The following is a 65,039-nucleotide window of genomic DNA, read 5'->3' on the forward strand; positions in this document are numbered from 1 at the left end:
TTGTCAATACCCATTGCCACCCATTGTCAAAATACGGCTAACATATTTTTTTGTCGGGTGCAATGATTGAAGCTCACATGGCATCGACGCTATGCCTTCGCTGTAACCATCAGCCATTTGCTTGATTGCGGAGGCTTAATGAGCCGAAGCCATCCCTGGGCTATGAGGTGCGCAGCAGTTGAGGGCTCCGAATTAATTTTTACCACCTGGGGATCTTTAACGTGCGCAGAAATCTCGACACAAGGGCGTTTTCGCTTTTCGCCTCCATCAAAAAAATTAGCAGTGGCTTAGCTCGGCTATGCCAGGATATACGTAGCGTAAGCTAATGTTCAGCTGGTTATTCTTAGCTTTCATGGTTGTGTAGGATTAGCTGATTATCATGCTTACTGCTGCTAAAACAATTTCCAATCCAATCCAATCCAACCCAATCCTGTCCAGTCACTGCTCCTCGCGCATGCACAGCACGGCTCTCCAGGAGCCACGTGAAACGGTTACAAAGCGGCTCCGGCGCACCGTCAGACTTGGCTACTGCGCAAAGGATGCGCTCAGCTGGGCACGCGCCGGCGCCAGTGCGTCTGCCGCGGGTATGACGTCACTCCTCTGGAATGTGCAGACGGGTGAATGTGCAGACCCAATTCTCTGCACACCCGTACTCTAATTGGATTGAATTTACAATCCAATCCAATGCAATTCATTTTATTCCAATCCAATCCAATGCTCCTCGCGCTTGGGCAGTGCGACCCTTCAAGGTCCACGCGAAACTGCTCAACCTCGGCCAGTGTAGCTTACGCTACAAAAGTGGCCACTGCGCCCGGGACCGAACCCGCGCCCTTGGGTTCAGCAGCACAACGTCATAGCCACTGAGCCACTACGGCGGGTTCATCATCCATTTGGGAGTTCCCCTGAGCAAAAGCAAAAAATATATAGGTTGTGCGGAGCGTGCTCCTGAAGTTCGCAGGTTTCGCCAAGACAGCGGCAAGCACAGTGTTTCTGATGTATGTGTCGCATCCCTCCTGCACCACCCGATAGTCCTGCCGTCACATCCTGAGAAACATTTTTCGGTCGATTTTTTCTGTTGTTTTTTGCGTTTACCTTCGTTTCTCACGTTGTTCTGTACTCCTCCAGGTGTGTGTGTGTGTGTGTGTGTTAGTGTGTTGATAATCAGGAAGAGAGCAAGCTCCACCAGCAGACCTAAATTATCTCGTCCAAGAGCGGACACCGGAACGCCTGCTGGTGTGGGGAAGTGGGATGGGAAGGAAAGAGCACATGGGGATTGTGGGATAGGAGAAAAGGTTAGAGTGGTACAAATATAAAACACACAAGGGAAGGGAAAAAAGGGAGTTAAACATTTGTGCTAAGCAGGGATGCATATAAACAAACAATAAACATATAGCTTGCATTCACTGGTAAGGCACGCATACAGGCAACCATGCGAGTGCGCCGTCACTGGTTACCTCGGGCACCGCGGGATGGCGGTACTTGTCCGTGCTAAGCACATGCTGTCTGCTGGACGTTCTAAACTCTACCCCACCAGTCCAATGTGAGTGCGATTAATAACATCTCTGTTGACACCACCGTTGAGAATCGGGTTGAAACGGAGCAGACGACGCACGCCATGTCCGTGGCGCTTCGCGGCCATGTCCGTGGCTGTTTCCAGTGTTGCCAAGCGAAGAAATTGACAGCTAAACTTTTTAATGAATACCACTTATACACTAAACGTGAACGTGCAGAACACAATGGTGTAGCAGTCATGTAACAGAGAACTTACAAAAGAAAAATGCACATACACGCAAGCCGCATCAAACAGAAGCACTCCACTATATGCTGGGCGGTTAGCTGGCGTTGTAGTGGAGTGCACTGCGCAGCGCCGAGGCGCCCAGGTATGCTCCCAGGGCCTCGAGCATATGGTCCCGTTCCCTGGAACTGCCCAGGGGTCAAATCAGTTCGTCGAGTGGCCGCACCCTTCGAAGCACGGCTAGCAGCTCCGCCCGCCCTGCCGCAAACTCGGGGCGCTCTTTGTTTTCCATTTTAGTTTTGTTGTTGTTGTTGTTGTTGGGGAGGAGGACTGCGGCCTTCTCTGAAATATCAATTCTTAGTACGCCACTAGTTTGCGTGACTGGCAGAAGTTTGCAAAAGCTACATCCAATTAACGTGACTGTGCAAATGTACAGCCGGTAAAAGGCTTGTCTATAACACAGCGTTCGTACTCTCAGCCCTATCCTGCCCCACCGGAGCGGGATTTGAATAAAACTACTGCGGAATTCTGAAGTCTTAGCACTTCGCTTTTGCCTCCGACATGTTTGGAACGAGTATGTTTCGGCAGTTTTCGGATGTAGCTGGTTGAAGTTGAAATCGCTGTTATAGACAAGCGTTTTACCGGCTGTACGTAGTGGTACCCCTGATTCCGTTTCACGGCTCAATCTTAATGCCAGCATGGAGCTAACACCCTGATTGTTCCATTTTGAAACCCGCACAACGACTTCACAGCTGACGTTGTGCAGTGCTAGATTTTAAAGCTTCTCAAAAGTTATCTTTTTTTTGTGTGAAAACAGTGTCTTTTGGGACCGAAATGGAGTAAAACGAATTGTAGAAAGGCTGGTTGCTTCAAATAAAACAAGGATGTACGTTGTCTGCATGGTTTCTTTGAAACAAAAAAAAAAATAGACACATGTATTAAACTGAAACAGGATTCCGGCCTCAGCATCACATTGAGGTTGTAAGTCGTTAAAGACGTTTGTAGAGGTTCACTGTGTGAATGGTGACAGGAACGGGGCGATAGCACCTTATGCAGCCTCCAAGTAACCTTTGGTTTTGATTTTCACCACGTCCTCTCGTTTTAGGGGGCGCAAACTAGGCTTTCGTGATCGCGTTCTTTTAAAATCATACTGATTAGGCAGTCTGTGCGTGTAGGTGGCGTGTATGTCTCTGTGTGCGGGTATGTTCCGTTTGTATTTCTCACTCACTCACTCACTCACTCACTCACTCACTCACTCACTCACTAACTAACTCACTCACTCACTCGATTGATTGATTGATTGATTGATTGATTGATTGATTGATTGATTGATTGATTGATTGATTGTAGGGAACAACGCGCCGACGCAACGCAGGTGATGAGGCGCGCCGTAGTGGAGGGTTCCGGATTAATTTCGACCACCTAACGTACGCCGAAATCTCCTACACACGGGCGTTTTTTATTTTCGACTCACTCACTCACTCACTCACTCACTCACTCACTCACTCACTCACTCACTCACTCACTCACTCACTCACTCACTCACTCACTCACTCACTCACTCACTCACTCACTCACTCACTCACTCACTCACTCACTCACTCACTCACTCACTCACTCACTCACTCACTCACTCACTCACTCACTCACTCACTCACTCACTCACTCACTCACTCACTCACTCACTCACTCACTCACTCACTCACTCACTCACTCACTCACTCACTCACTCACTCACTCACTCACTCACTCACTCACTCACTCACTCACTCACTCACTCACTCACTCACTCACTCACTCACTCACTCACTCACTCACTCACTCACTCACTCACTCACTCACTCACTCACTCACTCACTCACTCACTCACTCACTCACTCACTCACTCACTCACTCACTCACTCACTCACTCACTCACTCACTCACTCACTCACTCACTCACTCACTCACTCACTCACTCACTCACTCACTCACTCACTCACTCACTCACTCACTCACTCACTCACTCACTCACTCACTCACTCACTCACTCACTCACTCACTCACTCACTCACTCACTCACTCACTCACTCACTCACTCACTCACTCACTCACTCACTCACTCACTCACTCACTCACTCACTCACTCACTCACTCACTCACTCACTCACTCACTCACTCACTCACTCACTCACTCACTCACTCACTCACTCACTCACTCACTCACTCACTCACTCACTCACTCACTCACTCACTCACTCACTCACTCACTCACTCACTCACTCACTCACTCACTCACTCACTCACTCACTCACTCACTCACTCACTCACTCACTCACTCACTCACTCACTCACTCACTCACTCACTCACTCACTCACTCACTCACTCACTCACTCACTCACTCACTCACTCATTGCGTGTACGCTTCACGTGAGCTAGCTGTCTTGTACGCGAGGGGCGTCAACGTCTGCCAACTTAACTAATGACAGTTCCAGTTTTCTTCCAGACGTGGGCCCTTCTTCGAACCGTCTGCTCCGAGACAGATATAAAATAAAAGTGGGTCAATTGGCGGAGGTCAGGCCCGTATACAGCGCACGCCCACGCGGCTGCTTCACCTGGTCGCGAAATCTGGAGCTGAAGTGCAGTCCGAGCGGGAGCGAAGAGGCATCGATTTCTTTCGCATCCGTAGAGGAAGCGTGACGACCGCTCTCATTTGCCGCCGTGCACACGGACCAGAGTCAATACGCGGCCTTATCTGTGCCCCAAGTAACACGTTCCCTTCTCTCTATGTATACCTGATCTGGCTCCCAGATCAAGCCCCACAGGCGTACGTGTCGGCAACGACCGGGTTTCAAGGTAGCCGCCGCTAACGAATGATGCGTACGAAATTAGACGCGCGTTCTGCACTGTTTTCGAAGAGGGGAAGACGTGGTATGAAAGAAGGCGAGGAAAGGGTTGAGAAAATGGTCAATTCGAGGTTTGCGACAGTGAAGCTACACGCAGAAGTATTGTGGTGTTGCTCATTATTGCCTATTGTTCAAAATGAAGTCAAGGCTTTCGCGGACATCCGCCTGGTCAGGAATGGTCATTCAAGAATAAAATAAACGAATACGCCGACCTCAAGAGAAAAAAACAACAACATAATGGCGTTTCACCCCGAAACGGGAACCTTGTTTATAATAATTGTGTACTGTAAACAAGGCTCTCATAGTAAATTGTGTAAAAAGGCTCCCGTTCGGGGGGCCGAAACGTTATATTGTCTTTGCTTCTTGCGGCTGGCGTATTCGTTTTTTGTGCAAGCTTCATTGCTCAGTGCCTTGCGTGTAAATCGTTGCAACTGCTGTGTTTTGTGTACCTCGACTTTCGCGTGCTTCATACCTTCTTACGTTTTTTTTTCATGACTGATTTTACAGTAGTCGTGCCACGACAGCGACGTTGTCCATGCTATCAGCTGGTTGTCTCTCTAGTCTAGTAGGCGTGTTATCTTTCACGTTTATGCGCACATCTTCTAAATTTTGGGCCAGTTTGTGCAGATACTAGTGTGCTCCTACATAGTTACCGCCGACTCCCGCGGAACGGTTCAAAGGCAAGGTTAGGAGTACACCCTTCGATCCATTCAATCCCTGTTGTATAGATCGTGCATTCTTCAAACCGTCTCTGTTATCTCGATGAGAAATCTCCCGGGGCTAGTCAATCGCGCATGCGTCAGTTCTTGTAAACCTGCCCTACCGTTTTCAGTGTGTGTAAACTGAAAGCCTCCCCTCCCGCCTCCGCCTGATTCTCACAGATGTTAAGCCTTTGCCCATAATAAAGAGGGAAAAAAAAGTGATAAACCCCAGCAGTTTCAAGGTAAACTGCACGCTACACGGCTTATCGTGGGGACCGTCAGTGGGGCGAAGCGTGCGCTCTCTCCTGACGGCCCCCTCGCCGCAAGGCTTCATCGATCGTGAGTCCTTACAAGACTGCGCGGGCCACATTAAAATAAAATTTCAAGATCCATTACACGCTCCACGGGGCCGTATCTTTCACTTCTAGCTATTTTATGGAAGCAAATATAGCCACGAGGCAGCGCATGCGGTGGGTATTGGCTCGAAGAGAAAGCCTTGAACGCTGCTTCAGTTTATGTGTGACAGTCTTAGCGGGCATCTATGCAGCGTCATAAATAGCTATTGTTCAGTGAGCGCGCTGCTCAAATGTCAGATTAAAAAAAGCACAAAGTTGCAGCAATCTGCATTTCAATCACGGCGGCTACCTGCACCGAGGGACGGGGCTGAAAACTGGTCACGTGGGCGGAGTCTGTGCGTCCTAAAACATGTTTGTTGTGCCCGACAATGCTGTCATCGTTGCGGGAAAAGGGGCCTTATGAGCTTGCATTTGTGCTATCAACGTTCACCAGCACACGACACGTTTTGCGGTTCCAGCCTTTGCCGCAGTCCGACGAAGGTCTTTTCTTTTTTTCTTTCCGTTCACAACTTGTTGAGTCTGTTACGCGGGACACCCACCCGCCATTATACGAACCCACCGTGGAAATAACGTGGCGCACTTGTTCCGCGCAAATTTAGGAGGACGGGGATACAAAGCAAACTTGTGTGGAGGGGGATTGCTCTGGAGGCCTAAGATTTTTTCAACTGAGCAAGTTACCAATGGTTACTATCATAGGCGGAGTCTACGCTGGCGATGCTGATCCATGCCCCCCCACCTCCTGCTGCCCAAAGTACCATTACCACGGTCATTACCAGTTGAGGTTTTTTAGGTGCGGAGTACCTCAGGACCGCACAATGTCCGTCCACGTCCGTGCGCATAGCATTTACAATCACAAAAAAATCACACAGGCACCGGCAGGATTCGAGCCTGTGTCTATAGTAGACCAGACAGAGTCAGTGTCAGTCGTCTTTCCCATTGGGCTACGACCGTGAGTTAGTACCCGAGAGTCAAACGGCTTACTCCCTCGCCTGTAATGGTGCGGAGTACCTTAGGACCTCCCAATGTCCGTCCGCGTCCATCCGTACGCACACCACCATCAAGCAAAAATCAAGCGAAATTTTATTTGAGCCGTGAGTTGCAGTTTCATTTAGGGAATAATCAAGGTGCAACTCACGGCTGAAATCGAATGGCGGTCGGGGCGCAAATCGGATATCACTTGGGGCACAACTTGGATGTCATTTCGAGTCCCCGTACTCCGCACCCTCGCCATCATCCACGGAGTGGAGATGCTGCCATTTTTTAACACGAAAGTGTTTAATTCCGGCATACACAAAGATTTCACTTACGTCATATCCGTCCCGGAAATGACGCCAGTACAACGAAGCAAGCGGCCTGTAAAGGGTGCACCCCTGCACACAGGGTCTTCTTGCGGGGAAGCAACCTTTAGTACTAAAGAGTACGTTATACAGTATAAAGTACTCTTTTGTGCTAAAGGTTGATTGATTGTAGGGTTTAACGCACCGACGCAACGCAGGCGATGAGGCGCGCCGTAGTGGAGGGCTCCGGATTAATGTTGACCACCTGGGGATCTTTAACGTGCGCCGAAATCTCGTACACACGGGCGTTTTTGCTTTTCGCCTCCATCAGAAAAGCAGCCGCCGCGGCCGGGAATCAAACCCGCGACCTCGTGCTCAGCAGCGCAACGCCTTAGCCACTGAGCCACCGCGGCGGGTCATTGTACTAAAGGTTGCTTCCCGGCAAGAACACCTGTGTGCAGGGGTGCACCCTTTAACGTACTCTTTAGTACTAAAGGTTGCTTCCCGGCAAGAAGACCCCGTGTGCAGGGGTGCACCCTTTACAGGCCGCTTGCTTCGTTGTACTGGCGTCATTCCCGTGGCAGATATGATGTCAGTGAAATCTTTGTGTATCCCGGAATAAAACACTTTCGAGTTAAAATACTCAGTGGGGATGGGACACATGCGCATCCACAGTTTCAACAAGCATCAAGAAACTTTTGACACTCGGGGTTCAGATGTAACTTGTGTGGAACAAGGCTTCCAGTGTTGTGAAGCCGCACTGTACAGAGTGACGCAAAAGGGCTAGTGATGATTTTCCCCGCTTGTCTGCTTCCTTTGTAGAATAAAACTGCGAAGCAATCAAAAGGCCTGGACTGTGACACGACCAAACAGGATATTATGAGCATGACTAGCATTGCAACAACAGCGCCACCGCACGAGCAAATGGCGGGTGGTGTCACGGACGCATTGCTAGGAGCTGCCCGGAAAGCCTGGAAAGGTACCGAAAGCCAGAAGTCAGTGCGTGACTCCACCGCAGCAACGACGGACTCCGACGAGAGCGGACTCACGCGACTCTCTACCACTACCACCATGACATCATCGCTGACAGGCATGTCCCCTACGCTTCTACCAATTATGGCTCGTGTAGTGTATCCCTCCGCCGAAGAGGTGGACCCGGATGTCAACGCCCGCGCGCGTTTTGATACGAGATTGCGCTAGATGTGTAACATTGACGTCTTTTTCACACCCAGTTTTTTTTTTTTTTTGTGGTCACTGCAGGAATTTATAAGCAGATTAAGTGCGTGAAATCACGGAAACGACTCTTGTCACGTGCAGTATACTCGCAGCAAGGCCCTTTTCGCGCCGCCCCGAATATAGTCTGCACGGACAGCATTGCGTTGGGTTCAGTCAAGCTCAGGGTTGGAGGGTGCCGGTGCCGTCGAAAGTATCTTTAGAACACGTGCTTGTGCATTTTCGAGAATTTTACCGCCCTGTGCAATCCCGCCATCTTGATTTTTCGTCTAAATCAGCAATTGGGTATTGAAGAACCACCTCCAGGCTTGTAATGGATGTCGGAAAGCAGCTTTAGTGAAAAAAAAATCATGCTATATTAACGAACGTTGCTTAAAGGCATTTGTGCTTACCATGGGAGGAGTTATGCTTTCCGGACCGGCCAGACATTTCTACAGGCTCAAGTCCCTACAGGATGGGTGGAGGTTGGGGAGCGGCTGGAATTACTTCCGTAAAGGTTACAAGCTTTCCAAGAAAGCTAGGTTCAGTCCATGTTTATTTCCTTTAATTGGGGATTCTTAATGCCTCTCATTCGTTAGATAACAACACACGTTAGCATATTTGAAGTGTAAAAATAGCTATAGCAGACTGCACTCAATCTCTAATGTGATAGAGTTTCTGCCTGCGATACTAGCCCAGCTTTCTTTTTTAAAAATGCCATTTAAAGGGCCATGCAGAAAAAAACATAAGTTTGGTTCATTCGAAATATTGCCTCGTTAGAATCATACTGACACCACTTTTAACGTAAACTTTGCTTAAATAAGCTACATAATTAGAAAAAAAAGGACATGACCCTATAACTTATTTCGCGCACTAGAACATGTGACGCTAATGCACAGCCGTGAGATTGGATGAGACGGGGAAAAGCAAACGCAAGTTAGGCAGAACGAGCTATTTTCGCTTAAATGTTATACAGATTCATTTTACAACAGTAAGGGTGAAGCAATGGAAGTTGCGAAAGTACACGTATAGAAGTACCAGTGCGTACTGCTGTTGGTACTGCGCGCAGTATGCTTGTTATAGCTGCCCAACAGTGCGGCGCTTTGTGGTTGTCTCAGACAACACTGGCCGATTGGCGTGAGCGACATTGTCTTACGTGAGCATTTGTCGAACATACCCCATGTTTCACGAAACCATTACTACCTACCGTAACAAAAACAAGCCCGGTGCAAATACTATCAAAAACAATGCAAAGGTGAATAGCGGTGAAAAACAGTAAGGTGGCGCCATCTAGGAGGAATTACGGTAAACAAGGCCCCGCAGCCCGCTACAGGCCAAACACCTCACTATAAGTTCGTTTGAAGACCCCTACATGTGACGTCATGGCAGACTTCATAAAACACACGATTTGGCGGGAGACCCGAAATTTCAACTTCAATTGAATAATTTCTCAGTGACTAAAGCATTGGCTGCTGCCGGACAAGCGCTGGCGGCACTATAAAACACCAAATCTTTCGACTAAAACAAACTGGTATTTTGTCTGCATGGCCCATTTAACAACGGTTTGGCGCATCTTCTGGGTCCTATCTGATGATCAGGTTCGCGTACGAACCCTAAAACTTCATCCTCTGCTTAGAGAGTGCAGACTGGGTAATGAATCTAAGAAGGAGAAGCTGCATTCCTCTTCCTCGCGCAGGGAATATTCCGCTTTCTCCGCTATGGTTTGACGTTAACGCGAAAATACGTCTTGGAAAGTGCTTGGCGCGACGTAAGATCTGCGGACGATGGAGAAGTTTATCTAAGGCTGTGGCTAGCGCAAACGTGCGCGACGCATGGACCCACATCTTGGATCCGGTGCGGAGCGTTGGCAAAGCAGGCTTTCACTGCAGGGGCGTCGGGTCCTGGGCCGAGTCATGGCCTGCAGCCGAGCGCCTTGCCCGGCCGAGCACAGCGGATGGCCTCTAGGAATTCCATGTCGCGGGACTTCAAGATCGACGACCTCCGCAATGAAATCAAGGACCTCGAAAGAAGGCTCAAGGTGAAGGGGGGGGAGGGTGCTGGAAGGGTGATGTATAGAGCTCGTAGATCGTAGCTCGGTACCTCAACGTCAGTTTCGCACGTTCTATCTTCTCAGAGTGGATTAAATTCCGCTGAGCAACGAGAACCGCGGTAGGTTTCCATGTATCATAAGCGCACTGAAAGCGTGCTACACAGGCTGCGACTTAATGTTGCATACACCCGAAGCTTCTTGTTTGAGCTGGGCAGGGTAGAGTCGCCATTGCGTACAGTGTGCTCTGCTACCGACAACATTAGGCACATTCTAAGCCACTGCCCGCGATATGCTAGTCAGCGGGCAACAGCATCGAGGGTACTTCTGCGACTCCGACGTGGAGGTCCTCTAGAACTCTTACACTTCCTTGGACCCTGGCGAAATCGTGATGGGGCAGTGCTGGGAACAAAAACGCTGCTTACATTTTTTTTTTCGGAAACAGGGCTAGAAGAGGTTCTGTGAACTCTATGAACATATGCACTGTGTGCATCTCCCCTCCACCCCCCCTTTCTTTTTTTTTCTTTTCTTTTTCTCTCTCTATCTTCCCCTGTCATCTCACTGTATTCACCCGCACTTGGAAAAGCCAGCCCTACCGTTAGTGGGGCTGACCTCTCCAGCTTTCATTAAAGGTTTTCTCTCTCTTCCTCTCCCACAGCGATGACACCTCAGCAGTAACCCAGCTAAACATTTCTACAACTTAAAAATGCGGAGAGCTTATTTTTTAACGCGGTCACGTTCATTGAATGTTCCAAAATTACGCCAAAGCAGCTTTCTTTTCAACGCGCTGTGCTTCCCGCTGTCTGGCGACGGGGGCAGTGATGTACGAGAGTGCAAAGGGCACCTCGCCCCCGCAGGAGTCCGAGCGCGAGAACAAGGCCCTGAAGCGCATCCAGGCTCGCCAGGAGCGCGAGCTGCTCAAGGCCGACTCGGCCAGGAGGCCCGACGGCACGGACGCATCGCGGGCACACGCCGAGGAAGTGCGCGCCCTGCGCGCTCTGCTTGCCGAGGGAAGGGACAGGCTCAGGTGAGCACGAGGAGAGGCCGTCGGCACACTTCGGGCTGCTCCAGCGAGCGGCACGCACGTGTAGATGCGAGGCAAAGCATATATGGACTTCTAACTAGGCAATTAAAGCCGCTGATATTCGCGCCATTCGGCTGGCTTTTATTAAAGCGAAAGCTTTCTTAGTGGGACCAATGGCGTCCTATAAAAAAAACGTATATGTATTAAAATATATATAATATAAATATATATGTAATAAACGTAAACTATGTATTTCCCCATGGACTGGTTGGCCGACCGAAAAGCTTTGACAAGATCTCTGGACACGTTGCGCGTGCGTGAAACCGCGGTTTCATTGTGTGTCGAAAGAGTTACTTGGAAATCGCGAGAACGTTTCTGGATAAGACAATACACGCATCGATCACGAAGAAGGAGTACCATAGTATACCTTTATCTCATAAACCACGTATCGATGCGTTTACTTCGTGCGCGAAAAATCGTCGCATGGAGAGTTTGTTCTTCGTTCGCGGTTTCTTCGAAGGTTTGACGATCGACTGGACGCACTTTGAGCTTTCGCGCTTCTCTCGACTTTCTTTAGGAAGGGGAGGTAAAATTTTTCTTGCTTGCTCGCTCACTCACTCGCCCTCTAAGCCAGGGGTTCTCAAAGTGGGGTTCGCCAAGGCATTTTAGGGGGCCGTGAAGTCGTCGCCAAAACTCTTCCCCTCCCCCCATTCTTTCCTCCTTTTTGCCAAACCTTGCAGCCAACGCAAAAATGTGGCTTCGCTTCGGGACATGTACAGTCTTCGCCAAAATTTTCTAGGCCAAGCCGGAAGTGCGCAGGCCGCAAGGAACTTATTTTACAAGCTCACGCCGCGAGCGAGGATGAAACGTTTTACGCCGGAAAGCTAAAGAAAACACCTTTCTTTCTTACTATCACAAAATAATTTTCTCATATTTACAGGTAAAGAGCTTATTCTTTCAATTATTTGTGGTCCAGTAGGCTTAGGTTTGGCGTAGGAAATTTTGACATAGGTTGTACGTTTAACTTCTCCGCGTAGCACAGGTCTTAACGTCGGATTCTCTCACAACACGCCGGCTGTGCGGGAAAGCCAGACAAACAAAAGGCAAGCGTACAATGGGTCATGGTTCCGGCGTCTTTTAGGTGCAAGGGGGTATTGTTTAACAATACTAAACACATCGGCATAACAGTCAGGCACAAAAGCCGGTCATTGAATAGTTGTATGGGCTACAGTAGCCGCGGGTGCAATTACACGGATCAAATATTATTTGCACCGTTACTTTTGCAAGCCATAAAGGGGCACATCTCCGGCTCACTCATAGGTGAGAGCCACTGATCTAGGCTATCTAAGCTATCTAGGCTATCTAGGCTATAATATAAGCCGTGATTATTGCAGTACGGTTACTGCTATCGCTGTTGTTCAATCAAAGAGAATAACTTGAGGAGTAAGTACGTAGCGTTTCGTGCTGCAGCTTTGACTGGGAATGCAAGAAGCGCCGTGGAAACCTAACGGTCCCTGCAATGATGGATTCTGGTGGAGATTATAGCAATAAAGTAAACGACCAAGTGCGACCAAGGATGCGGTGATATCAACAGTTCATGCCTCTTCACGCCAGGCTTTTCGACGAAGTGGTCATTGCATGTAAATTCTGCACTGTTGCATGTCTAGAAGCGTTGCAGTGAAGCCTCTTAAAAAAAAAAAACTGTGGTTGATTCCTCTGTCATAGGAATCGGTAAAACACGAAAGTGAAATCCGCAGCGAAATCTGCAGCTGAGCATGATTTGCGGGTCGGCGGCTGTCGTGTGGGTGTGCTTGGCGAGCGACGTCCTGCTGGTGGGTCGCTTCAGCGAAGGTACACTGGCGTCATTTCCATGACGGATATGACGTCAGTGAAATCTTGGGGTATCCCGGAATAAAACACTTTCGTGTTAAAAAAAGAAACATCCTTCCGCCTAAATAGGGTAACAAATCTCAGTTCCTCCACTTTTTAACTTTCTGGTGCCATACTGAACCAAAAAAAGTGGGAAAATGTTGATTCGACGTGCATTTCATTCATTTTCAGCCCGGATCATGGCCTATGTACATTAACTGCGGATCTAAGTCATATACAATCTGCTATGGTATTGCACAATTTTGGGGCGCGCGCGCACAGACAATAACAATAGCAGGGGACACACACGGGGCAGCATTGCGCCCTCAAGGTCGTCTTCACCTTCTGCGAAGTATAGATTCACCAGGCCATACTAGCGCACCTTCGTTATTAAAAGTGGCACACGCACAGACGGAGACATACGTGAGGGATGTACGCTTTTTTGTACAGATATGGAAAGAACTGTCCTGCAGGTAATTAATCTCAAGCATGTGCTCGATCTGACCACCGATGTTGTAATGTGTCTGATGCCAGTTTCTTGGTGAACGACGTACTGAGCCGCTGTAAACCGTTGGACGACAAACGTCCTCAAAGGTGACTTGTGGAGCTAAAGTCACACAATAGGCTGTTCTTCAGAAAAGTTGAACTAGAGAAAACAAAGGTGCAATTAAGCCATTGTCCTAAAGTTGGCGTCTTTACCTGAAATATTGCTTTTAAAAGGCCACCTATATATAAGGCCTATCTATACTATTTGCTTTGACGTCAGCGTATATAGCCTATGTACTGCAGGCTTGTCTGTCAAAAAGTAATTTAGTCCTTAACTGCGTTACCGTTCATGTGTTGACATTTTACAACTTCTAATGCCCTTTGTCAGTCTTTCGGTGTGTGCGCGCGGGCGCGTGTGTGGGCGTGTGTTGTTTATGTGCGCGCACGCGTGGCAAACCAAGCGAAGAGCGTCATCAGGTCTCACTAGGAAAAACTCCATCATCGCGAGCAGCTTTCGTAGCGAAAAGACCACGTTGCAATCACATTACAAATGTTTACATTTATATAATAGTGCGAGACATCTACTATGCATGTATGAACCCGCAGGGATTACGAGAAGAAGCTCCACTTCCGGAATTGCGAGCTGCAAAAGATGAGGCAAGCCCTTGCGGAAACGCAGAGCCAACTTGACGAGAAGCAGACGCTTTTGGAAAAGGAAACCGAGTCAGAGAACAGGATCGAGCAGCTTGAAAGAGATCTTCAGGACAGGGACACCGAAGTGCATGTGAGTACGGTACAAAGCAGACATCCATTTTGGTTGCAATAGTTAAGAGGACTGACTAATATCCAACCGAATAATATGAATAAATAACAGCAGTTCAGAAGGGTCAGCTGGTCGTGGCCCTACCTAACGCATCAATGGGCAAGGAGGCAAAGCTGACTTGAGGGCACTAAACACAACTTGTATTGCCGGAAGCTGATTGAGATGAGAACGCTCATAGAAACCAGCCCCTCAAGTTCCAATGTGCGAGCATAATCGAATGATAATTTCGCAGAGTCGGCTCATATATTTGCAGTGTGTAATATCTAGAAACATGTGCCGTCTTTTGGAGGTAGGGAAATCTCTGAGGCGAGCTTTTCTGCAGTTTCACTGCTCAGTTGCGCTTCCGCGCTGCTAGATGAAGGAACAAGAGCAGTTTCATCATAATATATTTCTGAAGTGCGAAACACTCAACATAGGTAGGGTTCTATACCGCAGGAAATCGCTGGCTCTTTCAGATGAACTTACATGGTGATGGCCCAGTCGTACAGTAAAACATTTACAAATCACGGTACTTCGAAACATTTTCACGAAAAATGAAAACTATTCGAAGGCAGCTGCTGATTATCTAAATTGTACTGAAAATAACAAAAAATAATTTATAGGTAGAATATATCTCCTCACCGCTTCACTTTTTGTTGATTTAAAGATGAACTTTCTCCCTGTTGTTTCAGGAACTGAGGCGCAAGCTCGACACCATTCAGATAACTTTCAAGAAAGAACTTGTGAAGGAGAGGGCTCAGAGCAAGAGCTTTCAAAAGCAGCTGCAGACCCTGAAAAGTGATCACGAGTTGCTACAACGAAAATTTAAGGTGAGCCCGCAATTAAAAGCCGGCCACTGCTTAATGTAGCAGAAGTAGCTTTGGGTGTGTTAGACAATTGAAAATGCCGCCAGCTCGATAGTTTCTAGAGTGCTAGAGACGTTCCAGAGAAAGGCAACATCCATGAGATAAGTTTTCCCCGGACAAACTGCTCGCCGAGGTGATCGCTGGACTTGTTAGCAAACCGGTTCTAGCCTAAAACGCAACTGGGACCAACTGGATCAAGATGGCTTCGACTGGCCCTAGTTTCATTCCCAGCTGGAACCAGCTGCTGACTGCGCTTGCCTTGCCTTTGACGTTGAGAAGGGCGCCCGTAGGCACAGCTAAGAAGCTTGGAAACTTTAAATATATTTTCGGTATTTGACGCACTGAAGCTACACTTGTGCCGTAAGATAAGGCAGTGCAGTGGGAGGCTCAAGATAGTTTTAAACCATGTGCCTGAATAGATGTACCTGGGAGGTCTGGCACATTCCCTTCCTGTTTTACGTCCAGGTCAAAGCGCGGCGTACAAGTACTACTGCGACCAAGCAGTTTTATCAGCCACGAAATCGCAGTGTCCTCCCACGCCCCGTTTCACAATAAAGCGACAGTATTAAAATCATTGAGTGGCAGGTGGCGAAGCATATATCTCAAGGGCTTAGCTTTGGAAACATTACATAGCATCAGGCATTTTTTTTTATTTTTGCTGTAACGATGTCAGCTTGGTATGTGGGGAGAAGGATACGTTATAGGCGGACCTTGCAATTAGGCCCTTTATTTTTAAAAATTATTCGCGATTAACCTGCTTTAACAATTAAGACCATCCGGTTTGGGTAATCGTAGGAAAGCCTCGAAAGCCTCGTAGCATATGTTGCCGCCATACTGCTCATCAGCCTTTTATATCGGGTGTCGTTCGCTGACGTGCACATGATCAGACCAGCTACTTTTTGCACCAACGCGATTGGGCCTTCATTAGCGTTACGAACAGCGTTCGGGAGGAGGGAAGAAATGCGCGCACTCTTATGGTAACTCCATTAATAACCATCGCAGATTGCGATGAAAATGCTGTGCGGAATATTACGCGCTTCAATGGAGTCAGCGAAGGGGCCTCGGGACTTTTTTCGGGTAGTTTAAAAGAGAGTTTGATCAAGGTTATACATTTTGAACATGAAGTGCAAAGCGCTGGAAGAAAATGAGGCTTGGGTAGTTCAGGTAATCATACATGTGGTGTACGCTTCTAATAACCGTTGAATTAATTTTTCAGGACACTGCTACACAGTCTTTTTTTCAGAACCACAGAGATTTCTTCAATCACGAGGCCTTCTACAATGGTCCAAGATCCATATTTACAGTAAGTTAGAGGGGAACTAAATGTGGCTTTGACGGGACACTAAGTGTAAAAGTCAGTTGGCCAATCGCGGTAGATTGTGATGTGAGTGTGAGTGTGACGAGTACAAATATACAGCTCGTAACAGCAGTTAACTTATTAACACAGATAACGATACAAGCGCGAAAACAGGTGTCGCTGCACCGTGCACTTCCCCGCACTACAATTTGTGACATCACGGATCTTGAATGGTGCAGCGCGGGATCTTCAAAGCTTGCCTAAGCGTTTCTTCTGAATCAATCACTGAGGCAGCTGGGACATGTGCATGTTAACTAAATTTATGCGGGAACTTTTGCTCATAATGTAATTTCGTGTGCTTTCAAAGACACAAACCTCAGCTAGCAAACATTTTAAATAGGACGCCCCAGCCCAATCGCTAGGCTTGTTTCAGTTTCGGTTTCATTGAGATGTTAAGCTTTTCACCCAACGTACAAGCGCAGTCAAGATGCATGCATGCGAATGAACGCGATACCTTACCGCACCTACTTTTTTTAACCTTTATTGAAATGTAGAAAAAACACCCGGGGGTCTCTTGCTAGTGCATCAGACCCCCTTAGGGGTAGCGATAAGTTAAGGCTCACGACGGGTATGGGTGGGAAATAGCAAGGGAAAAAATTACGCCCACCTCCCCTCGCGGGAACCCTGGTGTGATGCGACGCTGAGGGGGGGTTGAAGCGCAAGCGGAGAGCAACCGTCGACCGAAAGGACACCGGAGAGCAGCACACCGGTTATATGCGCAGCCCGCCCGAAGGAGAGGAGACCGCGGTGAGAGAGAGTACTGCACATGCGCAGCACCGCCCACCGGCGGAGTGAGAGCGCGCTGGGCCGCACACCCGCAGATGTTGAGAGAGAGTGTTCGCTCTCACCTGGGCACGCGCCGGCGCCAGTGCGTCTGCCGCGGCTATGACGCAACACAATCCAACACAGTCCATTTTAATCCAATCCAAATCCAATCCAAGCCAATCCAATCCAATGCCCCTCGCGAAAGAGTGTTCGCTATCGGAGAGGAGAGGGGGAGAGTGGAGGATAGACGCAGCCTTACGGACAATAACAACGGACGCACGCAGGAAGGCAGCGGTGCGGACAACAACAACGGACGCACGCAGGAAGGACAGGGCCGCCGACAAGAGATGCCCTCAGCGTCGCATCTAAAAATAGTGGGTTGAGATATGAAATGCAGGAGAGTGTCCCACACTGCCTTCGCTAATTAGGTGGGTAGGAGGGACGCAGGACATAATTTAAGGAATTTGGTCGTAAGTTAGCGGGAAGGGTGTCTAGGAGAATCTGTCTTTCAGTTTGAAATCGAAGGCATGTCCAAATAATGTGTTCAGTGGTGTCCGGAATTTCACAGGGGATACACATGCCTTGATTAGGGGATGAATGAAAAAAACTTGTCGTTTTGCAAGGGAAAGGTTCGTAAGTGTCTTGTTGAGAGCGAGAATAGGACTTGGGAATGGGAGTGTGGTTGATCAGGGAGGCCAGAAAGTCTTTCCTTTGCTGTTTGATGGCGGTCCGGTGCTCTTCAGGGTCATTATCGCAGTGCGAAGGCGTCCAGCTGCTACTTACCACTAACGCACACATATGAAACAGCCAGTGGCAAAAGCGAATATTATTATAGCAATCTACTCAAAGGAGATGGTCGTCAGCTTCTTTCGCAGGTGGCATTTTACCATCTGGGAGCGCTTCATATTCTCGCAGCCCGAGAACATGAATAAATCAAATAAATAGACAGGCTTCGGCGGTTGCAGTGTCGCCCGTAAAATTAAAACTTATCAACCCCACCCTGCGGACCGTCAACATTCCCAAAATCACTCTGACCTCGAAAGTAACGAGTAAGACCGTGAGCTGCAGCTTGCGAACACACATACCAGGACAGCTCCTGAACCCAGTTCCACATGGGGTGAATTTCGCGTGCAAATTCGCAGATGCGGCGCCGCTCGCGCGGCAAAATGATTTATTTTTCTATTTTCATTGCTGTCACAAATTTCCAAATGTCAAGCAGCGTGCACAGGAGAAGTTCGACTGTTTCAAACATGTGGGAATTTGCCACATCGCCGAGAATAGATCCCTTTGTCGCACAAGGGGCGCCGCATCTGCGAATTCGTAGCCGAAATTCGCACCACGTAAAACGGGCTTGAGACGACCCCCACACTAACCCGTACAATTCCTCAGCTGCAGCGAAGTCCTGTCCTACTACAGAGAAGGGCGGAAAACATATCCGGACCCCCACCGGTCTCTCGACCGCAGGAAAGCGACAACACTCAGGACGGTACAGGTCAACTGCTTCCCCAAACCCCTGCTATTTAACAGTACTTACCCCGAGCTATACTTACCTACATGCTCCTGCCTACCTACCTCCTTACCTACATGAACCGTAGGGTTTCAATATGAACCCCGCAAAGACGGCGAAAACAGCCCGCGGCACCGCTAGTCTAATTTCTCCTCAGACGCCGCCGAGGACCCACGGATACCTGACCGTCGACTACGTAAAGCAGGGGACCGCAACTCCCAGCTAAACGGGGCAAATAAAGTTCACTCACTCACCGCAACTCCCAGCTAAACGGGGCAAATAACGTTCACTCACTCACTCACTCACTCACTCACTCACTCACTCACTCACTCACTCACTCACTCACTCACTCACTCACTCACTCACTCACTCACTCACTCACTCACTCACTCACTCACTCACTCACTCACTCACTCACTCACTCACTCACTCACTCACTCACTCACTCACTCACTCACTCACTCACTCACTCACTCACTCACTCACTCACTCACTCACTCACTCACTCACTCACTCACTCACTCACTCACTCACTCACTCACTCACTCACTCACTCACTCACTCACTCACTCACTCACTCACTCACTCACTCACTCACTCACTCACTCACTCACTCACTCACTCACTCACTCACTCACTCACTCACTCACTCACTCACTCACTCACTCACTCACTCACTCACTCACTCACTCACTCACTCACTCACTCACTCACTCACTCACTCACTCACTCACTCACTCACTCACTCACTCACTCACTCACTCACTCACTCACTCACTCACTCACTCACTCACTCACTCACTCACTCACTCACTCACTCACTCACTCACTCACTCACTCACTCACTCACTCACTCACTCACTCACTCACTCACTCACTCACTCACTCACTCACTCACTCACTCACTCACTCACTCACTCACTCACTCACTCACTCACTCACTCACTCACTCACTCACTCACTCACTCACTCACTCACTCACTCACTCACTCACTCACTCACTCACTCACTCACTCACTCACTCACTCACTCACTCACTCACTCACTCACTCACTCACTCACTCACTCACTCACTCACTCACTCACTCACTCACTCACTCACTCACTCACTCACTCACTCACTCACTCACTCACTCACTCACTCACTCACTCACTCACTCACTCACTCACTCACTCACTCACTCACAGAACAACTGGTGTATTCCACAGCTGCCGCAATCTTGTTATCGAGGCACTTGGGTTCTCTCAAATTCTTTAGCACGCACCAACGATCAGGCATAAATGTCTTTCGTTGATCAATATGAGTGTTTCAGGTGCATTTCACTACGCCCAGAAAATGAGGTTTTCTTGAACTATGTTGAAACAGTTTATTCATATATTAAAACTAAAACAAAGTTTTTAAGACGACCAACAAAAGTAAGTCAGGCAACTTTCACAGGGCATGGACCAGGAGAAGAAGGAGCGGCTACTCGCACGGCTCAAGGACATCGACCTCAGTGGCGCCATCGTCAAGAGCAGCGTCAAGAGACCCCGGGCAGCACGGCGCCTCTCGGTGGATTCGCATCCAGGCCGGATGAGGCTGAGGTCGAACGTAGCGGCCAACGGTTTCCTGCTCAACGAGTCTTCGCCGAGCGAAAACACCGCAGCAACGGCGTTAACGCCGACGCTTGGTCCAAATCTCACCAAAGCTCGCCGTATTTCGGACACAAACCGCACTCGAGCGAGGGGCGACAGTCTGGGCAGCATTCTCGAAATGCAGGCGCTGCAAATTCGAAGAGATGAAGACGATGAAATAGAAACTTCGTCCCGACAAAAGTTAAACACAGCGCGCAGCAACGCTTTTACGGAGAAAGCTATTCCTTCTAGAATAGGATTGTTCCTTTCCGAGGGCGGCCAGCTGCAGAAAAGTAAAGAATCAGCGGCCACAGATGCGGTTACCGATAGCTTCCTAGTCTGGAAACATTGAGATTCTAAATGATTGTTTCATATATAGACACTTATTTGGTCTAACTCATTGCACTGCGTTCGTAGAAAATGTCTAAAGCGTAGAACTTCCTGACAGCCAGTTAAATGCGCTTCCTAATCACGCATCTGGGCATTCAAAAATAGTGAAGAGGGGAATCGCCAAGTCAAGCCTCAGATCCGCGGTAGAAAAGTCGTGCCAACACGTTGTGGAAAAACGTTTTTACGACCAGATTAGACGCCTTCAGGCAGCCGGGTTTCCAGATGCAGTGATCATTTCCGTGTCCGATGGCTTAGCTAGGCAGGTTTGGTATGGCAAGAATGAACCACAAAAAGAACTGGCAAAGGAAGCGGGCGATCTTTCCATGTACGCGCAAGATGGCACATGGGCTGAGGAGTGTAGGATCTAGATATGGTGTACAAGTCATATTCTCAACCAGAAATAAAATAAAAAAGACTGTGTTCATTGACGAACAGCAAAAAAAGACCGCAAAAGAATGATCAACCCAAACAAATGTAATGTGAAGCACACACGTAGTTGTACCGTGCAGAACCTGTGTTGTGTACCGAATAAACCTGCCTTGTGGAAAAGTGTACGCGGGGCAGGCGCGCCGTTGCCTGAATATTCGGCTGAGAGAGCACTCCGGGTCTATAAAAAAAAATTCGCGCCAATCCACCCCGTGAATGTGGTTGGAAAGCAAAGCTGTAAAGGGCACCCATAACGATTACCCATGCGACGTCACTTAACTTCACTTACATCGCTCTACAAATAGTAAAACCAGAGAGAAGTGAAATGCACTTAACCACACCATTCATTACTTCTAAGAGATATTCTTGGTAAGGTTAAATCAATGCATGATGCATGAACGGTCTTTGGTTGAGTTGTAGTGGTGTAGCACAAGAATGGAAACTGTTTTTATAAAATGAAGTAAGCTCCAACCCGGTGTTAGACGATCTGAATTCTCCGTCTCTGCGCCGCGGACGGAGGCGGCGAGATTTGCGGCAGAGAAGGAGGAGGAGGAGGACGAAATACTTCTGTTCAGATTTCTGAACGGCCCAGAGTGCAGCCCTGGGGAGTTATTCCTTCTTCTGTTGGGCCCATATGCAGTCCGCGCGGCCTGTGTTCTGTCCACCCGCTGAAGCTGGGTACGTAAAGAGGGCCTGGAGAGCAGCATCTCCCATTGCTCTTGTTGGGTAGTTGACGGAAAGAGAGGAGGGTGCTCAGGGCTAAAGTCGCACACCCCAATTACGGGGCGGAGTGTTCCTACTTCTGAGCAAAATTTACATTCAGCGTTGTAGCGATTCGGATACATTGAGTGAAGACGCGTAGGGTGTGGGAAGGAGCCCGGTGTATGAGCCGTAAGGTAGTTTGTCGTTCTCTGGAAAGGTCAGGGTAAGGCGAAGGTACGGTCTGTCTCAGAAGGCGATAATGCTGGGTTATCTCCCTGAACGTGACAAGCGGGTGACTGTCCTCGTGCAGCTCCATAGCACGGGAGGTAAAAGCGCAGGCTTGTTGGGTGGACGTATTTGTTGCCCTCAATGAAAGCGTGAGCGGGTGTCTAGATGAGCTGAATGGAACCATTTGGGGATTGGTTTTTCAGCACACGCAGTGCAGGTCGGGACACCAAACCCGACTGGTAATTCCGGTAGGCGTGTTGGGAATCGGTGACCACCTTACGAACACCTGGCTGAGTGAGATCCAAGGCGATGGCTGCCTCTTCTGCGGCCGTCATGTCATCGGTCTTGAGTGAGGCACAAGCAAGGAGTTTGGATCTGGAGGTAGCCACGATCGGCAAAAGTCCAGGAGTACATCAAGCGGAGGGATTTTCTGTGCGGCCCAGCCAAACTGGGGATGGATGCGGCAACCCGCCAGAGTTCTGTTCGTTCGGAGCTTCTGGATAGAAAGATGGCCCTGTATCAGCTCTTCCACCGTGTTAAGAGCCCCGTGCTAAGCAGACTCTCTGTGGACGCACTCATGAGAAGACCAATTACCTGCTCGACCGCCTTTCTAATCATTATATAAAGCATCTCTATGTCTTCTTTGTCGAGAAGAAGACAGGGGGTTGACGTAAGTGACTCTCGAGAGGACAAAAGCTTCAATTAATCGAAAGGTACCGGATTCCGTTAGGCCTCGCTTCTTGGTGATAACTCGCCTGATCATGTGTATGATTTGATTAATGCTGTTTTTGAGGCGCTGCAAGGAGACGTCACTCGTGGTGTTAGCCTCGAGATGTAGGCCCAGGATCTTCATGCTGGGGCTTGGAGTGATGGCCTGGCCATCAAGGAGTATTTGAATGTATTCCTTTGTTTGGCGTGAGGGCGGACGACAAGGAGCTGTGATTTTTTACGTGAACACTGGAGGCCACAGGCTTTAGCACATTGGCGTACTAGAAGTGAGATGCCATGCATTGGTATGAGCTTCCTTTAATTTTTGTAACTCTTAGCACATGAGCAAGGTGCGCACAGGGCCGCTAGACGAGCGTGAGTGGTCGCGTGACGCTTTCACGTGGAATTCAGCGAGAACGCAGGGGGTAAACCCGTAGATGTGCTTGATGAGTACACCACCTGTCTTCCCCGTGTTCGCGTGGGCTTGTAGCTAAATCGGTAAGGCAACGGGCTCTCGCTTTGTTAGTCTATTAGTTCCAGGTTCGATTCCCGGCGGTGCCAGTAAATTCTTTTATTTGTTCGCTGGAGTTTTCTGGTGACACCAACGGTCGCGAAAGAACCCTTGGGGGGTAGAGGTAAAAAGCTTTGCTTTAAAATGGTACATCTGCAAATATGCCTGCCCATCACAAAACGCGTAAGCTACGGGATAACCGTGGCATTAACCGTGATAATGACAACTAGTGCGTCAGTTCAACTTCGATCACGCCTCACGAAAAGGAAGCCTGAACAATCAGCGACACATTTGCGCGATTTCCCTGCTCGTCTGCGCATTTGCGCTCGTTCCATTTCTTCTTTTGCGCAGTGCTCTCGCTGCGTGCCAACCTTTGCGGTCAGTGCGTATGCGCATGCGCACTTTTTCTTGTATAAATCGTTTGTTCCTCCTGATTGATTTGATTGTGGGGTTTAACGCGCCGACGCAACGCAGGCGATGAGGCGCGCCGTCGTGGAGGGCTCCGGATTAATTTTGACCACCTGGGGATCTTTATCGTGCGCCGAAATCTCGTACACACGGGCGTTTTTGCTTTTCGCCTCCATCAGAAAAGCGGCCGCCGCGGCCGGGAATCGAACCCGCGACCTCGTGCTCAGCAGCGCAACGCCTTAGCCACTGAGGTTTGTTCCTCCTAATAAACCACTAGTTGAGAGACGACGCTTGTGTTGTGCCCCTTTCTTTCGTCCCATCCGTATGCGCGCTGTTTTTAGTTAGTTAAAAAGTACGTCTTTCAGTAGAAAACGCAAACGTCCCTTGGTTTCCTTCAACCAACACATGCACTTATACACAGACTTGAAAGAGTACAGAAGAAAGCTGCTAGGCTTATATATAAAAAATGCAGGACAATCGATTCGCCCACAGAACTCTTAAAAAAGCAAGAATTTTATCCCTCAAACAACGAGCAAAAAGTCGTGCGGCAGAAACTGTTATACCTATTAGTAAACAAGCAGTTAAACGGAGATAGCTCCAAGTATACAATTAAACCCCGATCTACCGAGGTCACCGGGATCGCGAAATACTATGTCAAATCGAGAACTCCATAAAATCAGGATTACAAGCAGTTAATTTCATAAATTCGATGTCCTCAAGCAGTTGATTACACAAATTCGATGTCTAAAGAGAGGCGCATCCCAGCAACTACTATGCCATCGTAATTGCGGCTGCCGCGGCCATCTCCTGCAATAATTTAGCAATACTCTAATAAAAGACCAAGGGGAAAATACCAATAAAACACTAGGGGTTCTGGGGAAAACTAATTTATTTCTTGGCAAAAAGCCTGTGATTTTCGCCCCCGCGCGCGTTTCGTTAGCATTGGGCGGACAGACTTTTCGAATCACGCAAGCGCGTTCAACGCGTCCTCGGTTCCTTCGTGAGCCCCAGCAAAGCGCCTGACCCAGTCCATAGCGTCCATCTTGCGCTGCTGAGCACGAAGACGCGGGTTCGATTCCCGGCCGCGGCGGCCGCTTTTCTGATGGAGGCGAAAAACAAAAACGCAAGTGTGTACGAGATTTCGGCGCACTTTAAAGATCCCCAGGTGGTCAAAATTAATCCGGAGCTCTCCACTACGGCGCGCCTCATCACCTGAGTAGCGCCGGCGCGTTAAACCCTACAATCAATCAATCCATAGCGTCCATCACATGGCCTGGAGCAGGCACAGGAGCTTCAGCAGTTTCTAGGGTGTCAGAATCCTCCGACAGCACCCTCCGCGCCGGAAACTAATCGGAAATATTTCGTTAAATTGGTAATGGTACTGAATATATTTCATTACTTCGAGTTCGTGAAAGCGTAGATCTGCAGCCGTATAGGCACCAAAGGTGGAATCCGAATGTTTTCGTTAGCGCAGGAAATTCATAAGAACGGGTTTCATTAGATCGAGTTCTGACTGCATCAAAAACACAAACTTGACTAACACGACACACGCATTCACTTTGAGAATACCAATGCCGTACCGATTGCTTTAAATTTTCGTTTTCTCCAGTAGCCATAACTGAATAAAGTAACTTGCCTTCCCGTATAACAAGCAGTCCGACGAAATAAAGCTTTTCTACACATTCACACATTGTAAGCGCACACACGTTTACCTTCGGTGGATTCGGAGCAACGTTTCTCCGGTGGCAACTTTGCCGGGGTTTCCTCGCTGGCTCCCAAACTTCGCCCGGTCGCTGCACCACTGCCGAATATCCTGCCATGCAGGTAGGCCGCATCTGGTCATCCAACCTGAAAATGAGAACCTGTTAGGAATGCAGCAAACCTTTGCAGGACACTTTCATTTGCAACTATTTCTATGCTCCTTTTATACGGTTTATAGGGATTGTATAGTGCAAGTATTTCGCGGTCGGCGTATCACCATGTAGGCATGATGGGTGAAATTGAACACTGCAGAGGAGTATATATTGCTGTGGAGAGAAAAAAATCTTGCTTTATTCAGGAGCTCATTGGTGCACGGTGGCGTATGGGCCCCTCCTAGTCCTCCGGGATGCCTTGATCCTTCCCCGATTCCTCTACGCATGCGCTGGGCCGAGTGACCTGCTCGGCCGGTCCACCCACTGTGGGTCGCGGATTGGTTCTGGGGTATGGAGAGGAGGAAATGGAAGCGTATAAATCGCGTCGCATATATGCACAACGTTGTGCACCCAAATTTACTTTAGCTTTTTTTTTTTTAATTTGGGGAACTGATAGAGTGACCAACTTCTATTTGCCCAGATTTATCGCTTAGCCGTCGGTCAGGAGCCCTTCCGTGGCGATGGTCGTGGCCATCTGGACGAGCCGGGTCTGGATACCCGGGCCGGAGATGAGTAGTGCGGTCTCCCACTGCTCCTTTGTACTTACGCTGAGTAAAGGAGCGCCTTGCCTTGCTGCCATTTGCTTGGGGCCGGGTATCTTGCCCTTTCCTATAGTGGTCAATTAAATACCTGGAGGACAACAGCCGACCGTCGTATCGAGTGGATTACTTTTTTTTTTCTGAAACCGCCATTCAACATGCACGCAACCGTACAGCCCCGTGGTGCGCATGTGCAAGTAGCGCGTGCACTATAGTTGGCCGGATTTGCACGTAGAGGCCAAACTACGTGACCAGCATGAGACAGCACTTCGGACGGTCAGCTAGATGCGGTTATGGCCACTACGGAGCACCGTGCTCCCTTTTCTCCCGCAATAACACGGCCAAATGATTGCCGATAAACTTCTCCGCGTTTTCTTTGCGACACTTTTCGAATTGGTCTCATGAGAATTTTTCTCTTGCAACGTCGCAATGGCACGAATGGCCCTGTTTTAATTGGAAGGTGCTGTGAATTTTCCTGTCATTTGTTGTATAGCATGCGGGCGAAGTGGCCAATCTTAGTCTAGCCCTTGTACGGGGCTTTTATTCAGAGAACGGCTCCACCTTGCAGGGGTAATCGCCTTATGAACGGTCGATGTCGCTGCCATGAAGCTGCATTTGCACGTAACATCTGCACTGCGCAAAAACAGCCCTCGAAAGATTTTAGAAAACCTCAGCTCGTTCAATACCTCTCCAATTTTTGTGCGGGTTGCGCTCGATAACGCAAACTGTGGCAAACAAATGTTCGCTCAAAGCTATATACAGTGAAGTATACGTTCGGTAGGTGCTAGCAGATTGAGCGGCTTGCTGGTTTTGAGGTAATACTACAGAGACGAAAGCGGTCTTCGTCTCTGTAGTGCATTAATTTAGCCGTGGTATAAAAGATTGATAAGTGATCCCTTTTCTAGGCGACTTCTATAAGGACGACCCCCCCCCCCCCCTTATTCCCTTCTTTCCCTGCTGGCCACTGTCCTTCCTCTCCATTAAGGCCCCCCACCTTCTACTCCCCCTTCCCCCCCCCCCCTTGACGTACAGTCTTCCTGTCACAATAAACGCTACCTCCTTCTCCTCCATTAAGGCTCTCAACAACTTACCGTCAGCCTATACCAACACGCCCAACTCACACCTTTAAAGCAAAGCTTTACTAATTTTGTCGAGCGGTTTCGCCGTCGCGGAGGATTTCACCTTCATTTGACCGCAGCTGCGCAGTGCCCCAGGAAAAGCACCACGTGACTCCCTCGGCCGAGCTGCGCCGTCATCCTCGTCCGCTAGCTGCCCGGCACCGCCGCCACTGCAGGCTTGGCGCGCTCTCCGCAGCTGGTTCGCCGCCTGACCACGTGACCCACCGCGTGCATGCGAGCTTGGACATGGATGAGAGCGGTGATGAGCGCGCGCCTTCTGTTCTCTGAGCGTTGCGCCAGAGCTGAGCCGGCGTCGGCACGCCGCGTCTGAGCGCCCCTTCGAAAATTGCCCTAACCACCATATAGTACCTCGGATATCGCCCGGCGAACTGCTTCTCTGGAGAGGGTCCGGAATGTCAAGCGCGCGAAGCTAGTGCAGGTGACCGAGGAGCGACCCATTGAGCTAGGAAAACCCAGAAGCGGGACTAATAGTATAATAATTACAGCTAAATCAAAGTTTAACCAAGTGAAACCAAGAATTAACCAGGCTAAGCCGAACTTTCGCTTTGCATATCCAGGGTTAGCTGAGCTACACTGCTGCTATTTTTCCTAACTGGCCATGGCTAATCCCGGATAACGTGTAGACCCCAGGTTATTTCCAACGCCTGCGTGTCATAATAACATACCTAGATGCTCGTCTTCTGGCACGTCCGCTGAGGATGCGTTATAGTTTAGGCATGCTACATTCCCTATGTACCTCCCTCCTCCCCCAATTGGTGAATATGAATTTGAAAGGACCGGTGAACATTAAGCCATCTTGTCACCAAGAACTGTTGCATCTATCCGGCTAAACAAGACCTAAAACACTTAAAGACCAAACACACGCGCGGAGAGCGAAGCGTTCCCACACGCGGTTTCTGGAAACCGGTTCGGCAGCGGTAGCTAGGAGCGCGCATGAAGGCTACAATACCGGTTTTTTGAGAAGGAAAGAAACGCGCGGGAACGCGTCGCTTTCCGCCCGTGTTTTTGGCCCGCTACAACTGCCAATGCGCAAGTCCGCACAGTTTCAATCTCTCGTCTGCAATACGGAACACAGGCAACGCGAACACCATATACCTTCCGGTCTCCCAAGGAGCGTATGCTTGGGTTTCATCGAAGACCTGTTGCACCGCTCGACGCACAACACGAAATTCATCGAACAATCAGCTCATAACGCCCATGCACTTCGGCCGCCACATCATGCAAGCGATGCTGCCAGCACTACTAGTTACTGGCCACTCAAGAAGACGTCGGCACCGCGTCAAGGGGTCCTCCGCTGTCGAGTTGCAGGATTGCAGTCAGTCATCACCGTGCACGCACTGCACCAGCCATGGTTAGTTACGACGACTATTATCAACTGGCCATCTTCGCTCGCAATAATCAGCACTGCTCGAGCGCTTATCGTGTCGCGTCGCCGGGTCATTGCGCAGAGCAGTGTCTTCCGGCGGCCGATACGCATCTTTTGTTGCGTACCCTCTGGTTAGTTATGTGTTTTCAATCAGGGCAAGATGTTTCGTTTTTAATCGCTGCGAGGCCACTTACAGGTCATACGAACTTTACTCCACACGTCCTAGAGCCGATCGCGAACATAGAACCACGTGAAGACGTTGCACGAGCGCGTCCGAAAATGTTCAACGTGGAAAGGCCGCTCAGCAGGGTTGTCTCCTTGCTCGCTCACCGCCATGTTTGAGCACAGTTGCGCTGGCTAACCTGCATACTGTTATCTTCAATTTTAGCTATCCGTACTATCTCTACAAGGTCACTGCACGGGCACAATTAAATGCCGTATGACGATGCGCAGGCTATCCGCTGGTCGTCTTTTAACGAAGCATTTTTTCCTCCAGTCCATCCCTTTCATAAAACGATGCATGTATACGCACGTATCCTCTTCCCCGACTCCCCGGTTCTAGTTGTTCTTGAAGAAAACCAGGCGACGCAAGAGGCCATCAGTGTCACATACTTATATGGAGCGCAGAAAAAGAGAAAGGTAAAAGTATTCTCGTACGTGAATGTGCTTCCTGTATCCCGTTTCGCGGTCGCAAGAAGAGGGGAAGGGTCCTCTAAGTCTCGTCCGTGTCCTCAAGTGCTGTTTACCATGAACGGACAGCTTCACCTAATAGCGTGCCTAACGACGGCGGTTCCCGTTACCGCACCACCATCTATCCATCCAAAGCCAAGGCGACGATTTTTCTCTGGCTCCTGTCCCAATGACGTTATTTCCGCGATCAGCAATTTCTTCCCTCAAGCTGACCCTGCACCACGGTGTAGATGGGCCCGGCCAGCCAGGGAGGACCCAATGAGCGGACACCCAACCATCAGCCCCCTAAGCTCGTTAAAATGAGTTTGTTTGCACAGACACACACATTGCAGAAAAAAACTAAGCGAAAAAATTACACCATCTTCCCGTAGGGGAACCCCGAGTAATATCGAAGCAGCCATGGGGTCGACTGAAGTTCCCATTAGTTTTCAGTTCGTCGTTTCCGTTGACGTTCAGCTCCGCGTGCCTTCGTTGTATCAGTAGCTTCTTGACGTAGTTTGATTGAGTGAAGGACATAAGGCGCGTTCGTAGCACATGCTCCCGTCTCGGTTTGTTGTGCAGTGGGAAGAGCGCCACGTACCTCCCGTTACGGCCAGAGAGTCGTGGGATCGAAACCGGGAGCCGCCCAACTATTTTTTTATAGTGGACTGCGCTGACGTCAGCCCAAACGCTGACGGGGCTGAAGAGACGCGCATGCGCAGTAGAGTGCGGACGGCGGACAAGGGAAGGAGGGACACAGCCCCGAGCATGAGATGCTTCGCATCTAATAAAATGTGACGGAAACATTAAACCAATTCCACTCAACGTGAAAGCTGTCAGAAGCGCACAGCAATAAATCGCCAGATGGAGGACTGTGGCGCCGTTCTCCGCTCTTCACTGCCACCTTTCACCCTCTTCTCCTCTAAGTCTCGTTTCTCTCTTTATGAATTGAACAGAGGGTTGTTCAATACAATCCAATTTCCCCGCCTTCGCAGTGCTCGCGCCCCTTCTCAGCTGGGCCAGCACGCATTCTTTTCTTTATCTTTTGTTTCTTGCTCTGCCTGGAGCAGCACGAGCGGTATTTCTGTTCTTTTCGTGCTATCTTTCATCTCACGCGTGCTGGAGCCTTTCTGTGCCATTTTGAACGCGCCGTTCTTTCTTCGGCGGTCACTTTTCTTTTTAAGTGCGAATGCACTTCTTAAGCGACCCTGAATCACGCGTCCACCGCCGTCCGTCCGTCCGCACCACATACCCACTTAGGGCGATTGGCCAAGAATCGGGCGTGAGAAGGGCTAATGCACCCGCTTAAAGGAGTACTGACACGAAATTTCAAAGCTGAGATCCGCTCTAGCAATCAAGTACAACGACAACACAAATAGGTGTCTGTGCATGGCACATACCCACGTGGGGGATTGGCCAGGAATCGGGCATGAGAAGGGCTAATGCACCCGCTTAAAGGAGTACTGACACGAAATTTCAAAGCTGAGATCCGCTCTAGCAATCAAGTACAACGACAACACAAATAGGTGTCTGTGAATAAATGCATCCTTCTTTCTTTGTAGTTGTGTGTGTGTGTGTGATCTCTCTTTCGCGAACATTACCGAACCGCGCAAATTCAACTCCTGCATTCGCACTTTCACATTCTTCCCTTCGGGGAAATGCGGGGAAATTTTCGCTTACTTTGGCAAAAACCGAAACCAACTCCTAACTACATGGACGCGGAGACTGCCAGTTAATTACAGTAGATCCCCGTTGATACGTTTCAAGTTCATACGCTTTCCCGGCAAGTACGTTCAAAATGTAATTTTTTTATCCAACTGCGACTGGATGAAACGAGCTATGTTCAGACTACCGACGCATGTATCGTGATCTATGGACGTGAAAAAACGGCGTGTCACGCAGTTCGGTTGGCTGAGACATGAAATGACATCATTCTTTAAAGTGATTACGACAGTCGTCAACAGTCTGAACTCGGCTTTACAGTGAGCAATAAACGTGCTGACGAGCGTGCAGACCGAGCCTCAGCAGGCGCCTAGCGCCGGTCGTGCCGCCTGGGTCACCAAGGCGGCTTTCCCGCAGTGCTGGGCTTGCCGGAGTCACTTGGTAACGCGGCTGCCTTAGCCAATGTCGCTCATATGACACGCCCCAATGTAATCGTGGCGGAATCACGCCACGAAGCAGCGCCGGCGCTGGACGAGACTTCCGAGAAAGATGGCGGCGACGACGGGAAGGAAGGGGTGGCGTCCACATGGCGGCGGCCACATATGCTCAGGCCGTAGTCGACTTGGAAGCGGTGCAGAGTTACTTTCGCGCGAAGGACAATCCCAGTACGGGCAAAAGTCTGCAATGTTCAGAACATGAGCTTTTGCTCTCAAAGGGCCGCAGCATGCGGCAGCAGGACTGCAGCGGATCATACGTTTTCCCCGATAGTACGTTTCTTCTCCCTCTCGTTTTTTTTAACGTATCAGCGAGGTTCTACTGCACTGCAACTGAACATTACTGCAAATATATTTTGCCCCCAATGTACCTGCAGTTTTCTTTAAATAATGGCGATATGTATGACAAGTGCCAGCGGTTCCAGAAGTTTCGAACCGTTCTGATTATATAAACTGCTTCTTCAAGTATGCTCTTAGCTTTTGCAGGAAGGCTGAACCGACAGACAAGCGTGGGTGAAGAAGAGTCTGCGAAATTGGTTCATAGAGGTGCCAAATAAAAGCCATGTTATTATTCATGCCCGTTTTCCAGACCCATGTCCTCAGGGATATTCGTTGTTACAATGGGTTATTACAATTGTTTGTACTTTAATCTTTGGTTTTTTTCAATTGCTTCTATGCAAATGTTTTTTGCAGGCCTCGTTGAATGCATGAGCAAGCCCTTGTCCGCACAAGGAAACCTTGCGCCTTCTCAATATCAACCATCGCCTCCTGTATTTTTTCAATGCCAACGCATCAACCACGAGCGGCCAGCTTTTATTTGTAACCAACTTGAAACTGTTTGTTTCTGTAAGTGTTTGTAACTGCTATTCTTCAGGCTATGTTAGTTTTGTAAGAACAGGCATTGTACTTGTATCGTTGATCGTTGATTGTTGGTATCAGGATTGTTTGATGATAAATAATTGTCTTTTCAAGCGGGTATCTTGTGTGCTGTTCACTTTGTTTCCTCAGTAGCACATTGCATAAATTTTGTGTCCTGTTGACCCGTGTAGTATAACTAAAGCGAGACCTAGCTGTTATCAGATTTCTTTTCGAAGACTCTGGTCGCGCCGCGCCGCGTGACTGCGGTGGCTAGATACCGTGAGCGCAGACGAGATACGACGACAAGCTGAGCCCCTTAAGTGCTCTGCACTTAAAAGAGGCACGGACATAGTACTGCCTAGGGGTACCAAGGGGAGCCAACAGATGCATACACTGCGACACAAAGCAAATTAAGACACCCTCGGCCAGCACATATCAATTCCTCAGGGAATGCAATCCCCTCTCGAGACCCTTCGGTGAACTTTGAAGCTGGCAGGACCTCATAAGGCGCGGTTACATGGCTGGAACACGAGTGCTTTGCGGCAAGTTGGCCCAGTGTCAAGGGAGCATGTCCAAGCCTGCTGGCGCAGTGGCTTCGCTGCGCTATAGTAGTGCCTAGAATATTCTAGGCACTATAGCTGCGCCTTTCGAGCAAGTCCTGCAATTTATACATGACGTCAGCAGAAACTGGGTTCACTGCGCCTTTGTGGCAGCCATGCAAACGTGGCTACATACTGTCTTACAAGTCCTCCCTTTGTTGCTGTAGAACTGTTATGGACCAAGTCTTCAGCCCACAGCAGGCCCTCTTCTCCCCTGCTGCCTGTTCTACCTCGAAGTTTTTCTTCGTCGTTTTCAGGTATTGGGTATTCATTCTTCTCATTATTTGGTAATGGTAGTGACTTCGCCTTCATAACTTGTAGGGACTACAGCTATATCCTAGCAGACAAACAAGTAGTGAAGCAAAAGGGGCGGATTTGGCATGAAATTTAAAATAGTAATTTCGTGCAATTAATGCTTCTCAACTTTCGTCTGAGGGGAAGATGATGTGATGGGATTGGAAGAGGAGCTGCGCAAGGGAAGGGAAACTTGGCGAGAAATTAAAAGCATACTTTCTCACGTGCTCTGAACCCTTTGTGAGGAATATCTAGCATGGCTGGTGCAGTGAGAGGGAAAATGCATGGTTATGGGGGAGAGAAGAGGCATTGCACACGTGGGAATTTGGCACGAAATTAGATGTGCAATTCCAAGCATGTGCACTGAGGGGGCCAACAAATAGTAGTATGTACTAATATATATTAGTAGGAAGTTATATGGGGGAGAAGGCATGATGGCGAGGGAAGAGGCATGCACTTGCAAGGGAGCGATGTGCCCAGTTTCACTCACGCGCAACGCCGTATACGGCTGAATACCTTGCCTCGCTGAGGCACTGATTGGGAAAAGCGGGGGTGGGGGACAGGACAGGCGCTGCGGAAGGGTTATTTGGAGCAAAATTTGATTGCACGCTTTCCACAAGGCCATCTGGACTTGACGCCGAGATGACAACGCAATGAATTGGGGCATAATTTCTGCGAGAAATAAAAACATTGTGGATATCGCATGTTCCACAGAGACTTGCGTGGCACACCGAATTGCAGAAAGGCTGATTCATTGGTGAGCTCACATAGCACGGCGCTCCACGTGCTAATGTAATTTTAATGCACTCTTCTCTGGATGAAAACATTGTCATTTCTTTCTCTCCCGAAGGTGGAAAATGCACCCATGTTATTTTATAAAGAATGGTAAGGATCTGCTGCTTCTGGTCATCCTCAAATCGGCAAAACTGCTCTAGCTAGCATACACATGATGAAGCAAGTGAAATGGTTGGTATCACTGTCACAGCGAGCTCTGCTTCACTATAAAGTTAGCTATGCCTAGCTACATAGCTGAGTCAAATTGCAACATCCCAAGTAGCACAGAACATTAGAATAACGTTATCTGGAAGTTGCGAAAGTTTAAATAACGTTAAATGTTACGAGGCAATGTTTATGTAACGTTTAAAAAAAACATTCAATGTTTATGTTATGTTAGAAACGTTATTTTTACGTTGAAAACAAACATGTATGTTAACGTTTTGTTCCCAACATTTATTTAACGTTTAGGAAACAACTTAAAACCAATGTTAGAAATACTAACGTTATTACAATGCTCATACTCAACATTAAATTAATGTAAATATACAAACATTATAATAACGTTCAGGACATGTTCAGGAAACAACTTATCACCAATGTTAGAAATGGTAACGTTATTAAAATGCTCAGGACTCAACATTAAAGTAATGTACAAATTGAAACATTATAATAACGTTCAGGGCATGTTCACGGCAGAACATTAATGGGATGTAAAAATGTAAACATTATTATAATGTTAAGAAGTACCCGCAAAGCAACGTTATAGGTAACATCTTTATTGCAACATTATTACAATGTTCAAGGCATAACGTTGAAGTAATTTTAGAAATTTAACGTTATTAAAATGCTCGAGGTAATACTGTCAGGTAACGTAATAAATCTGAACATAAGCATAACATTTATGTTACAACGGCAGGGTGATGTTATGCTTGAAGCATTAGCGAAATGTTCAAACTAATTGCACAATACAACTGGCTTTTACCAAAGTCTTCAGGGGTACAGGGGGTCAAAACATGTCCTCCCCCCGAAATTTCTCGTGAGGGAAGTGGGGAGGAGGGGGGGGGGGGGGGGTCATCCAGGACGGGTGATTCGCGCGAACGTGAATCGCACGCGCCAGATAACGCTTCCAGGCTCCAGCACGTACCGGTCGGTTCTTCTGGCTCCCTCTTCACCATTTTGACATATTAAAGGGGGGGGGGGGGGGAGAGGATATTTCGGGTTATTTCCTTATTTCACATATATAGAACTTTGCATCTCGTGCCGTCGGCGTGTCGCCACCGATTCTGCTATCTTTGGCGTGTCTTCCGCGGCCAACTTCCAGCTCGTTTGAGCAGCTCTGGCGGCTCAACCCCCCCCCCCCCCCCTCCCCCATCCGATATAAAATCCTGGCTACGCCAATACTTTTAAAAATCGCAGCCACATTATTTCAGTGCTTGACTGCATTTTGACGCCGCCGGAGATGTGCTGAGACAAATGTTGTAAGTGTGTATGCGTGCGTGTTTATTTTGTGTTATGAGCCCAGCCCAGCCCAGGACATGGGCAAGCCAACGTGTTGAGGAAGATAAATTACAGCGCCAATCGTGTCATCAGTTGTGGTTTTGGCCGCTGCGAGTCTGCGCTAGGGTGGCTATCCGCGCGAAACATTTCTCAGGCAAGGCGGCTTTCCCCTCAGTTGCCTTTTGTTCCCTCAGAGGAACAGCTCCGTCAACAACCGGTCCCATTTATGACCAGTCCTATTGTTGCCCACCGCCGCTCCCCTCGTTTTGCAAGGCGTGTATCATGCGGGTGCGCGTGGCGGGTGGGGGCTTGCTCCCCCTCTCAAGACCTGCAGGGGAAGTGCGTCAAAAGCCTGTTCTTGTGTCTTGTATTCCGGCGTGAGGCTGCCTGGTATTTTTCTTTTCTGTCATCTGCACTGAGCGCAAGAAAGAGCGACAGCACAGAGCAGCAGGTGTTTTGCGTCATCGAGAAGTACACTTGTTGCCGGGAAACAACGATTTGCAAGTCAAATGCAGGTTACTTCAAATATACACGAAAACACGCTTTTAACTATTTTCAGTAAGCATCATATGAAGTTAAATTAATTTTAGGAATTGACTAGGAATGATTAGGAATGAATGACTAGGATGAATGAATGAATGAATGAATGAATGAATGAATAAAATAATGAATGAATGACTAGGAATGAATAGGAATAGAAAAAAATGAATAGGAATTGACAGTGTTATGTGTAATTTTTACATTCCTGTCACGTTTGCACCGCAAATTCTGCGCCATTGAAGCAGAAAACAAAAATGCGAGAGCTGCTTCTTATCAATGCGGCGATCGAATTAACACCCATTGGATGATTTGGTAGATCTGTAACGAACTCACACCTACAGTGAAAGCCAGAGTTGCCCTGCGCATGCAACGCGAGACTGCGACACCGCAGTTTTGCGTTATTTTGTTTCGCATTAGCCATATAAAGTACAACAGCATTGTTATGGTGCATCAGCCACAGAGGAAGAAGACACGAACGCCAGTGCCTAGCCTGCTCGCACGTGTGCTAAATTGTAGCCAAAACAACACGCTGGGCGCGCTCAGATCGACTCTGAGGTGTACATGTATTGAAAAGGAAGAAGCCGATGCTCTGGCGTTCTTGGTCTGCGCGGGGCCTTCTGTTCTGTAAATACGCCTTGTTGGTTGATGGATTGTAGGGTTTAACGCGCCGATGCAACGCGGGCGATGAGGCGCGCCGTAGTGAAGGGCTCCGGATTAATTTTGACCACCTGTGGATCTGTAACGTGCGCCTAAATCTCGTACGCACGTGCGTTTTTGCTTTTCGCCTCCATCGGAAAAGCGGCCGCAGCGGCCGGGAATCGAACCAGCGTCCTCGTGCCCAGCAGCACAACGCCTTAGCCACTGAGCCACCAAGGCGGGTGTAAATACGCCTTGTAAATACATCTTCGTTTCACGTCTTCCTCTCTGTAACATTTTGGTGGCGGTTGCTAACCATATATCCATGCTCCTGCCTTGAGCCTATACGAGCGCGTAAGTGCTCGCTATCGATGATACCCCACGCTCACGCTCGCGCTACAAACGGCTAGCCTCCTGGTTATAAGTTTAGTCGGGAAATCGACTTCATGATGTCGATGGGCGGTGGACCCTAGGTGAAATCAAGCACTGGGACCCTTGCGAAGTATCTAATCAAGCTGTACAGCCTTCCTTTGTAGCCGCATAACTGTATTTCTAGAGTGGATTTCAACTTTTAACATCTACGTATATAAACTGCACTCCGCTGTCGCTCCAATTCCTCCCCATAGCGCTGCGTTGGCGGCACGATTGCTGCCTAAATATTTTGATGTCTGCTGCTGCGGTGTTGTTAATTCACTGCAAAAGCTATAATGTTTGACAACTGTATTACCTTTGATGAAACTTGATAAAAATATTTAGGCGACGAAATTGAAACTTTGAAAACGTCCCTTTGCGGCAGACTTAATCAATTCGTCAATTTTGATGCAAGCCTAGGTTTATCCGCCGTGTAAAAGCACGCACCACGTCGAAATATAGAGTTACGCGTACAGTTTGTAACTCCTGTTGAAGTTTCTGTTGAAATTTGCAGCCGCGCACATCACCTGTTGACCAGCCCCATGAACAGCACTCTCAAAAGCCCGATCCACTTGCTAGCCATCTCCAGGAGCCCCCTGTTGACCCCTGTCGGTGCCTTCACCACTCAAGTCGGCTTGTTGTGTGCATGTGGCAGCGGCCTACCTTCCTTCAGCGCCGCTTTTTACCTTTTCCGCCGGCGCTGCGTTGTACTTTCTCAAAGCCCCCTTCGGACACGCATCCTGCACTGCTTGCCTGCGATCATGGGCTCATGCTCACCGGCTCGCGCGACTCCAACCTTTTTTGGACCACGCCATTTTCTATACCTCACAACGCACACGCTTGAGATTCACTCCTTTAGCCTTAAAAAAAAACTGTGGCAGGGACAGGAATAAAACCTAAGAACATGTGGTTACAAGCAGGCGGCTTACCTTAAGCCAATTAATGTGAGAGTTCCTTTGCCTGGACGCTTTCAGCCTTTTCAAATGTGGGGATCATTCTTGCTGAAGTCCTGAAATGCTAAGGCAAGTGGCATCATCTCAGCACCAATTTTAACACGAAAGTGTTTTATTCCGGGGTACAACAAAACCCCACCGACGTCATATCCGTCACGGAAATGACATCGCCAGAACATGTTCCACTGACGCAGCAGCGCTAAATTTTGAGCCCACGATCACTTTGGCCGCATTGGGAGGTGTCAGACGCTTTGCCAACTGGGCTATGACTCACGCCTGTTTAGCTCTACAAACACGCCTTACACCCTTTCCTATAAGAATCTCTATTCAGGTGGTGCTGCCGTCTAGGAGAGGTCAAACAAAGTAGTGCGTTGCGATGCTGATGTGCACCGATAGTTGGCGCTACTGCTGCGGGCTGCGAACTCTGTCTCTTGCATTCCACAAGCTGAGCTCTTCGCAACTCAACCATTTGCCGTACATGCCATGGAGCACGACCGAAGTGGCCGCACCTTTGCCGAAGCGACCCGCCAGTAGGACTTCGGTCTCCAAGCACACCCACAAGACAGCTGCTGACCTGCAAATCATGCTGTTTTCGTTGAAGCGAACCTTGAATTCACCAAACAATTCGCTGACAACCAGTTCGGTTTCGTTCGCACGGTTTGCGAGCACCTGTGGTTTCAGTCAAATTTACGCAATGCTCCGGCACGTGTAATCCAGTGTCTAATGTTGGTGCGTCTAGTGCCACACCAACGAAATATAAATAGCGATGTGCAAGTTCACATCGATGAACTTGTGTGCATTGTGAATATTGTGCATCGATGTGAACTTGCACATCGATGCACAATAAACATTCAACTGCTCCTGTGAAGGCACATTTCACTTTCGTGTTGTGCCGATTCCTATGAAAGAGAGATCAACCACATTTTTCTTTTTTAAAAGCTTCTTTCTCGCAGCAAGCACAAGGATAATCAATTTGTTCTGCAGCCGCACCCTCGCCTCTGTGTTCCAACCAGCATAGCCAGCGAACCCAGAAGCTATAACAGAGACAAGAGTTGTACATAAATTGTTATTTTTAGAATTGGAAAAAACGCGATGACATGATATCATGATGCAATGTTTTGCTTTGGTGGATGGAAGACATGCAGATTTGCTATAGTGCCCCAGCCAACTTGGGCACCACTTGAGTGAAATCAGAAAATGAAGTTTAGGCTGCTCGAGAGAGGTCTTGCACCACTAGACATCTGTAGATGCGGCACCTGAAAAAAACAAAGAAAGAAAGAAACAAGTAAAGCAGGTCAGAGCCGGCTAGAGTGAAGAATGTGACCTGTAAGAAACTGGCAGCCCAACAACAAAGAAAGATGGTTGGAAACTAGCTTTTTGGGCACTCCAGCAGAGATAAGTAGATGTAGCCTTAGAACTTCTCAATCCTTTGTTATGCTAAAGGTATAATTTGAAAACAGTGCAAACATACTGGACTGACAGTTGTTTCCTAAAGCTGCGAACATTGCTAGCCCATTTTTGTGCGTGAACACGCACTGTACTAACTCAATACTTTCTCTGAAAAAGTGCGTGAAGCAGCGCTTTTTGCACAGATATACTGACTTACGGTTTGAGGGAAATTCAGATGCAAACAGTGAATCTTTCAGCATGGAGGTATATTGGGCCCCCCATTTCCCAGTCCCCCACAGTTTGCGTGTTAACTAGGATGAGATTTGGCATAATAGTGGTACAATTTGGTTTCCAAGCCTACTGCTACAGACCCACCTGTGTCAGGGAGTATTTTTGGACAGCTTGCAGAGTATTGCAGACTGGCAAATTGTGACCTGGTATGGCTTAAAAATAAACGGCCTGGTCCAGCCAATGTGGGCTCACAAAACCTGTCAACAAAATCACGTGACCGTGTTGTTGTGAGTAAGATATCAAACAAGTCTTCATGATGGGGAGAACGTGGCTGTACAGGTCAACCGGAGATGCAGCCTGGCTGTGCTGCAAATACTGCGCAATGGCCACACAACAATAATTATGCATGTGGGGTACCAAGTGAAAGCGGGAACATGAAGCCAGCAAAGCCAGACAAAATTACTTGAAAAATGATTAAGTTCTGTCGAACCAAAATCACATCCTTTGGGAGTGCCCCCAATACATCCAAATTAAAAAAAAAATACACTAGAGAGTGGCTGACCTCACCTAGAAGAGAAAAGGAGCAACGTAACCTGACTGACTTCATTCAGAAAGCCGTCAGAAGAAGCCTAGGCCGAGGCCTCTGAATAAAATATGATTTCTTTCTCTCTCTCAGCCATACAAGTAACACTGCACGCTACGTTGATAACAGAAGACGAGACTTTTAGGATGTCTACGTCGAGTTCACAATAGAAAAAAACGCGGCCCACTGGAGCCGTCGTTCCACGAAAACGCAGGGCTAGCTCCACGAGGCGAGACAATTTTGCATTATACAGTGGAGTATAGTAATTTCGCGGAGTATAGTAATTATCAGCCATTTTTTTACCAGAAAAAAACCCAAGAAACGTTTAAACGCTTTTAAACACTAAAAACATAACTATCAGTGTGTGAATATCAAATCAACATTCAGGTAATACGATAAAAAAAATAGAGGCCCCACTACAAATGCCCAGTCACATTTCTTGGTGGCGGCTTTGGATGGCGGACACCAGTCACACAAACGAGATCCTGTGATGAAATTGAGACCCTGCCTGAAAGTGGCTGGCAGTCGCTACTGTTTCATCTGTTTTCCTCAATATCTGGATTATTTGCTAGAATTTTGTGAAAAAAATTGGTATTATTCCTCAGCCAACGCACGGCAACACTGGATTTCGGACACCTTAGATTCGACACGTTCCTAACCATACCAAAGGGCACTCCACAGGGGTCGATAGTATCCCCACTTTTCTTCAACATAAGCATGAGAGACTTACCCCCTCTACTAAAAACCACCCCAAACCTACACCATGCTACATACATGGACGAACTAACACTCTGGGTCTCCACTGGATCCCTGAGCAACCAGCAGGATGCACTTCAAGCAGCCATCCAGGTGACCTAACAATACCTGCAAGCCTGAGGACTCGAGTGTGCCCAGGAAAAATTTGCCCTTTTGATGTGCAAAAGAACTTATTTTATTTTATAAAAAACATCCACATCCAATACCAGATACAGCGTCCAACACTTACGCATATCCTAGGCCTCAGCATGCCGAAAGATGGCTCAGGTGCCCAGACTATCCTTCCCTTGCAACGGACTCTCAACAAACTCATGCACCTCACCCGCAGAGTTTCTAATCAACGATTTGGGCTACAATAAACTGACACCCTGCGCATCACTTGCGCTATCCTCATTAGCCGGGTTATGTATGGGACACTGTACTTGGCCCTCAAACCTGCGGACAAGAAAAAAATAAATATCGCCATACGTCAAGCCTACAAGGCCACCCTTGGACTACCTTCAAAAACAGTCACGAGAAAACTTCTACAGCTCGGTGTCCATAATACATGGGAGGAAGTGGACAAAGCTCATTGCCTCTCCCAATTCACGCGGCTGAAGCTCATGCCAATTGGCACGGCTACACCTACCCGGCTTGGCTATAAGCCTCCCTTAAAATAAGAACAGCAGCAATGCATCCGTCTAGCCATCCTACACTCCATCAAAGTATCATTCATGCCTAGAAATATTCACCCCATCTATAACAAGGCATGCCGAGAAGCCTGGATACCAGGTATTATAAAACATTTTGCGAACTTCCCCTTTCATCAATAATACATGGATGCCTCTCCATACACCCAATGACCTGCCCACGCCGAGAGCGTCACCGACGCCAATGGTGCAGAACTGAAGGCCGCTGCAGTTCCCACGACATACACTGAGGCAGCAGAAGAACTTGTCATCGCTTTGGTTGCCACCACTCGGAACAAATACCTTACTGTAATGACCGACTCCCAAGCCACCTGCCACAGCTTCCTGTTAGGTCACATACCGTATTTACTCGATTCTAAGCACCCCCTTTTTTTCACGATCGCGATGCCTAAAGTGAGGGGGGGGGGGGCGTGCTTAGATTCGAAAACACTCCCCCCTTTCCTATTTTCGCGGCCGCATCTCGACGAGACGGGCGCAAGAGAAAAAGGTTTATTTGGCAGACATTTAAAAGAAAAATAGGTACAGACATTGAACCCACCGCTTACGTCTGATCCTCAGCAACCCTCACTACCATTCGAGTCCGCCGTGCCGCTTAGGCCAGTGGACTTCTTTTGTTGCGCCAAAGTGGTTTGTAATTGAAAACTTGGCCCCAGCTTCAACACGCGCCCGCTTCCACGAGTCTCAAATCCACCTTGCGATGGTTGCTAAGAAAAGGGGGTACTTAGATTCGTATGCAAACTTTACGTCCATCTAACCAGAGCCGAGGCGACTGCACTTCACCATGCCATGCACCCTGCCCTTTACTACGCTACCTGTAATTTCTGTCCCTAACCTGGCACCCTGTACCACGTGGTATGGGAGTGTCGGAAAACCCCATCGTTTAATCCCAACCCTCACCCAACCTATGCCTGCCCACTGGCCAGCACCGACCTCTCAATCCAGCGTAGACTGGTGGAGAGGGTCAGGACAACAAGAGCGGGTCGGCACTTCCTGCGCTAGAGGGGGCCGCCACCAAGCGAGCACACAACCATCAGTGCCTGGATCTCGTCTCAATAAAGTTTTTCACTCACTCACTCGTTGTTATCGGGACAAAGCAGTATTTTAATGAAAGAAATTTCAATCTGTCTTCGTGGCTCCTTGAGGGCATGGCCAGAAATAATGGGGGAAGATAAGGCAGTGCCAGTATGGCATGCACTGTAGGCTTGTCAGGATTACCTCACAAGATGTTGTGGGGGGCAGGTGCCTCCCCACCCACTTGATTTTCCCACCACTTAGACACTGACCTCTTGCAATATGTAAAAACAAAGCAAATACCTACAAGCAGGTCACCTAAGCCTTGATGCTCATCTTCAGCAGCTGAGAAGACGTTTGCAAGGCCCCTGCATCTGTAGCTTCTGTGTGAACACAAAAACACATTACCAATGAGAAAAAGGAATTACGGGGCAATCTGACATGGATAGGTGTGCAAACATGCTTCATTTGGTTCAATTTCAATCAACACAGAGCATACCCAAACCGACCTCACTTGTTCACTTTAATGTGTGTGCATGCAACAGTTCTCTTTCAGTGCCTATTGCTCTTTCCTCCCATAGGTGCAGTGCCCCTTCCTCCTTTCGTGCCACTTCTGAACGCAGAAGCCCGAACGTAGACACCTGTGCCCCGAGGCACGTCTGAGACCTCGGCCACACTCCACTCCTGCACAGAAATGGCGGGCGCCAACATAACATGCCCCCTTTCTTAGCTACTATAGGCTCCGTGCAGTCAAGTTTGCCGAGCGAGCGCAGCGCCATCTACCGCGCCTCCGCGCAACACTGGGTAGGCCGAGCCTCACCATCCTGGCCAGCCGCCTGCTTTACACACTGTGCCCGCGCCCTTGCAAAGGCGTCTATCAAGTGGTTAGGTGCGCTATAAGTGGCTTTAGTTTGTGGGATACGCTGCAATGGCAACAGGATGGAGTGTTATCGACTGAGAGGCGTTAAAAGAAACAAAGCCCAGAAGGAAAGCTACCGCCTTCGCTGCCCTGAATCGTCCGAGTTGGGAAGGCTGGTCACAGCCTCACAGGCGGGACATGTCTCCGTGAAATTTTTAGAAAATACAACGGCGATGACTACCACGCAGATTACATGCTGCTGTCAAAGTAAAGTATATCGGTTTGCCAGCTGTTAATAGTCGTAAGCTTACAATAAATTGGTTGGTTTCTCTGCATCGTGCATGCGTCTTCCGCGGCGTTTATAATGAAAATTCATGCGGCACGTAACACTCAGCCGTATTTTAATTGTAAGAGAACTAATTGATGGCTGCAACATCTCACCCCTTTTTTGGAAAAAATATGATTGTTTTTAAACAAAGTAGCGCCATTTGTTTGCAAATAAGCTGTCAAGAAGTCGAAATACCTACGTCAGTACAAGATATAAAAGCAATGCATGTGGGATTTTTGCACTGCAAATAAATGCTGTTCAATAAAACAAAGTTGTTTTAACGGGGCTCACAACAGCAACATCAGAGAACAATAAAAAATAAACGGAGTTTATGATTATTCTAATATTTGGAGGCCCTGCTTACCCTGTAAAAAGAAAGAGGTAGTCTTAAATCGTTCACAGGCATTTCCTGGCGGGCTTGCAGCGAAACCCGTGTACGTTGTGAATGTATTCACGGAAAAGGAGACGGAAGGCACAGAGGTTGAGTCTTCCTTTCGCTCATGAGGCGATACTGCTTGACCTCGTACGCGGAGCAAGAAAACGTGCTCGCTCCGTGATATCGGGGTGGGACGAACTGGCACCAGCGGAAACGAACTGTCAGGGGCGAGGAGCAGGACACATTCTGGGAATGTTTGGCGATAATTCAAGCCATGAATTGAAAATCGTCGTCAGGTTCGTTTCCCTGCCACAGCGGCCGCTTTTCCGATAAAGGCGAAAAGCGAAAACGCCCGTGTGTTCGAGATTCCGGAAACGTGAAAGATCCCCAGGTAGTCAAAATTAATCCCGATCCCTCCACTACGACGCGCCTCATAGCCTGTCTGGCGTCGGCGGGTTGAACCGCACAATAAATCAGTCGAAAATCACCGCCAGTTCGTTCGCAGTTCTCGATGCTTCGCACCCGCCTGATACACATTGGAGCCCGCGTATTTAAGGTAATTATACTTGCTTTGAAGTCAATGCTCTAGCACGTAGCGCAGCGTACAGACCGCACTACACCCAAACAATCGATCCTGTGAGACGGAGCACCGTACTCGCAAAACCACGGTGGTCCGATTTCAAGAATACAAACAAAACGGCTTCTCTCCAATGCTGTGAACAGCTAATTAATTTGTGCTTTCTAGCTGAAACACAAATTCACTGGAAAAAAACAATGTGGAAACGTGAAAACGTGCTCACGAAATGCTCCACCTGGTTCTGGCTATGCTGGGAAGTCAATATCGCTTGACCCCTTCCTCCGTACGCGTAGTCAACAGTTCAGTCCTTCAGTCTATTTCTAGCCCGGTGCGGTAGAATTACTGCCGTATGTTTTAGTTAATATAAAAGTTAAAAATTGCGTATTCTACATTTCATCCGGTGCCGCCAATCAGGAGCGCAACCGAAACACGAGCACGCTGGCGAGCGGCGGCCGACTCAGTATTTTTCTTTCTCCCCGATGGCGGCGCTGGGTGTCGCGGCTCAGTGTCGCCCTCTGTTCACTGCACGGCGCCTATAGTACTATTTTGTTGTTTGCGCCTGCTCGGTGCTTTTAGGAGGTCTCCACTTCTTCATGCTTAAAGGGGCCATGCAGACAAAATACAAATTTGTTTTATTCGAAAGGTCTGGTGTTTTATAGTGCCCCCAGTGCTTGTATGGCAGCAAACAATGCTTTATTCACTGACTGAGAAATTAAACAATTTAGGGAAGAATTTCAATTCTTCCACTAAATCGTATGTTCCGTGACATCTGAAATGATATATACGGGCCAAGTACTTAAAGGGTTTAGTACGTATGCTGACTACGGTGCCAGCGAACGGTGGAACACCTTGCTTACCGTCAGTCCTCCTAGATGGCGCCACAATACTGCTCGGGGCCACTGTACGCCCTCGCTTTGTTTTTCACCGGATTTATGCCTGAAAGTTTTGTTACGGTAGATAGGAATAGTTTCGTGAAACATTGGGTATACTCGACAAACAGAGTCACAGAAGACAATGTCACTTAGAAAATGTTGGCCAGTGTAAGCTCAACGTGCCAGACGGCTGTGCAGACATAACAGGCATAGTGCACTGGTGCTTCGACGCTTACGTGCACATTCGTAACTTCTATTGTTTACCCCACCATTGTTACAGATATAAAAGGAATATGCATTAAATCTAATCGTAAATACAGTAGTAGACTCTCGATAATTCAAACTGATAATTCATCCTTTCGGGTTTTTCAAACAAAATTCAAATTTTTGGTTGCCCCGCTATTCTTTCAATATATAATTAAAGCCACTTGATTCAAACTCTGTCATTCGGTTAATTCGTACTTTTTGCGTATTCATACCGGAAAATATCTACTGCTTTCCCGCAAATATTTGAAACTTTGCATGCTTATATAATCATAACAGTCCAAAAATGAAAAATAAGCGCCTCAAGCCTTCTAGGAAAAAGGCGTTGCTAGTAAACAAACGTTCGAAACGAAGCACAGGTATGGTAGACCGTAATGTTTCTCAGCTTTCTAGCCTTATTTACCGTTTCTGCGTTGAGAATTGGAAGAAAAAAAGAATGAACAGGCCTCAAAAAACTTCTAAACATGATTGACAGCCTACACTTGTCGAAGCAGTCAAAACCATGCGGGCCACTGTCGCAAGAACAAAAAGAAAACCGCGCCACCACGCAATCACGTGTTGTGTGTCAGAAAAAAAAAAAAATATGACACGGCGGTAAGGTGGCTAGAATGGGGAGGTGTGAGTACCGGCGGCGGAAACGTGACTCCAAAGCGCGCAGATGCCACGGGCGGCGCTGTTGACCAAGGCGCGGTAGGGCGCGGTAAGGCGCGCAGCTGGAATGAGCGCGCCGCCGGCATCGCGTCGGCTGCATTTCTACCAGTTTCTACCATCAAGGGGGAAACGAACCCGTTGCGGTATGGCGAGCTTTCTGGAAGAGTAAAGGAGAATATTTATCACTAAAAAAATTTTATGAGCCCATTTCATTACACCCATGAAATTTAGTTTTACGGGAACAGTTCGCATTGCATGCAGTTTCAAAAGCACGTTTGCACATTACGTGAAGTGGCTCCGGCTTCTATTAAAAAAAACTTGGAGTTGTATAATGCATGTGCACTGACACCGCCCGGTGCCTTGCATTTCGCTTCCCTCGAAATACGGCCGCCGTCCTCTAGATCGGCACTACGGCATGGGCCTGCAAACTGTCAATAACTGAAGGCGTCTCGGAGTACACCGCGCTTTCTTCTACCCTTAACAAACCGCTATACCGCATGCAGTTGTCCCGCTCACATCAGAAATGATAGCAGACATTGAAGCAACGCATCTGGTCTCGTTATGAAATTGTTTATTTACAATGAAAAGAAAAACGGTTTATTTACATGTGAAGATACAAATTTAATTATATTTACAGGTGCCCATTAGCACCTGTATATAAGAAACACACAAAAAGCATTTACCGCTGAAAAGAAAACAAGAACTATTCACCGGGGAAGAACTATTTGCAGGTGAAGAAGAAACAAAAAAAATCATTAACAGGTGAAAAAAAAAAACAAAAAGATATGTTCATAGTAGGGATACTAAAAGAAGATATGAAGTAGGAAAAACTATTTTAGGTGAAGAAAAACAAACTACTGACAGGTGATGAAGAAACAAAAAGTATTTACAGGTAAAGAGAGAACAAAAGTATATTTATTGGGGGAAAAGAAAAAGTATTAACAGCGGAGCTGTTGTACAAGCCGTAAGTTCGCCGTAGCAGAAAATAGATACCAAGAAAATGCCGAGCCCTCGTGAGCGCGTGCCTCGCGGCGACCACCGAGCGCCTTCGGCACGGGAAGTGGCTTTAGTTAAAAAAAAAAAAAAAAACAGCTCTGTCCTCAAGTCCTACCGCCCATGTAAAAAGAAACAAACAAAAAAACTTCAGCGCTAATGCGGAAGTTCCCGCCACCGCTGCCTCGAGAATTGATGAGAAGAGCACGGTACGTGGAAGTCTACAATGCTGAGGATGACTTTGCATCTGCCACTCGCCGCGAAGACGACGGCATCTTCGATGCTTAGGACTATATAGCTCCCAAACAATGCAACTAAACAATGATACTAAAAACTTAACTATGCGTCCGGCAATGCCCAACTACAAGAGCTTTGTCATTCAAGTATTGCGCGTGAATGCAAGCTTCCCTGAATTGTTGTACAAAAAAAAAATTGTAAAATTCAGCCTGCATCGTGCAACGTTTCACTGCATTCAGTTTCTTCTCATTACCTTGCTAGTTCACACCTTAAGTAGAAACTGTATCCTCCTAAGGCAATAAAACCGTATAGCCTGAAGCTCAGGGCAGCAGAATGGTCTCGGCAGCCAATCTGCGGCACATCACCCATTGACTATAATTTCTGCCGCGGCTTTAGCATGCAAACGTGCTACGCTGAATGCGCAAGTTAGTTTGTTTTCTCCGTTTGCTCCGTCTGCTTCTTTGCTGTCGGCAGCATCGCACCCCGAACAAATGCCCGAACGGGAGAACGACGCGAGACAGTCCACAACGCACGACGAAGCTGGCCAAGGCGAGGGCAGGGAGAGCGCGGGCAGGACGGCGCGGCCGGCTGCGGCTACCGCGCCTCGACGGGCAGCGCCACATTTTCCCTGGTGTCATCTGCGCGCAAGGGAGTCACGCGCGGCCGAAGGAAGGCGCCGCGGTACTCACACCTCCCCATTCTAGCCACCTTAACGGCGGTTCTGAGACTGACGCAAACGGCATTCAGCTTGTGGACCTTACGCCTCCGCTTTCCGTATATTTTGTGCAGATAGGGTTTAAAAACGCTTATTAATTAAATAAATGTTACTAAAATCAAAGCCTAATCATAATGTGCGCTGTCACCTTGCTCAGAGTGATATATATGAGAACTTCTGATAATTCAAACTTTGGATAATTCGAACGAAATCCTGGGGTCCCCTTGAGTTTGAATTATCGCGAGTTGACTGTAGCTCGTTCTGCAAGCTTATAAGCCCTGCTTAACTTGCATTTGCTTTTTCCAGCCTCAGTCAATCGCATAGCTGCCCATAATGCATCATGGCTTCTAGTGCGGGAAATGAGCTAGTGGGTCACATGGCCATTCTCTTCTTATTTGGCCAAATTATATTGCTTATTTGAGTGAAGTTTGCGTTCATCCCACCATTACCGCAATTACCCCACCATTACATTAGCCCATTACTACCATTACTCCCCACCTCCACCCCACCATTCTTACTGCTATAACAATAAGAATGGTGGGGTAAACAGTGCACGTTACAAACGAACATGTAAACATTGAAGCAGTTAGTGCGGCACTTTGTTGGCTGACACTGCCTAACACAGCCATCGGACGCATTGGACTTGTCTGACACAACACTCACCAACTGACATAAGCAGCACAGCCACTTACATGACTATGTTTGTTGAGTCATATCGTATTTTCGCTTGTATAACCCGCCCCTGCATATAACTTGCACCCCACTTTCCGTCGACGAATAAAAAAATATAAATCCCCGGGTATTGTACTCATATCTTATACATAAAACGATGAACCAAAGCTACTACTCAAGCAACATTACACATTTGTTTATGCAAATTAACTTACCTAGCTTACTACGTAACTGGATGATTTGCCGCATAATTTTTTCAGGTTCATATATTGTTGAGCTGTGTGTGCAAAATAAGCACTGTCAATGGGATAACAGTGGCTTAGTCGCTATTACTGCAGTAGGGGCATTACGGCTCTACGCGCATTGCGGTGAATTTGCACCAAAGGAAATACCTCGCATATAATCCGCACCTCTACTTCACCACTGAAATTTTCGCATTTTAGGTGCGGGTTATACGCGCAAAAATGCGGTATCTTATGTTTTAGGAAATGATTACTATCTACCCTAATAAAAGTATGGCAGGTATAGAAGTCTGTCCAGAAGCAAAGTGCAAACACTGGTACTTCAATGGTATTTCAGCACCCTCTATAAAAGTGGGCGATAAACAAAGCAACCAAACGGCCATCTGTGAGATGGTAACAGCCCTGGTGAGCAGGACAATCTGTAGTTTTAAGGCCCTCCCCTGGATGTGTCATTGCCGACGTCACGAAGCACACGATTTAGCGGAAGAATTGAAATTTTGGCTTAAAATGTTCATTTTCTCAGTGAATAAACCGTCGTTTGCTGCCGGACAAGTGCTGATGGCCCTCTAAAACACCAAACCTTTCGAATAAAACAAACTTGCATTTTGTCTGCATAGTAAATTTCAGAAAAATTCTAAAGTGTACGATAACTGTTTGAGTCTAGTGGCCAATGGACCCGCCAATGCATCGTCTAGCCAGAAGATTCTATGAAATGTCCTGAAAAGGAAAAATCAAGGTGACGAAAACAAAGGTGCAGCAGGAGGGCAGCAGTGGCACATGGATGAAGAGTGGTCACATGGCGAAGTCACGTGAGTGGAAAGAAGACTGGAGGGTATGCAACCGCAAGGTTTTGGTTTGTTGCTGCTTGTCTGGGTCCTGACCCAGAAGTCACCGGTGACGGAAGCTTGGCTTTAAGGTAAATGTGTCAACCGAGCAAGCCACACAACCTCCGTAGTCATCCAAGGGAGCGCCATTATCCTCCAGCAAAAAAGATGGCGGAGAAGAGACCGAGCTCTGAAGGTACTATACATCAGCAGCGTGTGCTGAAGGCCGTCTGCAGTCGCCCGAGGAACACCACTGTGCCCAACAGACGTCGCCTAAGCCATGTGAGGGGTCCTCAAAGGTGAATGATTGACATATTAAGACATGCCTTGTCATTTATGCAGGTGCAGTACGTGTCTAGACACTTGGGGACAGTCTGGTGGACTCAGTGTTTCAAAACAGTTGTGTACGAGGGTAGCATATAGCTTTAGGTTAAACTTGTCATTTTGTGTTTCGTGGTGTGTACAGTAATTAGGCCTGATTGTTTGTTTGTTTGTTTGGAGCTGTTCATCTCTATGATTGCATGAGTGAATGTGTAGCGGCATCATCATCAGTAATGCAGAGGATGACGCATACAGAACACGATGGCCTTTGCGCTGCTCGGCCACACTCTACGGGCGCTCTCTGATTCTCGGGCCCATGTTGTCGTCCCCACGCAACTCTGCATAAATGCAGGCCCTGCCGCACCGTCACATCGGCTGCCTCCATAATTGGTGACCCGGACATTGGCAGCATGGAGCCCCGCTGGCCGCCTACAAATGTTTTCCAATGAAAGGCGTGCCCGTCCATCTCTGACGCACCAGGTAAGAGGCCAGGCATCTAGACACATGACAATAACGTTGCAATGCCCAGTTTGCCCTTCTACACAAGGCTGAGCATCCGTTGCTTTAGGTGAGATGGCCGGTAGGAAATTAAGAGCGATAGGCCTCCGCCCAATTACACAGGAGAAGATGAGAAACAAACAAACAAAAAAAAATGCTGAGAGGTTAACTAGGCTTAGAGCCTAGTTGCTACCCTACACTGGGGGAGTGCTTTGCAGGAGTGAAATAGAGGGCAGCCCGAAAACGGGAACATGGAAAGAGAAGCATGCGCACACTCATACTCTTTTTGTCAGGCAATGACACCAGGCTCTGGAAATGTGATGGGGGACACGATACATACTCCAAAGCTGGCCATGGGTCCATTCCAAGTCCAGTATCGTTGCATGGCCTCCATTATCTCATCCGGTGTGATACACTCATACTCGAGGAAAACGCCCGTGTCGTTGCTGCCATCCTAGAGGAAGGAAGAAGCTCCTTTAAAGCAACGGACTCGTTTTTGAAGCGCAACAATAATGGTGGGCTCATGCAGCTTGTCAGCTTATGCGTGTGTAGCTCGCTTGTGCTTTTAATGGATAAAAGGCCCGCTAACATCACAGGTGCCCCAAGCTGGCTACACATTGGCGCTATGGCAAGAACCCAGAGCAAACTTCTCAGCAATGGTGCTAAGTCTTTGTCTTTTCATCTCATTGCACAACCGAAGAATGAAGAAATCCCGAGTAAATTGGCAGGTAAGCATCTTCACCACTACATTTTTCTTCTGTCTATTTTAGAAAAAGAATTAATACTTGTTTACTTATCTGCGAACCACATGAACAAATGCTAAAAAAGGAAGGCTTTATTATTACCAAGCTAAAAAAATTTTAGCTTTCAGCCAATGCTACAGCATTAGCCACTAGCTATAGCCATTATTCATTCCTTTGTAGTATGAGTTAAAGTGGTTATGGGTGATAGGGAAAAAACGATGTTCTTGAGGTGTTATGAAGAAAGAAAAAATAATCACAGTTCACGAGAGTGCTGGTTTGTGCCTGTTGGCAGGACACTGCCAAAGTTTGATAGTGCTAACGCAAGTAAGGATGAAGCGAGAGGACACACACGGGCCGCTGCTTCCAACAGTTTAGGAGGTTTCGCACGCGTCATAATACGTACTTAAACGCATGACACCTGACCCAGAAAGTCAAGCCATTTCTTTGCAATGGCCACAGATGCAGTGCTGACAAAAGGCAAAAGATAGCGGTCTTACCACATGTACACAAACTCGATTGTAGGGTTTAAATGTACACAAACTCTCTTACAATAGGATACATGTGCGGTTAAAGGTAGGGGTTGTGTTTTCTGCACCAAATAAACTGAGGAAGCTTTGCAGTCTGACAAACCCTAGCCGGTCTAAAACCCTATGTGCAATAAAAAGCACAAAAATAGTTTTGTAGGTTGCGCAGAAGTCCTCGAGTAGAGCCTTCTGTTATCTTGCAAGAAAAAGTATATAATGCTCAGTATATATCGGTATATATGGGCCAAAAGTATATATCGGTTGCCTCAATGAACTGAAAACCTCAGCGAACACAGCAAGATTGTAGAGAAAGGCTTAGCGGGATGGCTGGTGTTGCACTGCAAGCAATGTGGTTGCGACCCGCTGTTTGACGAGTGTGAAATTGTCGCTGAACACAAAGATCAGCTGACGCACGAAATAATAGCGGCTTAGTTTGTGTTATTCGAAAAATTTCGTGTTTTAGTGCCCCCAGTGCTTGTCCGAATGGAACAATGCTTTATTCACTGAGACATTAATAAATTTAAGTTAAACTTTTGATTTTTCCGCTAAATCGTGCATTTTCGTGGTCTGCAATGACATCACACGAACCGACCGCTCTGCAGCCGATAGGGAAGCCTTGTTTACTGTTGGTGAACCTAGATGGCACCACCATACCGTGGCGAGCCGTTTTCTGCTTGGGTTTATTTTTGACCGTATTTAAACCTGCCTTGTTTTTGTTCAAGGAGAAAATAATCCTTTCGTGAAATATATGGCTCGCTTGACAAATATATGGTAACGTAAGACACCGTCGCTTGTGCTAGTCGGCCAGTGTCGTATAAAACTATCCCAAAGCCCCGTTCCCCTGTGCAGCTAAACCAAGCATAGTGCGCGCAGTACCAACAGCAGTACGCATCGGTACTTCTATGTTTACGTGTGCTTTCATAACTTCCACTGTCTGCCCCACCATTCTTACTGATACAAAAAGAATGTGCCCTAAATTTAAGCGCAAATAGCTCGTTCGGGAAGCCTATAAGCTCTGCCTAAGTTGCGTTTGCTTTTGCCGCCCTTCGCCAATCGCAGAGCTGGCTGGTACTATGACATCAGTTCTGTTGCGGGAAATCAGCTAGTGGGTCGCATGGCCATTCTCTTCTTTCCTAATTATACAGCTTATTTGAGTGAAGTTTACATTAAAAGTGGTGTGTGTCAGCATGATTCTAACGAAGCAATCTTTTGAATGAACCGAACTTGTGTTTTCTCAGCTTGACTTTCCAGGTCGGGTGTCACACATTTAGATATGTATTATGACGTGTACCAATTTCACATGTATAGTATATCGGAAACCTTCTAAGATTATTAAACAAAGTGTTGGAAGCAGTGCCCTGTGTGTATCCTCTCACTTCTTGTTTGTGTTAGCACTATTCACCTCTTGCAACCACAGTTCTTCAAGGCCAATAAGCAAATACACGTCTTTGAGCAGGGTGTGTGAAGTGTACACACACCCTGGCAGTTGTTCATGACTGACCTGGTGTCTTCTCCTCTTCCGAGCTTTACAAGTAAACTAAACATCTGACTTCTGCAAAATAGTGTACAACGCTTGAGCTGAACTACACAATGAAGCCAGAAACAAGGGTTCAAAGCCATGTCTTAAGTTGTAGCTGTAGCCATAGATCTTCTTTTAAACATGCCCAGTTTTCAACCTTACTGAAGAATACACAGGTGCCGAAAACATGGTTGAAAGTAGCAGCAAGCACAACAAACAAGGTGCCACTTCTAACTGAACATTATTTTTTGAGGAAAGCTTGTACTGACAGAGTAAGAACATATGACGCCAGCTTTGATGCCCGTTCCAGAAAGTCAGCCTTTACCTCTGGTAAGGCAATAGAAAATTCACTGATATGCTTGTCACCTGCCTTTTCAATAAAGTACAGTAATCCCTCATTATAACGAAATCACTTTACTCGAAATATCGCTTTATTCGAAATTTATTCTGGTCCCAACCCAAACGCATGCATTTTAGGCCGCATTCTTCGCAGCGAACGAAGAGCTTGACGCGCTTAGAGCGAAGTGCCGAGCGGAAGCATCGGCGAGCGGCGGCGACCCAGCGGTTCAGGCTCTTAACATGGCGGGTCAACGCAAGCTGGTGTTTCCCCGGCGATTTTCTCGCGCTGATCATGCGCTCGATTCCCACCACCCGACTTCAGACAAACGGTCGAAATGTGTGGTAAGGTCACTGAATTTCGTTTCTAGGTAAACAATGTCGTGGACGTGAAGGTGCGCGAACACCGACACACTCGAACCGTACAATTAGCAGTGTCGTCGACAACGGGCGCCAAGAACTTCACGGCTTTAAACCTCGGCAAAAAAATGGCCCCGTGATCATTCAAAGCCCCTAGTGCAAAACCAGTCAGCTTTCAGATTGTGCTGTGTACCCACAATGAGCTGTCAATATTTTTTTTTTCGATCTCAAAAAACACAGCCTCAGACTCGAGCCATGGCATTTGCGGCGCATTCCATCGCGAAACACTCGTGGCGTTGTTACTCCCGCACGCCCCCCTATAAAAGTGGCCAGTGCCATGGCCGCTTTTATGGGCGGTGACCACAGCCTATGCAATGCTTGGTCAAATTGGAGAAAGGGTTGCTCGCGCTCGGCAAGAAATTGAAACACCCAAAGCTCACTGCCCTTTTGCACATGAATAAAGTTTTGCTTCACTGAATACATTGTGCTTTGACTTCTAGCAGCTGTGGCGCAAGCAAAGCTCGAATGCTTCAGCTTTTCTGCAGTGGCCGCCTATATCGAAATACCGCTTATAACGAAATATTTAGCCGCCCCGCTGACTTCGTTATAACGAGGGATTACTGTACGCTTCTACAATTTCCCGTTCTAGCATATCACTGGCCCTGTGCAGAATCCTGGTCTTCTCCCACAATGGAGTGCATTGGCACCTTTTGCAGTGCTCAGACATGTGGCCCCCAGCACTGTTTCAGGGGCGAAGCCCCTTAGGAGTTCGGGCTGTCGGCGTCTCATGTCGTCGTCGTAATCATTGTCATTGTAGTCATGGCACTAAAACACTGGCGCACTCGTTTACACCTCGCGCTACAGTGTAACGCGTAAAAAAAAAAAAAAACATCGGGGCACTTGTTTATGTCTCGAGCTAGACTGTTTCGTAACGCGTTATAAAGCTTCGTGCTTCAGAAAAGAGACTTTTACAGCAAAACTGTATACCTCGGTTTCATTCTCGGTATACCAACGGTTTCATCCCCATTGGCAAAAACGCCAAGGCGTTAAGAATACACTCGTACACTGCATGTTTCACCCCTCCCCAGTTTTCATGTGAGTGGAGACGGCCCGGGATGTTTTTTTATCATCCAATTACGTGCACGGGTTCAGTCATAGTAACAATGTCATTGTCTGGCCTTTGTAAATTCTGCTGCAGCTCATGGAGGTAACATACAGTACACTACAACTTTGTTGCAGTCAGTGTACCGTGCCACATGCTTCTTACTGTACCATAGAAGTGTGTTTTATCAAAAAGGCAGGTGACAATTTTTGCAGTGAGCCATCTATTGCCCTATCAGAGAGACAAGCTGGCTCTATGGAAAAGAGAGCAGAGCTGATGTCAAGTGTTCACTATCTATAAACAAAGATTTTTTTTCCAGAAAAAAAAAAGTTCAGTTGGAAGTGGCGCCTTGCCTGTCGTGCTTGTTTCTTTTTCATCCATATTCTCTGTGCCTTTGCCTCTTTCAAGTGTGTCAAACCAAACTGCCCACATTAAGCTGTTGGTAGTCCTACTGAACTTTATCACCAGTTGTTCATGTTCAATGCTTACACATTCTGACATCACTTTCCTTTCTCCTGTGTCACGTTTTTTCAAGCTCTTGAACGGCTCATCCCTTTTTTCTAACCGTACACTGAAACACCAGGAATGACATCCCACTGGTTTTACATGTGGTTTGACGCTGTTTCTGTATGGTCAATTTAGCAATAATTTATCTGATCGTTGCTGTTATTTTTGTGTGGAGGAGGATCATAGTTCCTGGTTGAGATCCTGCTCTTGGTTTCTTGCTTCAAGCTGCTCGACCGCTTATCATGCCCATTAAGTCCACAAGTCTGCAAAAAGTTCTGAAACCACAAGCCTTTCGGGTACTGCACCTTCGACATTGAGCTCTCAGCCGTGGGCCCCGCTGGCTTGTCCTGGGGGTCGAATAGCTGGCCAGGGTTGCCAGCCAGGCTCGGCACGGACCAGGACATTGGGTCGCTCGGATCGTCCTTTCGCTCCTTCTTGATGAGTAGGCACAAGTCCACAATCTGCACAACGGCACAGTCCAAGTCAAGCCAAGAAGGAGGGATAAAAGCGAAATTTGCCGCAATTCACACTTCACTACCCCTATTAGCCCCTGCTCCTGGTGGTGGTGACAGCAGTGTGCCATGGTATGGGTAGCATGTCCGTACCAACAAAATTTTGTGATAGACTGTGATGCATGGTTTTCTGCATATGCACATATGAATGTTATGGAATTCTCATCAGAGCTAATGAAAATTAGGATACCAATTCTGCTTCTCACAGGAGGCTCCAGGACTACATAGACCCGCAGGGGAACTTTAGGATGCCTCACCGGCTGACCAAGCATGGCCAAGCGGTTCTTCACCGCGTGCAGCTATATGTCGCTTACACAAGCCATTTTTGCTTCAACCTGCAACAGGTCACTTCCTCTCCCTCTGCACTTTTTGTGACATGCATGAGGACTTGAACCACGTAACACTTGACTGTGCGTGGTATACAGTACCTAGGATGTCTGTTCTTGTGTCCCTGGGCCAGCTGCTTTCTAGAAGACTAACAGAGATAGTCATTTAATAATGCTAGCACAATGTTCAGTGCAGCCTTTAAAATGGGAAATAAACAAATAATGCATATGAGTAATGCAGAAAAGTAGTTGTGATACAATTTCTCATAAAATTAGTTCTTTAATTAAGCTGCCTGGTGGGCGGGAGTGAACATGAGCTTTTTGAAGTAGACAATGCACTGGCACTTTCTGCCTATTAGAATGCACCATCCAAACACTACTATATATCTGGACTGTTGTCATCAAAAATTTAGCCATGGAAAAAAAAAAAGTAAAAGACAAAGAAAAAACACCTCAACAGAGCACTTGAAGGAACACTGGAGTGAATTAGTTCAGGTATTATTTGGGGTTGCACTGTGCAGCTTAAAGGGACACTTAAGTGGTTTGTAGACATGTGGGATTACTTGTGGAAAGTATAGTCTGGAGTCCCTAGGCCATGTTTTGACCCACCTCGGTGCATTTACGTGACTTTATTTAGTAGAAAAATCAATTCGAAAGTGTTGTCATCGTCTCTGCATCCTCCTTGTCAGTTTCGTATGATATTTCGTATGACGCTCAAATTAGATGGCTTGGCTTGACTGTGCTATGCCCTGGCTCACAAACCATCCAACGGAGTCAATTGGCCGACTGCCGGCAGGTCGTCACAATCCATTTACTCAGTTAAAACAATGCCACGACATGATTAGTGACTGAAAGAATGTGTCTTTAATTTGTTAGTTTATAGGCTGTATCAAGCTTAGTAAAGTCTATGAAGTCAAAGTTGCTCCACACAAGTGCACACGCGACACTTCACTGACTGGTACACTAGTAGAAAATCTAAGGCCAATTAGAAGAGGGAGAAAAGTGAGAGAAGTTAATACAAGTACTAAGGAATTAAAATAAACCGAGAATTATATTGTAAGGCGTAAAACCAAGGTGTGGTAAGCACTTTTTGCGGTGGGTGAACTACCACAGCAGTCAGCAGCCTGACCACAAATTTTTGATCGCTTTTGCTGCCTAAGGAATGCAGTCGCTAGAGATGAGATATGAGCGAAAATTTGGGGGGCACTTACTGCACAAGCGCTATTCAAGAGATAGTCACCTAAGCTGCTGGGAATGCTGAAAATAATAATAATAATAAAAAAAAATGAACAGGCTACACGATATATTCGTTATACACCGAAGCTGTTTAGCAAATCGTAATTTTGAATGTCCACAGTTAAAAATACCAAGAAATTGCTGAGCGCACGCATGTGAATGCGGGCCTCACGGCGACCGCCCGGTGGTTAACAAAACCACGGAAGTTCGATTTCCAGCTGCAGTGGCCACATTTCTGATGGAGGCGAAAAGCAAAAATGCCCATGTGTTCGAGATTTCGCCGCATGTTAAAGATCACCAGGTGGTCAAATTAATCCGGAGCCCTACACTACGGCCCGCCTCATCGCCTGCATTGTGTAGGCGCGTTAAACTCTACAATCAAATCACATCAATCAGTTAACAAAACCACGAAAATGCCGAGCGCTTGTTTGTGTGTGCCTCGCAGCGACGTCCCAGCGCCTCTGGCGCACGTTTGTCAGGCCAAGAGACTTAGGGAGATTTGCCAAAATTGGCCAAGGAAAAGAAAGAAAAATTAAACCCTTCCAGTGTTTGACGTAGACAGGGTACACTTCCTCGGAACGAAAAAGAGTCCAGTGTTTGCCGTAATCGTGGCAACACTTGCTCGGAACAAGAAAGACACATCATAGTGTACGGCCCTCCAAGGAGATGTCCAGTGATTATCACTTCCAAAAAAATGAAAGAAGCTCACACTTATAGTAACACTGAAGAAGTAAAAGTCGATGTGGCAGCGAAGAAAAAGCAAGTCGGCTGCAATCGTGGACTTAAACTGTCATGATGATCGCGAAGGTTGCATACAGCTTCGCTATTTTTGCCCACAACAGCACTGTGGCTATGGCCGAGTGGTTTGAAGCACTAGCTGAATTGTTTTGCAATTAGCAAGTTCGAATTCCCAATGGGACTTCTTTGTTGGTTGATAGTTTTGTATTTAGGTAACGTTTTCCATACTAAATTCACCATTTTGTAAGCTGCAACCTTCATTGCTCCATGAGCGAGTTGACAGACTGCGTGCTGACTGACATGGCGAGTTCTCGTCGGCTTGGCGTTGCCATATGCACTGACTGCTTGCAGGCACAGTACCACATCAGCAGACTCTTGGCCTGGTGTAAACACGCCTCTCACAATAGAGGCACGAGCCAGGCAAGCTCCAAAGGTGGGGGCGAAACGCCTCACAGTTGAGCGTCTCCGATAACGCGGAGAGCGTTCAGCCACTGTGCATGCCTCGGCAAGTGAACGTTATGGTTCTAAGGAGTGCTGGCAGGCTTACCCGACACATTCTACAGCCGACAACATGGCAGAAACGCGGTATGCCAATTTCTGATATATCGAGAATGCCCAACCAACGATAACATCGGATGCCGAGAATGTCGTTTCACAGAACCGAAACCGGAACTGCTTTGAATTGCTATCTTAGGCATCGTCCAATCACATGTCTCGAATGCTTGTCACTGCTGTTAGTTGTTGCAGCGGCCGCAAATGTTGCATGGTATTATTCCTTCTTTCAGGCTTTATAAATTAAATACTGCTTTATCAACCACATAAATAATGAAAAGTGTGTTTATTTGAGCCAGTCTATGCCATGCAAATGAAAACAGAAGTTTGACCAATTGCTTTCAGTATCCCTTTCAACAGAGTAATCAATTTTTTTGCTATTCTGCAGGACTATAGACACTTAGTTAATCTGTAATGGGCGGCTGACAAGAATACGCTTTGTGCAACTCGCAGCCACTACCCCACGATGACATCACACTCGTTTGTAATGTGGTTTCATGCTATCTCAGTCTCCGAAATTAGCATTTTCACCCATTTCATAGTTTAAATTCGGACCATTTGTTTGTTCATGCACCCATCCTACTGATTAGACATGCCTAAAACCGGCTAAATTTAGCCCTGTGAATGTGTCAGTGTGCTGTCATAGCTGACATTGATAGTGAATTGGTACGGAGGATTTTTCAAGGAAAACAAAACTTTCAGACACACTTGCTTCATTAAAATATGTGCGCAAATTGACCAAAAAAAATTCAGAGTATGGCCTATACATTTGAGACTTCAAACTGGTATGGTAATTTAAGCAATGTTCACAGCTGACTTCAGTACCTTTTTTATAAGCACTAATAAATACTGCGGAAATCCCCCAAGAGTTTGGAGCATGCAACGTATGCTCTGAGTTTTTTTGGGCAACTTATGCACAATTCTGCATAACAAAAGCAATTCCAAAAGGGTAATTTCTTGTCAACATCCTCCTCCCCCAATGTGGTGTTTTGACAACACACTTCCAAATATTGGTGACCCTTATCAGACTACAAGCAAGTACGTACAGTCTAACCCACTTATAACAATTTTGAAGTGCCACAAAAAAGTCATTGTTGTAACCAGTAATTGTTATAACAGGGTTCGGCAGAAAAAGTTACTTCTTTAAAGCATTTAGTGGTTTTCACCCAATATTTACAAAATGAAAATGTAACTGCATGACCGGCCACCCAGACTAAGCCATGCGTGGGCCAACTGACTCTACAGAGCCCCTAGAAAAGACCACCGTCCTTCACATAGGAGGAAGTCCCTGCATAAAGTCTTTGACTTTGTTTTATTTCTTTTTAAATATTGGCAGATTGCATGTTACTAAAGTGGCATTGTTTTCTGCCTTTTTTAACACTGGTGATCACCAGTAGCCTAGAGGATCCCCTTTACTCTGCCGTAGCTTTATTTTAATCTAGACAGGGTTGAAGAGCTGCCCCCTGCCTGTCTTATTGCCTGGGCCAGCTGGCAGCAGGAGATAAGAGGGGCAGTCAGGAGGTCTCTTCCTTCAGGGATAGCGTGGCTACATAAAAGGCTCCAACTTTTTCTGAGTGCTCGAAAGATAGGAGATGCCACAACTTATTTCATGTTTAAAGTCGTGCCTGGTCACACACAATGCACCCATGATCTCTCACAGATCTTCAAATACTATATTTTACACGGGTTCATACCGTCAGGGTCAATTGTTATAACCAATAAGGAAAATGACCACTGTAATAAGCGGTTTATTTTAACATACAACATACAGCAAAGTTGACGGTGCCATGACTCTTCATTGTTATATCCAATACATATAACCGGTATTGTTCTAAGTGGGTTGGACTGTACACCCTATACAAACTGTGCATGAGCAAACCACGATATAGGCTAACATCAACCCTCTTAGGGCGTGTGTTTTGAACTGCCTTGCAGTGAAAACATTACTTGTGGAGATACATAGTGCATCTTCAAATGCAAGCTATTTGAAGACTGCATTAAGGGTGTGTAACAAGTGTATGCTTTACTCAGATAAATGTTACACATAACCGTGTTTATAGCAAAGTTGATTGAGTTGACAAATTTGCAAGTAAGTGTCCGAGGAAAGAAGCCTTGCAACAACCTTCTCCGGCCCTAATGTTTTTTTTTTTTTTTGGGGGGGGGGGGAGGGGGGGCAGAGGGGGGGAGTGTATAACAGTGGCTGACTGAGCTCACAAAAGCGCAACCTCACCTGAGCAACAGTCTCAAAGGCCATGTAGTTGAAGACCTCCACAGCCGAAGGAGACAGCCTTGACTCGCTCTGAATGTCCTGTAGCAGCCATTCCTTGAACCGCGCTACCTTGTTCTTGCGACCTGAACAGCACAAAAATGAACCAATCAGATCAACTGCCACGCAAAAGAAAAAAGGAAGAAAAGAGACACCATAGGAACGAAAATTGGGCACACGCAAAACAAACCAAAAAAGCCATGAAACTTGTAACCACAGAGATGTAACAAATTGAAATGCCTTCAGTGAAAACCAGCCACTAGTGCGACGTCAGATTAGATCGATCCCGCTACATAAGCTTACAGATAGCGCGAAAAATGTTCTAAATAAATAAGTAGAAAAATTCCTACTTTGGTACACAGAAGACATGCATTTAAAAATGCTAACCTTCTGTCTGTAATGCCAAGAAATTTCCACCACAATCTGATTAATTCGATGCACCCCCTCGATAATGTGTAGTGGCCGAGTCCAAAAGGCATTCCAGACTGCCGAGGTACTACCCAAGTTTCTTACAAACTGTATAGAAATTAGTTTCCTAAGAAAAACTCGATTTGTTATACGACTGACAAAGCCTGGCCCACAAATTTTGAAAAAACATGAGGAACGTGTCCAAGTTTAGAAGCTTCAAGGGCCCTTGAAAGCTTTTCCAAAAACAAACAGCTTCAGAGGCTACTAGAAGACTGTGCAAAACATAAATGAATTGATTACAGCTTGCTCCAAATTTCAACAAACGTAATTTGTGGTTACCACAGCTAAAGATGCAATGCCTTGTGTTCAGTGCCCACATTTCACTCAAACAAACATGCTAGTGCAACGATCAGACAAGTACTGAAACAATGTTATCTTTGGCCTCTTACAGAAAGAAGATGCTCTTGCAGAACAGTAGTCCATGTACTGGGCTCGGTCCATGTATCTTGTGCGGGCATCAGCTCTCTGCACGGGAAGCACGATGGGGAGAACCAAGCAAAAAGATCAGAAGGATGAAGAACAAAAGAGAGGGGTGGGGAAGACAGACAGTTCTTGCAACACCATCAGGATAACGAAACTTTCAGCTGCGTTCCCAGCTCACAAGATGACGGCAAATACCGAGTTCTGTTCCCCTCCAGTGAAATCTTGGAAGTGGCATTTTAGCTTGCAATGGAGTCCGGATAACCTAAACTAATTGAATTTAGGTAATTATTATACTGAAAAGTTTTAAAATGTTACCTAAGCTCCTCAGCTAGCTCCTTGTCACAAAAAATTTTGTCATGCAAGTGAGGACTGTGAATTTCATTAAGACCACTGACACTGGATAAGTTAATGATGAGAGGTGACTAGCCCTATTAAAAAAGCTTTAGGGTGAGCAAAAATTAAAAGCCCTAAGCATGAGCTTGATCTGATAGTTTTTAAAGTAAAGCTTGCTACCCCTGCAATGCAAAAACGCACTGCACGAAAACCAACTTTACACAATAGGAGGGCACATAATGATGATGATGATGAAATGCAAAGCTTTTTTTGGAAAAGAAAAAAAAATGGTTCCTGCAGTTGGAATTGAACTTGGCTCCCTGGCGATACCAACTGTAAAAGGTCTGCTAGCTGGGATAGTTGGAAAGACATACAGTGTAACCTCGTTACAACAGCTCTGCTTACAACAGATATTTGGATACAAAATACTGATTTGCAATGTTTGGTTCATATTCCTATCTGTGTCATTGATTAAACTTATTTTACTGCAGATTCTGTTACAACATACATTCGGATATAACAGACTGGTTTTAAAGGTTTCGAGGTTCGTTTCTGCACCTTTAAAGTGGACTTTTCAAATTCAGACAAACTTTCATTTCATACATTAGCAGTATCTGTGTTTCTGATTTACAATGGTGATCAAAGAAAAAAAAAAACTTTTAAAACAACTGATATAATTGAAAATTAGCATAAGTGAAATGTTTTGCTTTCCAAAGCTGAGGCTGTTAAGTGCATGCAGTCATGCACTTGCCGTATATGTAAGTGTAATGTCCTGGCAGTCAAGTGATAAGATTTAAAATTTAACATGTTAGTGCAACAAATCAGACATTTATTTATGGAAGTTACCATAGGTGAAACAAAAAATTTATGCCCTCATTCAATAAAGACGGCTAAATTTCCAAGCTTAGCAACAAGACCTTTATTTGCACTTTGCTTACATCCATGTGGAGACAATGGAAACGTCGGTGTAGGTTGAAGAAGTGAAAGAGCTGTAATAACGGTGTGAGTGAATGAAAAGATGGAGAGGGAGCCAGACAACAGGAGTGCAGCAAATGCAACAAGACTCATACACGTGATTTTGTGATGTGCTTCATAGCATCGCAGTAAAATAAAACCACCGGAAAACCCAAGTCATCCTGAAGGTTTGTCAGCCTTACATATCAAACCTGTTCCAGTAGTAAATGAATCTTGAGAAATGACCAGCATACTTTTACTGTATTTTTTACCAGTTGAAAAGTCTGAACTTTTTATAACAGACTTCATCCATTATTCTATCAAAGTATGTAGCAACAGTATTTGGATTGTGCATACTTCTTCTACAGCATACTGAGATCGCGGTCACTATCATGGTCTGTTGTAACGAGGTTATACTGTATTCTTGGATGAAACCAGCGCGAACTTAAACAAGGACAAAGGAAGTGGAACACAAAGACAGCCGCTGGTCGAAGCAGTGGCAGTTAAAGCAGTTTGGATTTTGGACTCTTGACTCAGGTTGCATGAGAGAAAGCTTCATGTTTTAACCATCTTTCTCTTAATTAATGGGGTACTGACACAAAATTTCAAAGCTGAAATAACTATGTAAAGTGTTTCCTTTAGATATGGAGATAACTCCCACGAAGTTTCAATCATAACTGTTAAGCATAACATATTTTAAATAAATTTTAATCTTTGTGCACGGCAGAAAGCTCGCAGCCGGTACCCTTTCGTCATCGGCATCAGCATGACGCCATTTGCTCCTCGCCCCAAACTGCCATCAGGGTTCCTATGGTGTAGCCAAACCAC

General features: G+C 47.1%; 2 protein-coding genes and 1 long non-coding RNA gene across 4 annotated transcripts; 1 reads left to right on the forward strand and 2 right to left on the reverse strand.

The window, feature by feature from the left end:
- The first annotated feature begins 10,014 nt into the window (after positions 1-10,014).
- Positions 10,015-16,573, forward strand: LOC144151310 (lebercilin-like). Its single transcript, XM_077682313.1, has 5 exons — positions 10,015-10,205; positions 11,072-11,241; positions 14,200-14,377; positions 15,088-15,225; positions 16,478-16,573. Exons 1-5 carry the CDS (start codon positions 10,122-10,124, stop codon positions 16,571-16,573), a joined length of 666 nt encoding a protein of 221 aa, XP_077538439.1. The 5' UTR covers positions 10,015-10,121.
- A 3,707-nt stretch (positions 16,574-20,280) lies between these two features.
- Positions 20,281-28,311, reverse strand: LOC144151309 (uncharacterized). Its single transcript, XR_013318845.1, has 3 exons — positions 27,512-28,311; positions 25,590-25,725; positions 20,281-20,652 (listed from the first exon to the last, which is right to left on the reverse strand). It is a non-coding gene; the product is annotated as an uncharacterized LOC144151309 (long non-coding RNA).
- Positions 28,312-39,285: 10,974 nt separating this feature from the next.
- On the reverse strand, positions 39,286-62,964 carry LOC144151311 (transcription initiation protein SPT3 homolog). 2 transcript variants are annotated; one of them, XM_077682314.1, is made up of 6 exons: positions 62,891-62,964; positions 61,998-62,119; positions 56,709-56,864; positions 51,653-51,766; positions 43,191-43,266; positions 39,286-39,480 (listed from the first exon to the last, which is right to left on the reverse strand). In XM_077682314.1, exons 1-5 carry the CDS (start codon positions 62,940-62,942, stop codon positions 43,222-43,224), a joined length of 489 nt encoding a protein of 162 aa, XP_077538440.1. In that variant the 5' UTR covers positions 62,943-62,964; the 3' UTR covers positions 39,286-39,480; positions 43,191-43,221. The 2 variants fall into 2 exon arrangements, with proteins under 2 accessions (XP_077538440.1, XP_077538441.1); XM_077682315.1 differs by lacking the exon at positions 39,286-39,480 and adding an exon at positions 39,971-40,101.
- Between the last annotated feature and the right edge of the window lie 2,075 nt (positions 62,965-65,039).

The sequence above is a fragment of the Haemaphysalis longicornis genome, unplaced genomic scaffold, assembly GCF_048455015.1.
Source record: "Haemaphysalis longicornis isolate Haplotype H1 unplaced genomic scaffold, Haemaphysalis longicornis Haplotype H1 scaffold_898, whole genome shotgun sequence".
NCBI classification, from domain to species: domain Eukaryota; kingdom Metazoa; phylum Arthropoda; class Arachnida; order Ixodida; family Ixodidae; genus Haemaphysalis; species Haemaphysalis longicornis.

Bases quoted from the DNA above. Each gene is read 5' to 3' on its own strand.
- LOC144151310 (XM_077682313.1), top strand. From the start codon at position 10,122: ATGGCCTCTAGGAATTCCATGTCGCGGGACTTCAAGATCGACGACCTC. The intron at 14,378-15,087 runs GTGAGTACGGTA...CTGTTGTTTCAG, and splicing joins ACAGGGACACCGAAGTGCAT to GAACTGAGGCGCAAGCTCGA. The intron at 15,226-16,477 runs GTGAGCCCGCAA...TTAATTTTTCAG, and splicing joins TGCTACAACGAAAATTTAAG to GACACTGCTACACAGTCTTT.
- LOC144151311 (XM_077682314.1), bottom strand. From the start codon at position 62,942: ATGGACCGAGCCCAGTACATGGACTACTGTTCTGCAAGAGCATCTTCT. The intron at 56,865-61,997 runs GTGAGGTTGCGC...GCCGTTGTGCAG, and splicing joins CCTTTGAGACTGTTGCTCAG to ATTGTGGACTTGTGCCTACT. The intron at 43,267-51,652 runs GTATGTATCGTG...GTGTTCACACAG, and splicing joins GACCCATGGCCAGCTTTGGA to AAGCTACAGATGCAGGGGCC.